Source organism: Papaver somniferum, unplaced genomic scaffold, assembly GCF_003573695.1.
Source record: "Papaver somniferum cultivar HN1 unplaced genomic scaffold, ASM357369v1 unplaced-scaffold_131, whole genome shotgun sequence".
NCBI lineage: Eukaryota > Viridiplantae > Streptophyta > Magnoliopsida > Ranunculales > Papaveraceae > Papaver > Papaver somniferum.
Window position 1 is genome coordinate 4,729,890 of NW_020622270.1, and position 72,089 is coordinate 4,801,978.

Sequence of the window (72,089 nt, forward strand, 5' to 3'; positions counted from 1 at the left end):
ACTCGTAATGGCACATATGTAGTGCAACCAAAAATGGATAAGAACACAAATGTCAGGCTTATAACCAGTTACCAACTGGTACGCAAAAATGGTTGACTAATTGTGGGTTCTAAAACGAATAAGTGAATATGCGTATAATATTGCATATCCCCCAAGCATTTGTAGGAAGGTTGTTACGCATAACCTATCGTTAGACACCATATATAACCTATGATGGTAGCCTCTGCGAGACCATGGGGTATATGATACTCTACAACGATCCTATTAAACATACAATATCCATCAAGTCCTTTTGATGTAAAATATCTAGCAATAACAAGGCTGGTGAGACCTTAAATTGTATAATATGTGTTAGAATTGTTTCAAAAACGCATAATTTCCTGTGAACAATAATTAATTCAACACTTCGAATTATCCACCAGAGCCATAAATCACTTGAATGGACCGCATTTTGTATGGATATGTCCACAAATATAACCTTGTTTCTTTTGAAAAAATGGGTTGTTTACCATTTGCATCTTAGGATGGTATCAATCCTTTTTACTAAAGAATGACTTTGTAAAATAAGTTACATGCTTTATTACTTTAAAAGCATAATGAGAGGGAGGTGGTGTTTCTGGTACTTTAAAAAGAGTTGATTGTGAGAGATGCCATTTGCATTCTTTGAATCTTTGTGATTCTCATTTTCTTGTTAACTGAGATAAAAGGATGTCTATTTGAGTTCTTCCAAAACAAAACATCATATCACAACCAAAGTGTCTTTATGGTTATGTCAAAACCTGAGTGAGTCAATTCCCAACATTACATTGTCAATTATCCAAGTATTTGTGATTTACAGTTCACTAGACTAATTGACTCATTATTTTCTCTAAAGTGTGATTCATTTCACATTCATTGGAGGTAATTTGTAGATGCATTCCCATTCTCACAGTTAGTTTTCGTTCAGTAACCGTTTGCACAGACTTCGTAGAAACTTAAGAAAGTGTGACTAGCTCTTGGTTCTTATAGAGCTCATGTAACTTTTACTAATTATGCAACAAAGATTGAGCATTTTTTTCGTTCGGCTATTATCTGTAATGATCCAATCATCGCATGGTATTACATAAGGAAACAATTCAATAAGCAGTTTAATATATTTCCTTAAGAGCTTTGTGTAATAAGTGGTGTGGCCTTATTACGTAACAAAAGAAAATTTATCTCATTTACTTTAGAGTGTTACAATTCATGAGGATGATATACTTTTCATCATAATGTATGAATGATCCTTTTAACTCAAGTACTTATGAGTATATCTCAGGTGCTTTAGAGTATTTCAGTCTCATGGAAATACTTTTCATTTCATAAGTACAAACTATGAATTTAGTTCTTCGCATAAAAAAGTTCCTTATTTTAACTTGAAAAAAAAATGTTTACTAAACTACCATACAACCAATAGTCCGGGATCAAATCATACAAAATTCAGTTGAATAAAGATAATTAATAAAAACTTAACAAAATGTAAGTATATTAATTGGGAAAGTTTCTTATTGCCACTGAAGTTGACAAGCGGGGGTATGGCCTTCTTTTTAACATATAATGAGTTTGTTGTCATTTGAACTCTGTATATATCTTGTAGTTGGCTGCTATTATATGATACGTATATTCCATCACTTGTACCATACTCAGTAAATGTTTATACCAAGCGTCCAACTCTCTTTCCAATGAATCAGAATTACGTCTCTGTCTCATGCTCAGTAAATACATTTACTTTGTATTGTTACTACTTGAGCCAATATTATAAGTGTTTTAAATTCCAACGAACATTTAAATTTTCGGGAGAAAAAATTCATGAATGTTTCAAAAGCTTCCTTCAGAGGATTCCATCGTCTGAAATCAATATGTCGCCTTAAAACGTAGAAGTTATGCCTTCATATTTTGAACAATGCATCGTCATTGATTGAAGGTTTTCATGATGGAAGTAAATACCTTGTAGACACAATTGACTTCTGTATCAGAGCCTCTTTAATAGCACTCAAGTACTTCTGAGTCCAAAAGGTCAAATTTTATTCGAGTTGGTTTAATCAGAACCCAGTCAACAGATTGGTCCATGCCTGGTCCATTGGGTTGACTATGTCATGGTTAAAAAAAGTCCACATATATGTTCCATTATATGTGAAGTGCTCAGGCCCATTGGTAATAACCTTGAAACTATTAGCTTATGAGCCCAAAACATATTGTTAACCCCAAAATTGGAAATTTCATCATCCAACTTTAGTGATCCAAAAACAATTGTAAACATCTCCAATGATTATGAAATTTTTGCAGTAACTTCATAATAATGTTTCGACAGACATAATAGAATTTCAACTCAATCCAATGGCTAGATAAAAACTTATCCATGACTCCGTATGACTGTTCTAATTAGCGTTTATGTGGACACAGTTGGAATTATCACGTACTTTTGAGTATTTCCATGGTTGGATCTTTATGAAATTTTTACAGTATCTCACCAAGAACAATATACTCCCTCCGTCCTAGTTTACTTGCTTAAATTGAGCTTTTTTTGTCCTAATTTAGTTGCTAAATTTCATATTTTCCCACATTTTATCCTAATTTACCCCTATGGTGGAATCAGGTCATAGTATCGAGAATTATGTAATTTTATTTCTCATGCACATCTTAAATACTCATCTATCTATATATCCTTTATTCCCTTCTTCTCCAACTAAAACAAACTTATCTTAAATACTAGACCAAAAAACTAGATATGTATCTTAAATACTAGTTTAGGGTAATTTTGGAAAAAAAAATGCTCTCTCTATTTTCCTTAATCGGTGTGCAAAAACCATTTTAAGCAAGTAAACTAGGACGGAGGGAGTACAAAACATACCAAAATTATAGTATAATCCAACGGTTGAGATTATCAAAACTTAGGTTTTTCGACGCTGTTAAATATTAGGGTTTTTCTAGAACGTACACAGTTTTATTAAACGCAGGTTTTGGAGATTGCAGCATATTCCGATTTGATTGAAATTTTAACATAATACGTAATGATAGATTGGGTTGAACGTATTAAAATATCATGAAAATCTAACGGTAAAATATCTATGTTTTATAATCATACGTTTGTGGAACCCTAATATATACTACGAAAATGAAATTTCTTTGTTCAAAAGAAATACCTGGTAACGGATCCATGATGATAAACAAATAGGATCAGACCCACGCTAATCAGTTGGTAGAGTCGTGCATGATAACGTGTTGCAGTGGAAAATATGGAGAAAGTAAAGAGACAAAGAGAGGTTTCTATTGATCAGGATAATAGAGTTACATGGATACAATATCCTTTATATATATATGTAAAGGGAAACCCTAGATTTCTAGTTGGGCCGCACATCCGTGGGTTGTAAGCCCTACAACACTAAAAACCGACCGCACCTCTTCTTCCATAACTTATTCTTTTCTCCTATAAAAATGGACCCTAAATTGAAACAATGTTTTAGACAATGCCCTGATCCCGGTATGGGAATCCTAGTGAGAAGATGAGTGATTTCCATTAACTTTGATGGAATTATTTTGGTTTAATTTAAATCAAATAATATGTCAAAACTAGGATTACATAGTCATTGTCGGCACTGATATTAGTTTGAATGCAATACCGACTGTGTTGGTCGGTATTATTTTGTTGATGAAACTAAACCGACTGTGTTGGTCGGTATTTTTTGTAGGTTGAATTCAATGACGACTGTTATTTCCACAATTTTTTTAAAATTAAACTCTCTACTTTGAAATTGGAACAGTTGGCATTGTCGAGTAACACTTCCCAATGCCGACTGGTAATCTACCAATGTCGATTGTTCTTCGCACAATTATGTGAGAATTGATGTACCTTCCTTGAAATTGACCATAGAATCTCTCACATCACTCAAATCTCCCAAAATTCTTCTTCTTCTTCCACTCTCTATTCTATGACTAACATTTAAAAAAATAAAATCAAAATTTAAAGTTCAATCTAAAATACTCGTGGGATACTTAAAGGTAATATATCCATTACAAAAATTATTTGGACAAGGGGTTCTTCAAAGTACTTCATAATTATTATTTTTTCTATATATATTTATTTTTTTGAGTATACTCTAATTTGTGAGAGTATCCTCAATTATGCCTTCTTAATTTGTTTACAAATATCCCTATGGTGTATATGTTTTAAGTTTTATTAGAAATTAACCAGTATTTTTAGAAACATGAAAATGAGCTAATACTTCTTGACGTATGAAAACGTTAGCCGACCACATGTTTTTCTTGAAAGTTAAAGTGTATTAAAACACCCAAAAAGATTCCAAGAGGCTATCTAAACAGTGGGCTACCGCCTACCCTTATTTCAATATGAAGTGTTGAAATATTGGTCTTTTCCAACAGAGTTTCGTTCTTAGATAACAGAACTGATTCTTTGCTAAAATGTTTGCCACCTTGTTATTACTTTTATGATTGAACAAAATACCTAAAAAAAATTCACATGTCATCAATATCTTTGAGATTCAGAGATAATGCCTTTATTTCTCCATTTAATTACATTTGCTTGAGCCTACGCAAATTCAATAACTCTCTTGTAATCTCCTTCAATTCAAAAATGTTAGAATATTCATGCTTTCTACCCACTGAACTGTTTCTACAAAAGACAGAGCTTCTACCACTTCGGAGATGGAAACATTGATGGTCCCAGATCTAGCTTGGACATCTGAACCTGTATTAGATCGAAGTGTTAGTCCGTATCATATAGGTGAAAAATCATCAATACAATAAGCATCAAAATTGATCGTGTACTGATTTAATGGAGGAGCTTCCCATCTTTTAGAACTGTTCGGATTAATGTAACATTTTAGATGAACCAAAGAATCTTGTAGGTGAAAGATCATCGATCCAATCAATCATATACCCTTTAGAGATAGTTTTGAAGTATCCTCGAAATTATGGGTATTTTTTCCATATCCTTGTTTTCCTATTTTGATTTCTCATTCGGTTACACTGACTTGAGTTCGAAATTTTTGGGTGTTAAAATCTTTATCATTGCAGATATCGTTGTGTAATAAAATTGTTAAGTGATGATATCAGTGATCTGAGTTTGAAACTTTTCAAAATCTGGGTACGAGGATTTTTCTTTCTTTCTTTTCCAAACTATGTGGGCTTGTAACTAATAAACCTCTTTGAAGTTTAAACTTTAATATAGCATTAGGCTTTTTTTTTGGGGGGATGGGCTAAAACCAGATCCCGACCCGAACCGTACCCAAATCCAGCCAGTTGGACTAGTCCTGCTGCCGGACCCAACTCCACCAAATACAAACCTTTAGGCTAAGTCTTATGGGCTAGATTAGCACCCCATGCGTTGCAATTCAAAAAAAAAAGTGTTGTCTATTTGTTAACACTAGTTCTCTCTCCTATCAGTTGCTAGCATGTGAACTAGCAGCTAGATAGTTACGCTGAATGGTTCAGCGCCACAAAGATCACCTTTACGCTGAATGGTTCAGCGCTCACAAAAATCACACGGATCACAAAATTTGATCTGACGACTGAAATTTAAAGCACTGAACCAAACAACGCTATAAAGTGGTCCCAGATGACGTAGACTGCTAATCTAGCTGCTAGATTAGCACTCCCATAAGACTTAGATGATTGTCCTAGCTGACGTGGATTGTTAATCTAGCTGCTAGATTAGCACCCCATAAGATTTAGCCTTAACGACGATGGTGGGGATTGAACCATTGGGTTTTAACCCAACTTTAAAATAAAATAGAAAAAAATTATCCATTGCCGCACGTAGTTACGCCCGTCCAACTCTCTCCCCTACCCAAATCTAACGGCCATAAATATTTCTAAAATTGTAGCAACTAAAATTAAAATAAATAAAAAAATCTTTATCCATTGTCGCACGTAGTTACCCCCGTCCAACTCTCTCCCCATACCCAAAATCTAACGGCCATATATATTTCCAAAATTGTAGCAACTAAAAACTTCCACATAGCCAGTCACGGACTCACAATATGATCTCACGGCTCACATGAAAGAGGCGCATAAAACTAGCCAACACCAAGAAGTACCCGATGAGTCTTCCAAACTAGAAAGCAGGTAAAGAGATTATGATGGATAAGAAAAGGCCACGCCTTTCATTTCTCTTGTCGGTCTTCTGATGACGACAACCTTTTTTTCTCTTATAAAATTCTCTCTTCACTTCCTCTCTTTTCTCACATCTCGCCCTGTAATTCAACAATGGCAGCAGCAGCAACAACAATTGAAATCAACAATCTGAAATTCACATATCCAGGTATCGATGGGCATCCACCACCAAATTCAACTCCATTGATTGAAGATTTCAATCTCTCTTTGAAATCTGGCGAACGCTGCCTTCTTGTTGGATCTAATGGAGCTGGTAAGAATTTTTATCACACTTTTGTTTGAATTTGTAGTTTGGGTTTGTGATTTAGGGTGTTTGGAATTGTGGGGTTTGATCGAAATTTGATGTTTTGTTTGCTTATAGGGAAAACAACAATTTTGAAGATATTAGGTGGGAAACATATGGTGGAGCAATCTATGGTTAGGGTTCTTGGGAGATCAGCTTTTCATGATACTGCTTTGACATCTTCCGGTGATCTTTGTTATCTTGGTGGAGAGGTTTGTTTTTCTCTACATTATGTTATAATTTGCAAGTATTGAGTTATGGGGGCATTTGCCCTCATGGGTTATGACTGCCAAATGGTATCCCATTTGCATTGGGATGAGAGGGATTTTATGTTTTAGCATAATTAAGTCGAAATGTGAAGAGTACACTTAAACTGCAGTTGCCACCCATTGGCCTATGTTGCTTACTTGTATGGTGTATCAGTACTAATGGTATCCATGCCTGTTGATGTTGTTAAGTCTGAGTGCATCTCATTTGTATTGCAGCACTTGGGACTTTAGGAAGGATGTGTAACTGAATGTGTTGTGTTTTGTACTGTAGTGGAAGCGAGATGTTGCTTTTGCTGGGTTTGAGGTTTCAATTCAAATGGATGTGTCGGCTGAGAAAATGATATTCGGGGTTGCAGGAGTTGATCCTGAAAGGAGATCTGAACTCATTAAGGTATAATACAGTCCCTATTTCTCTAGAATTGTGAACTTCTACTGGTAAATTTCTTCTATTGACTGGGACAACTGTAATTTGGTCAATCCTAATTGTTAATAAATTTTTCAAAGTCGGAAGTTTAAATTATGATTTTATGACAGTATTTATGTGACCGTTGAGTCTGGTTTTGGTGTAGGTGTTAGATATAGATCTATCATGGAGATTGCATAAGGTGTCTGATGGTCAGAGAAGACGTGTGCAAGTCTGTATGGGTCTCCTAAAGCCATTTAAGGTATCCTCTTTATCCATCAGTTCATTTTGTTATTCCGGTGCAACTTTATGTGATAGACAGCTAAAAGATGTGCATTCCGTTGTTCACTGTTTTTTGTAGGTTCTTCTTCTTGATGAGATAACGGTGGACCTTGATGTGCTAGCAAGGGCTGACCTTTTAAAGTTTCTTCGAAAAGAGTGTGAGGAGAGAGGAGCTACAATTATATATGCGACCCACATATTTGATGGTCTAGAGGATTGGCCTTCACATATTGTATGAACCGACTCTTCCTGTCTTTCGATTTCTATTAAAACTTCATATGTTATTCGTCCTTTTCTTATGGCAATGGTTGTATGATTTCAGGTTTATGTTGCCCGCGGAAAATTGCAACTTGCAATGCCAATGGAGAAAGTAAAAGAGACTTCCAAGCTGTCCCTGTTGGTTAGCTCTCCTCTTGACTTCACATAAACTTTCAATCATGAGACCAAACAAAAGTCTTGCTAATCATGAAACCATATAAGTGGACCTCTTTTGTTTGTCTTCAGTAGTCCTGTTTCCATTTTCTTTCTGTTTGTTATTTGACACTCACCATATCTCCTTCCACTTGGTCGGCAGAGAACAGTAGAGAGTTGGCTAAGAAAAGAAAGGGACGAGGACAGAAAGAGAAGGAAAGAGAGGAAGGCAATGGGCCTTCCAGAATTTGAACAGCGTGTTGTGGGCAGTAATGTGGTTGGGGCACCAGCCGGCAGTGCTGCTCGTCCCCTGAACAATGGTTGGGCAGGTGGAACGCTTCACTCCACCATCAAAGGTGAAGGAAATTTTGTTTTCAGTTCCAACAGAGTTTTGCGTAACTGATCAAACAGGATTATCTGATACGAAACTTCCAAACATGAGGGTCTATATAGTAAAAGAGAATATACATTCAAATTTTTTTAGGCTTGCTTGTGTCAGTGTCCACCGTTTTTAAAATAAAAGGTGAAGGTCATGATTCTGTTCGAGTTAGCCAGCAACATAGAACGGGTTTTAGGCTTTTTCAGCTTCTGATACGTCTTTGATTAATTTGCTTGTTGTATTTGATTTCTTTGTTTATTTTTCTTACTTTGTTATAGCAATGCCGATAGGCGTAGCCTTGTAAATGGCGCAACTAAATGTAATTCTGAAATGAAATCCAAATTGTTCCGAGAAAAGGCAGTTCAGTGGTTTTATAAAGCAGTTTCCTCTCTTCATCTGCATTATACAAAATTTAGAATACTGCTAAAAATTTAGCCATCCAAGCATCTGGTGGGGGGCAGCCTCTGAGGTTGCATTTCTTATATTTTGCAACTGGGGATCAAAGACTGTTTTAAGCCAAGGATTTTACAAATTGGATAAATGGAAAACGACACAGTTCATTCACATTGAGACATTGTATTTCCTCTTAATATTGCCAAACCCAACTATAACTTTACATAGATAATGATAGTAAAAATTGTTCATCGAAAGGTAATCAATCAACCCATCTCGTATTTGGTGCCACAATATCTCTATTTGGATAACATAGAAGGAAAAATGGCACAAGAGAATTAGAAGATTAATATGCTCTGCAATTATTATGGATCTAAAAAGAAACAAATGTAGTCTGTAACATAGAAATCATTCACATAAGAAAGGTTTTAAGAACAATTCCTTTCTCAACAATTAACAGGGGGGAGAGAAATATACGAACAAGAAGACACATACAGTAACAACAATTATGATGATGAAAATACTAAATAATTCAACATCCAACCAACATAGGCCAAAATATCAATGTTGAGACATCTATGCCTTGTTAGCAATGTTGTTGGAGAGCCAGTCAAGACCTTCATACAACCCTTCTCCTGAAGTTGCACATGTACTCTGGATGTACCTGCAGATGCAACATAAACAGAGTAAGCACATTGTACAACAACTTCTAGAATTTTCTTTACATCGTACAATGAAACACCGCAGTCACATAGATCTTTATAAAACAGATTAAAAGGCTTTTTTACCAGTGTCGTTGACGAAGAGAATGAAGACCAAGCTTATCAGTGATCTCAGCAGCATTCATTGCATTTGGAAGATCCTGTTTGTTAGCGAACACTAGAAGCACAGCATCTCTCAACTCATCCTGCCCGCCACAAAAATGAACACAACAATGTTTAAAAATCATTCTGTCAAGCATTGCACTACTGATAATCTTCCTTTGGTCAAGATCCTACCTCATTCAACATCCTATGCAGTTCATCTCTAGCTTCAACCACACGATCACGATCGTTGCTGTCAACCACAAAGATAAGACCTTGGGTGTTTTGGAAGTAATGTCTCCACAAGGGTCGGATCTGGATTTTTCAACAGAAGGACAAAACCACGTTAATAACAGTTTTATGATACCAAATTTTTGACAACTTAATGGCAAAGGAAACCAGAATGAATAAATACAAAGAATAACTGCATATTGAAATCTTTGAAATGTAAGCTAAGTTGTGTTGTTTCCCTATCAACCAAAGGGATAACTGATAAACAAGGCGGCTACATAAACTCTAGCTTATGAATATGTTAAGTCTTGATGGTAAAGATGCTAATCAACACTAGACCGTCAATAAGCACATGAATTGCAAGCTACAAAAATGCACAATTAAGTAACCAAATCTAGATTATGTAAACAAAACATGAACAATTCAAAGTTACGAATCCCTTTATGTAATGTAAGCACACGATATGTGTGCCTTTCCCGGTTAATAGCAGGAAAGACTAACAAACAAGGTGGCTACATAAACTCTAGCTTATGAATATGTTAGGTGATGATGGTGAAAATCTGATCAGCACCGGACCGTCAATAAGCACATCATATGTAAACTAGTAACACCTATAAGTAATAAAGAAACATAAATAAATACAAATTTATGTTGTCATGTATGTAAGCACACGATGTCAGAGTCCTCCCAAATCAATAGCAGGAAAGGCTGGGAACAAGGTGGCTACATAAACTGTGGCATATGAATATGTTAGGTGCTGGAGGCGAAGATCTAATCAGTACCGGACTGTCAATAAGCACAACCATTTGCAAATTAATAAACAGTGGCTCTACACAGCCCACCCAAGAACCCACTTGACCCTTTTGGGTATTCATGAGGTCCCACTGGTACAAAAGTTTTACAAAGGGAACAGAAGATTGTCAGGTGGGGGTTTTGGTAGATTATAAAATCATTTTTAAATCATAAATGAGCTTCTAGTTATAATTATTTTGTGAAATGTAAGCCAAGTTGAGTTTCTCCCCTGACAATCAAAGGGAAGATAGAAAGACAAAGTGGCCATATAAACTCTAGCTTATGAAAAAGTTAGGTGCTGATGGAGGAGATATCTAATCAGCATCGGACCGTCAATAAGCACAGCCAATTCACATACTCAATAAAATTCACTATAAACTTGAGCATGCAGAAGAACACAATAAATGATGCTAAGGATGATTATTTGAGATGTCCATCTTATTTTGTGTCAACTACCTCCAAAAGAAAAGTTTAACCAGCATGAGCACTATTCCATAAGTAAGCACAGACAAATGCAATAACAGACTAGCACATCTTTTCGGTCAAGACGAATGCACAGCATCATGCACATTTCGTACAATAATCCTATGTCAGCCACAGCGTGGATGTCATCCTTTTATTCAACAAAAAAAGAGACTGAAAGACAAGGTGGCTTCAGTTAATCTAGCTTATGAGTATATGTCTGAGTATCAATGTCAAAAATAAATCAACACCAGAATGTCAAATAAGCATAATAACATGAATCTATTCAAATAAGCACTAGCTATCTCAAATCCATACCTTGTCTTGACCTCCAACATCCCACACAGTGAAACTGATGTTCTTGTACTCAACAGTCTCCACATTAAATCCTATACCAAAGCACACACCGACAACACATCAGCAACACGACCTAATCAACACGTATCGAAATTGAAATAAAACATAAATAAAAATGGACATGGATATCAAATGCTTACCAATAGTAGGAATGGTGGTAACAATCTCTCCCAACTTGAGCTTATACAAAATTGTAGTCTTACCAGCCGCATCTAGACCTACCATAAGAATTCTCATCTCCTTCTTGGCAAATAGCCTACTAAATAACTTGGTGAATGACAGCCCCATCTTTGTCTATATCAAATCAACACACAACACAAATAAAATATCAAAACCCAAATCCCATTACCTAAACCAACACACAACATTGTTTTCAATTCATTCACAAATCCTAAATCACCTGGATTCAAATCATTAATCCAGATATATCCAATCGATTCAAAAAATCATTCTAAAAATTACAAAAATCAACATACTAGATCCAAATCAATCAATCACCTGGATTCAAATCACTACTCTAGATACAATCAATCGATTCAAAATCGCATAGATCTAGTATTATCACAGCCTCGAATCTATAAATTCAACTTCATAAATCAAAATAAGATCTAAAAAAAATCAAAAAAAAGGAAAAAATTAAAAAAAATTGAAGGATTGTGGGAGCAGAGATGGCTTACAGGGCAAGACAGGGATCTTCTTTCTTCTTCTTCTTCTTCTTCTTCTTCTTCTTCTGGTTCTGGTTTGTTAAAATGGAACCGTCTGAACCACGAGATTCTGAAGAAAATTAAGGGTTTATTTATAGAAAAAACTGTTAAATTAACGCCGTCAAATTCGTTGGTTTGATGAATTTGAAATTTTTTGAGAAGATAACGGTCGTTAGAAATTTAACCCTAAAGGCTAATGCGTTCATTCTACGCTTTTGTGGAACCAGCATATACGATACGAGACGAGACATCCTTTGTGGAAAGAATTACTAAAATTACCCAATTTGTTTTGATGACCGGGATCTGACGGCGGGACAGATGTTATTCTTAAATGGATGGTCAGTTTTTCGTTATTCTGATGTGGGGTCCCAGTCTCCTTTTGTTTACTTTTCTTGACCAGATTTTCCAACAAGATTCCGAGTGGCTTACCTCTTGCGAACAAGATTTTGAGTGGCGGATGGCAGTCTTATCTAACATTTTTATATAAATTTTTAGAGACAAAAAATGAGGTGGACATGAGACTCAAAATCACCAAGAAAGTCTAATTTATATTTTCTCGTTTACCCTCATTTGGTCATGTCATCGTTTTATATGACCTTGACCCTTATATTTGAGATGAAAATTGAGTGGAAAAATCTTAAACATATGTATCATGCTATTTTAAGATATATATTGACCCCTTACATTTGAGATGCTTTAAGAGCAACTCTAGTGGGCAACTGCAAATCAGTTGATTTGCTATGTTAGGTGAACGGGGAAATCAATTTTAGGACAGTGGAAAAATAGTATACCGAGAGAACCTGAGATGATCGTTGCTGGTTTGGACGGTCGGGGACACTCGATCTCAAGTTGAGCCTATGCGCGTCTTAGTGTAAGATGATGGTCAAATTTGTAACGTTAAAAGAACTTTTTTTTTCAAACTTTATAAAATCAATACTCATTTTTGCTACTTTACTCGCATCAAATTTAATCTTCTCTACGTATTTTCTCCACAAATTCAATACACATCAAATTCAATCTTCTTCTACATATTCTCTCCACAAAAAACCTCATTTTAATTTTTATTTTAGTTCTCTACATTCTTTTGAAAGCTACCATATATATCTTAATCTTAGGCGAACAAGAAATAGAAAACCACGTAGGAATAAACATGGTCAACCTCTACCGGGGACTGAAGGTCCGGATACAGAAAACAAACACGATCTACTTTGTCGTCGAGAATTATAGCCACAACTCAAGGTCATCTGTCTACAAAAATAAAGCGGCATAGGAATTATCGTTATACTTTGTCATAACAACATATCAGAATTGGAGGAATTCAAGAAGTGGTGGGTTTGCAAATTTCGGTTTAAAGGCATGATCCTAATTCGTCAACATATGACCCTGATAAAGATACAGGAATTGCCAAGGTATTAATGTTATGGTTTTTTGTTTCATGTTTTTTCCCAAATTCAACCACAAGTACTCAAGTAGGATGTTTGGAGGCGTCGCGAGATATAAAAAAAGGTTGTCAGATATGATTGAGGATCTTCTAGAATAACCAAAGTTGTACATTTTTCTTGATATCGAATGCTTTGTTCGTCCATCATCAAATCTCTATGGGGCCTCCTTGAGCTAAATAGGATAACAATTTCTTTTGGCTTACATCAGCTTTTTAGCAAGTTAAACTAAATATTGTTTACTTTCTTTGGTATGTTGTTTACTTTAGTTTTGGTGGTATACATTTTCCAACTTTGGTGTACCAAGACTTGTTGACTACATCAACAAAGATTACCCAATTAGAGTAATTAAGGTATGAAGACATCCAAGACTATAATACCCCGATATTCGGCAGTGGTTGGCCGAATGGAATATAAGTAATGGTTTGTCCTTTCCTAACAGCGAGGCTTTTTCAACACAATTGGCTCAAGAGTTGCCAGAAAACTCTGCAGTTAAGCGTGCTCGGGCGGGAGTAATCCAGGGATGGGTGACCATCCGAGAAGTTTCTGCTGGATTACCGCAGCGAAGCCCGTTGAAAACCCCACAATGCCGAATATCTGCAGTGGATAAGTGGGGACAATATAGGTGGAGGGACGGGTCATTGCAAATGGTATCAGAGCCGACGACGGGTCACCTGCCGAGGATGAGAAGGTACGCTGGCGGGATTGGTACAGGTGCTTCTCATGAGGGGCAGGGAACGTCGGAGATCTGGGATTCCGAATATATTCCGGAGCCGAGGACGACTCCAATTTAAGGTGGTGGTATTGTAATACCCCGCTATTCGGCAGTGGTTGGCCGAATGGAATATAAGTAATGGTTTTTCCTTTCCTAACACTGAGGCCTTTTCAGCACAAATGGCTTCAGATTTGGGAAAAAAATCTGCAGTTAAGCGTGCTCGGGCGGGAGTACTCCAGGGATGGGTGACCATCCGCGAACTTGAGAAGGTTACATCTAAAACCGGTTGTTCTTGAACTAATGTTTAAATAAACTAAGGAATGCTTTTGCAAACCGTGGCTATAAAGTTCATGAACCGATTCGAGTGAATCAAATCGATTTTGCTTCGATTGTGTCTTGTGTAGTTACATAAGATTTCCTTGCAATTGAACAACTCTCTAACTAGTTCCTTTGAGTCATTTGGACTAGTTATGGTGAAGAAGAAGAAGATGGTTGATATGAAAGTGATCATATGGCTAACCTTTGGTTAACTATTGTTGAACCAACAAATGTTAATGTTTGGGTACGGTTCATAAACCCAAAATTGGACATTTCATTTGTGTGTAACAAGCTAAGTTTTCGATCCAACGGTTGAGAAATATTAGCTTAAATCTAATCAGGTTTTCATCTAATGGTGAATATTCAATACATTGTTACCAAGCTGACATTGATTGCAAACCTTGATTTGAAAGACTATATAAGGGAGAACTCTAACAACTGGGAAACCTAATCTCTACACATTCTGTGTGATACTAGTTGTACTAAGCTAGAGTCGATTCTCCTTTAACCTTTGGTTTCTTCTTCTAAACCAGGTTAACGACTTAAAGACTTCATTGGGATTGTGAAGTTGTGTGATCTGATCTTGCTGTTTTTATCGTTACGAGTACAATTAAAATAATTGGCTCGAGATTTTATATCTCCGATAGGAAAGATAGAAAACAAGTCACAAACATCTTCGTCTCATCGTTTGTGATTCCGCAATATCTTTTTTCGATGCGTCGATTAAGATTATTGTGAGGTGATCAATAATACTAGGCTGTTCTTGGGGAATATAAATCCGGGTTATTGATTGGTTCATGTTCACCTTGATTTATCAAAAGACGGAACAAAAAACTCATAGGTATATTCGTGGGAGACAGATTTATGTATTACCGTAGACTTTTCTGTGTGATACAGATTTTTTTATTAAAGTCTTCGACTTTGGGTCGTAGCAACTCTTAGTTGTGGGTGAGATCAGCTAAGGGAATCAAGTACGTAGCATCCTGCTGGGATGAGAGGCGTAGGAGGATAATTGTACCTTGGATCAGTGTGAGATTGATTGGGGTTCAACTACAGTCCATACCGAAGTTAGTTTGGATTAGGCTAGTGTCTGTATCGGCTTAATACAGTGTGTGATCAATCTGGACTAGGTCCCGGGGTTTTTCTGCATTTGCGTTTTCCTCGTTAACAAAATTCTGGTGTCTGTGTTATTTCTATTCCGCATTATATTTGTTTATATAATTGAAATATCACAGGTTGTGCGTTGTTCAATCAATTAGAATATCCGACCTTTTGGTTGTTGATTTAAATAGATTGACACTTGGATATTGGTCTTTTGTACCATCCAAGTTATATCTCTTTGATAAAGACTCGCAGATTTCTATTTGCTTGAGTAAAGATCAAATTGAGAGATTGAGATATTAAACTCTTTGATATACTTTTCTCTAGATTGAGTCTGACTGTCTAGTTGATTCTCTAGAAAGTATATTGGACTTTGTCCATACAAATTGCTAATCGAATTGTTGGGTGTGGTTGTTGTACCTCCGATTTTTCAACACCAATTATGTTTACCAAACGAATTGTCTTATAACAATAAAGCCTAGAAAGATATTGAGCTGCAGTTGCCGAAAGAAAGATACATGATAGATACAGTGTCACGACTTACTTCCCTAAGAAGTACAAGGCAAAAAAAAAAAGAAAAAAAAAGGGTGAAAACATGGATGAGAAGCCTAGATTTGTAAACTTGAGAAAGACAGGCCTATGGTTGTCTATCGGGTAATAAATCAGGCCTAAATTTGTATATAATGAATAATTAATTGGGGGATATAAAAACTAATTGGGGATATAAATTACTTCCCCCAACCAATAGTGTCTGCTAAGGGGTGTTTTTTCTGGGGGGGTAAAAATACTAAAATACCCTTCCCTCAAAATAAAAACAAAAAACTTAAAATAAAAAAACAAAAAACAAAATCATATCCCCATTTCCATCTCCACTTCTTATTAATCTCTTTTACGGTTAGAGTTTTGAAACACAAATATTTCCGATTCCCTTTCAAATCCAAACTCTCCCCACTCCCTTTCAAGTTCTCTTCTCCTTCTCTGCCGGCTCCTCACTTTGGAAACGATTTTTTTTTTTTTATATTTGGAAGTGATGAAGACCATGCCGGTAGTGATGAAGACCATGCCGGAAGTGATGAAGATCATGTCGGAACTGATGAAGACATGCTGGAAATGATGAAGATATGTCGGTAGTGATGAAGACCATGCCGACAGTGATGAAGACCATGCCGAAAATATTTTTTTTATATTGCCGGAATTGATGAAGACCATGCCGGAAAATGGTGCCGACATGCTTGGTAATTAACATTCAATGCCGTAACTAAGTGCCGGCATGCTCGATAGAAATCTATCAATGCCGGTAGTCAAGTGAAAAAAAAAATCAACTTTCTGGATACTTTACATCATATGTCGGCATAGAAATTAAAGCAACATACTATGCCGGAAACGGTGCCGGCATGATCGAGAACTAACTAACTATGACGGCAGTGGACTGATTAAAACCAGAAAAAATTCAAAACGGAATAGGTTTTGAATTTCAAAACCAAACAAAATTTCTACGAGACGCTGTCTCGCACTCTGCTAGGGGATGCTGCCCCCTAGACCCCAAGACTTGATCTCTCAGGTCGAACACAGTCGGGAGGGGCTATGCCCCCCCGGACCCCCCTCCCCCAGTCCCCCTGCCTAGCGTTCTGAAAAAAATGACTTCTGTACCGGCATAGTTTTTGGGTTGAATACTATGCCGGCTTGAATTTCAATATGGGGGATAAGCTCGGTGCCGGCATGGACGTGGTATGAATACCATGCCGGTATGCCTACTTTCGTCATTGTATTCATACCATGTCCATGCCGGAACCGAGCTTTTTCAGCTGCAAAAATGGTGGATTCAAAGAAAAAAAATCAAATTTTCAACCTCTTAGCAGCAATTCTCTCTTTACAATCATCCTCCATTTTCACCAAAAAAAGTTCCCTCTCAATTTTTTTCCCTCTTTCTACTCTCATCTCACTCACCCAAATTCAAATAAAAACACACATTGATCATTTATCAAAAATCTTATGATTTTACTAATTATTATTAATCACTAATCCTGATTAGTGAGGGGTAGATTAGGTATTAAGTAAAATACTTAGATAAGGGGTGACCCTGATTTGATATTTGGATCCCGTTTTTGTCCTTTCCCTATATCCCCCAATTAGTTTTACTATCCTCAATTACATATTCTATATAATCCAAAAAAGAAAGAAAAGAAGTACAAGGCATCAATAGTTGATTTTTCGTATGCGTCTGTTGACCCTATCGCCCGCAGCAGATTCACATCCTCTGGCACGAAAATAAAAAACCACAATAAGTTTCACAAAATTGGTCAATTAATCCAATAATGACAATTGCTGGGTGAAAAAGACATAAAATTTGATACTGTTTAAATGGACGAAAATGTAAAAATAGTCAGGATGTAAACAGTTGCATCCTGCACATTTTCAAATATTTTTTCTTATTTTTAATTTACATCAGGATGCATCCAGTTTCATCCTCGTTCTCTTTTAAGTTTAAACGGGGATGAATCCAGTTTCATTCTTGCTATTTTTTTCGTGTCCATTTCACCCATACTAATTTTTACTCGTCTATTAGAACCATGTTTTAAAAATATTTGGACAAATGACCAAGTTTCGGAATAAGTTTCTGGCAAGACAAAACATCGAATTAGAATTAGTTTTTTGAGTAATTGTGTATAAAGCCTGGTGTCATTAATTAAGGGAGCAAGAAATCCTATTCACTCATGAAACGGGGAATGTTTCACATTACTGCACCAATTCACTCTTAGATGACAACCTGTTCCCGTACACTTAATAGCCACCCAAACGAAAGAAGGAGATAAAATTGACAACATCTACATTGAGTATGACAATCCATGTAACTGAAAACTTGAGAGAATTAAGTTGTCAAGTGTACTTGAGTCTTGACCAAGATGTTTTAGAGTCCAGACAGAATTTCATCAAGTAGCGATCATGCTCATTTTGGAAACTGAATCATTTAAAGTCTAAAATTTTAGCAGGGAGGATAGCAGTAGGCAGTTTGTTTAGAAAGAACCAGACATTTAACACTGAGATATACCAAAGCAGTACCTCTCCTACAAAAGAGAATTTATATACCAAAGAATGAAAACGAAAAAAAAAACACAAGATAAAACAAGTAAGGAGTAGATAACTAATAACTTACCATCCATGATACGCTGCCCAATGAAGTGCTGTCCAGCCATTGCAATCCTTGAAATCAAGAGAGAAACCAAAACGGTTGTACAACATGATAGCCCAATTGTATCCTAACTTAGCACAAAGGTGAATAACTCCTTGACCGTCAGCATCAAGAACAATACCGTTGTTCTCACTCCCATCATGTTTCCTCTCTAACAGCCATTTCTTTAATCAAATCCTCAAAACGATCTCGGGACGTGTCTTTTCGGCCCTTGCTTTATCTAAAGCTAACCTTATGTCGTTGAAGCCAAGTAGACGACCAAGTCTCGCCTCCAACTGAATCACTTCATCTTTGAGAATCCTAGTATCATCTTCAGCAGACGGGAGATACTCAAAACAAAAGATTTCACTAATTGGAGTGATCCCATTTAGTGTGACAAAGACGGGAATACGACTAGGAAAGTGTGGAAGTGCAAGAGCATGAAACTCATGCTCCTTAACCTTGCTCAACTTCACATAAACATCTCCCAACATAAGACCTAAGTACTCTGGATCAATGGAATCATCACGAATACGACCTCTAACTGTGATCTGAGAAGAAAACATCAAAACGTTCGGTACAACCTCCAACACAAACTAGAACAAGAAAAGCACAAACAGAAACACTTACCCATTTGGTCTCCGTACAAACGAGCTTAAAAGGATAACAATCTGCAACCAAGAAAGGAAGCTCACCACCATAACGGTCCGTTATGATGGAAAGCACAACTGTTCCATTTTGAAAACAAAACTTTAGTCAAGAATTTCTCAATCACAAAAAGTAAAGAACAAAGTAGCAGTAGTAGTAAGTATGTAAATAGCTAGAAGTTCTTACATTTCTGCCTCTCGTCAAATTCAGAGTCCTCTCCTTCCAATCTAATCTCAAAAGTCTCAGCAGTCAATTCGCAATGCTCATCCATGTTTGCTCAGATTAAGCCCTAACCCTAGACAGAAGAAGAATGAAGAAACAATCATCAGTCAGTGCAAGAAACAAGATATATTGATTTTCATATATACATACAATAGTTCAAAAAATCAGTAGGAGAAGAAAGAACGAATTTTTATTTTTCTTTTCAGATTGAATCACCTTCTTTCTTCCCCCTTTCTCTCTCGCTCTTTCTCCAAACCAGAAACTATAAACCTCCTCTTTCTTCGCGATTCTTATTTCTTTCCTTTATGTAATCCTTTGACTTTATTGAACTTTTCAATATTTAACTAGCCAGAACCGAGTAGTCGCTAATGTTTGAGCCAAATGACCATGGGGAATAATACATCCCCGAGTCCCTGACCAAATTTACAATTGAGAATTGTGTGTTCAGCAGTTTTATGATAGTTATCATTACACAATACAACTCTGACTAGGATTATATCTATAGAGATTGCACTTAGAGCCAATTGGATCATCTTCGGATGTGGCAAGAAAATGCGAATCACTTTACCATTTTTTTCTTCGGCTTTTATCTTGTAGTTGTGTTGTTGGGTTCTCCCTACAAATTGTTGCCTAACCAATCTACATTCCCATTCTGTCCTCTTGATTGTCGCTAGGACACAGCCAATTGTAGACAAGGAAAAAGTTCTTGAGGTCGTCCGCCTCTATCTTAGCTAGGATCACATTCGCTTTACGCAATTTCATAGACTTAACTTTAGTTAGGATCGCACTCGCTTTACTTAATTTCATATTAACCGTCTCCATTTGATGCAACTTTAACTTGGAAATCATTACGTGTCCAATTTGATGCAATTTTAACTTGGAAATCATTACGTGTCCAACAAGATTCATGGATCTTGGTGGTTATGACGACCATTTAGCAACTCTAAAAATATTCCATACTTTATACTTTACTAGCTCATAACCCGTGCCGTAACGGTACGGGCCATGATGTTGGTTCATTTTTAATATATCGTATAATTTGTGTCCCGAATACTTATCAACTTCTTATGATTTAATATGTGTTTGTCATAAAAATAGTCGGGATTTTCCTCTCTTTTTTTTTCTTGCTTTTTCCTTTAATATTTTACCGCCGGAGATTTGCTCAAACGAAAGAAATATAATTTTAACTTCCAGACAATTTTTTATTTAGGTTCATTGCTTACAATGAGATAAATATTTAGGCTCATTGCTCTACATGAACATGGAAGTTTAAATATTTTTTGGAAATATGTCGTCAGCAGCGCTCATCTCAGTGAAATCAACTAATCAATATCGTCCATAAAAGTCTCCCCATGCTCCTATTTAGCTCCAGCTGACTCATTTATTATGGTCATGTTGTCGATCCTCCAAATAGGCAGAGAATAATATTTTTTTGCATCGAACGGATGATACAAACTCTCCAATGTGACATGATTTTCCTGTAATTTTTCAACACCCATCAGATGACAATGTTTAAAATGTGTACCAATTACCTTTTCGAAGGTATTGTATATATGCAAACCTCTGCCATTAAATCTTCAACAAAGTATTGTGCCCAACAGTTCGTCTTAACGAAGGCTTTGGTAACTTCAAAAGTCTTGGAAATTTTGTCACTTCCATATGTTCCTACCTTCACTTGGAATACAATCTGGCGACACATTACCTCATAAAGAACCTTGAACACATATTGTACTCCCTGATCCTATTTCAAATTTATAGGTTGTCAATAGATCCTTTACCAAAAGTTGACATCTTCTACATTGAATATTTATAGAAAAAATTATGGTATTGTGGATTGTTGCTTTCTAAGATTGTAGTTTTCAAAATTGGTCTCTTCAAGTCCCACGGCTTTCTAAGTTTATATATCTTGTTTGTTTTTAACATTTTAGTTAGCCATATTATGTTTGTCACTAACTTTAAACTTGATGTCATCTTCTACTGTGAACTTTATGTGATTTCAGAATCGAAATAGTTATACCTCTTTCATTCGTATCAAGGAATCCATCGTACATCCCAACAATTCTTCTTCAACAATTCCTTTCTTTTGCCGTTTCCGGACCATCGGTAGCCATTATTATCAAACACAATCTGTCTAAATTTTGTTGATGTTATGTATTTGCAATGTTCATTTTTCTTAAATAAATAGATTGTGGAAAAACTAAAAAAAAAAGAACATAAGTATTTCATCGGGTCTAAGTTACTATATCCAAAATACTCCGGACACTGCTTCTGGTGCCTTGTTTCCTCATATTCATCATTGCATTCTAGACAGTACATGAAACACCAATCATTTGTGAAGTGAGATATTTGCGCAAGTGTGGTCAATGTATCCCTTACCTGTAACAATAATAACAACACGTCAATTTTTTTCAAGGCGTCCAGTTGTAAATGGTATGAATCAAATGGATTTGAATTGTACCTCAATCTTAGATATCACCTTCTTCTCACATAACATAACAATTGAGGAAGGACAAATCTTGACCACTCTTTACATAGGCAGAGTTAGCCAAACTATGTTTTGAAATTGTCTTATGTGGAAATTATTATTAATCCATATTTTAGTCGGCTCCTATCGAAGCCGATCTAATTAGTCCTATAGAAAGTTAATATTAAATTTTTGACCTTATTTCTTGACCAAATTATTGAAGTATTCTTACTCATGTTTTGCTTTGTGTGATCTACCCATCTGTGTCTACTCTACCTTCTAATCTAGTGAATGAAACCTATACATATTGATCCGTAATTTGATATTGTAATAAAGAGGTCGCATGATTTGAGAATGTAAAATATAAAAAATATTCTATAAACATCGGAGGAGAAATTTAGATTTATGATTTAGAGTTTTTTATGATGATTTTGATGAACAAACAAATATTTTCAAACAATTGTTGTTTTTATAGGTAGTTGTCGCGAAACAACTCGACATTGATGGTCTTTCAGGAAAAAAATGTAATAGTACTTGAGAGAGCGATAATGTTCTCTTACGCGGGCACACCAATTGCCTTTATATAATACGGATACCGTTTCGGTGATCCAACATTCATCATCATATTGTTTTATACGTTCCGGTATCATCCTCGAAATATTTGATTTTTGTCCTTATCAATGGTGCTAAAAACAACCAATTACATCTTTCACAATACAATGTTGCATGTTCTGTGAAGATTTTTTTTTACTCGGTCAATAAAACTCACTAAAAAGCAAAAACTATTATTATCCACTACTATTACCAACACCCACCACCATAAAAACCATCCACTTCCACTAATTCTTCCACCAATAGTAATGTTACCGCCTCCACCATTCACAAACACCCGCCACCGTTTATACTAACCCTACTTCCACTACCACCATTAGAATTAATATAGCTTTTAGTACAATTATTTATTAATAAATTTATGTATTTATGTTAGATTATTAAAGAGACATTTATAATAGAAATTTAATTAATCATTATGAATAATCAATGAGACTCTAATTAATAAAGTATTTAAAAATGGTTAAGTTAAACAAACCCCAGCGATAAATTTATCTTTGCCAGGGACAAATCCTGACCACTCCTTACATAGACAAATCGATAAAAATAATTTCATATGTTCTGATCTTGATTCGTGTCGTTCGTTTAGTTATTACATAATATGACAATTGATTGCACCAATTTTTTAAAATGGACATGTGTTTTATCGAGTTTATTTTAACATTAGAATGATCATCCACGTTTTATACTTTATAATATAACGTTACATATTTTGCATTACACAATTAGCATAATATGTTTTTGTTCACCAATACCCGCCACCACCATAAAACCATATGAATCCATTTTTTTTATCCACCACCACCTAGTGGCAGAGCCAAGGGTTGACTAACCTGGCTTTAACCTTTTAAATTTCTAATAACTACATGAATTTTTTAGTTTATTTTATAAATAGTACTTTGTCCATATATATTTATGGTTTAGTCCCCCAAAGTTTACATGTTTTTTTTTTTTTTTTTAAAAAAGTAGGCCTCCTCAATGTAAATTTTTGACTCCACCACTGCCACCATCACGGCCGCCCAACCCATGTAAGTTGTTGGACGCAATTCTAATTTTCAATCACAAATGCCATGTATGAGGTTTAGATTGAACAAAATGTCGTCAATTGATTGGTTTCATTATTTTTTTCCGTATATATATTCTTTTTTGTATTGCAATCAATTTTATTTTAACATTAAAAAATCATGATTTATACGATATAATACCAAAGATAACAGGGGTACCATTTGGGTGATCCAACTACGATTATGAAAATAATATCTTGTATGATATCTTCCCGGAAATATATGGTACCTTCCTTTATCAAAAGTGTTAAAAAAAACCAACCACATCTTCCACTCTACGATGTTATCGATGTTGTAACGACAACATAAAATTAATATTGTCCATCGCTACTCACCAGCACTCACCGTCACTACTTCTTCCGCCACAAACCAGGGGCGAAGTCATGATCTTGAGGAAAGAGGAAGAAAAAACTCTTGGCAAGTTGGATACATGTGAAAAATGGACTTCGTATCCTACTTTATGATAAAAGAACAAAAATAAATATAATTGTGCTTGGCGCCGCCCTTAACCACCACTAATCTTTCGGTCTCCACCTCTTCTACTACTCATTGTCGCCAAAAATGTCTATTGATATTATTTATCAAAATTACTTATTAATAGAAATACATATTATAATTAATTAAGAAAACATTTATAATTAAAAAATGATTAGTCATTTATTATGAGCAATTAGTGAAACACATATTAATAAAACACTTTATAATGAATAGATTATTTATTATGTGCAATTAGTGAAACACTAATTAATAAAACAATTATGATATTTAAGTTGAACAAACCACTACCGTTGATTTATCTTTGCTATTAATTCCAACCAAGGTGGAACACTGGTTAGAGGCCACTCTTATGACACAATAGGTCATGAGTTCGAACCTCCCCGTTATAATTTTTGAAAATCCATATCTTAACTTGAGTATTTATTTTTCATTCATAATATTGGAATTAATGCCACGCGTGCGAGTTGTAGGGGGTGATCAGGAGAACCACAACCCTTGATTTATCTTTGTCTGGACAAATCCTGACCACCACTAACACAAGCTAACTTATCCTAGCTTTGTTTTGTACTAATGACTGTATGGTAAAAGCAAAATTGCTCAATTAGCCTTGGAACAACACTTTTTTGGGTGAAAAAGACATGTAAAGTTTAATATTGTTTGAATGGACGTGAATTAAATAGATATTTTTCTATCAACCATTTTGGGTAACCTTCTCAGAAAAAAAAAACATTTACCTAAAATACCATGTTAAACAAGTTGTTTATTATCTAAGAGGGATATCTTCATGTAAATCATCATGTTCTGTTTCATGTAACTACCGATCCTACCTATTACGAAAGTAGAAAAATTCAAAATATTTTAAGTTTTGAAAATTTTATATTTGGGGCTACCTTCACAAATCAGTAAATATTTAATTCGTCAAAACTACCAATTGTGAAAGTAGAAAAATTTGAAAAATTTCTAAGTTTGAGAAAAAGCTATATTTTGAGCTACCTTCATAATCGGTAGATAATCATCCAACACTACCTATCATGCAAGTATAAGAATTCGAAACTCTCTAACTTCAGATTTTTTTTTGTATCCGTGGCTATATTCATAATAAGTAGATATCAAATTTCAATAAACTACCAATTATGAAAGAAAGAGAATTCGAAATTGGTTGTAATCGATCTATCGAAATTTTGGAACAGAAATGTATAACCGGTAGATATCATAATTCACTACCTACCAATTCTAGGATGCCAATGGCATTAAATGCATGTAAAACTAGAGTCTATATGCTACTGATAACATATAACGTGGGTATTTGAGTTTCTTTAACACGATATATGTTTGTTTGAAGCATTTTTATTTTCATTTTGATGTGATTCTTCCTTTTGTTTCATTAGATCATCATCTAGGGTTTTTCCTCAAAGATTTGGATCATCAAGCAAATATCCAAATCCTTATCTCTAAGCATCGAACTGGTAACATTATCTGTTTACGATGTGAATATAATTCTTCTTCTTCATACCACCTATTTTCGATATTGAATTCACCAAAACCTAGTTTCGCTTCAATGGTTTCCCCAACTTCTTCTTCTTCAATAAAAAATATTTCTTTTTTGGAAAGTAAAACTCTAATTTACAAATAATATAACCAACCCAATTAGTCCTAAAAACTAATTAACACTGATTAGTTAAAGATAATATATCCATTATAAAAATACACAGATAAAGGTATTTGAATGTATTATTTTTTAGTGTCCCTATGTTGTTTTATTAGAGCATCACTTGTGGGTTATCCCATTGTGAGACCAACTCCTTCATTTTGTGACTTTCCCATTTTCCTGCTATGGGGAAAATGGGAAAGCCACAGTTGGACAACAAATAACGAGGCGTGTATAATAAAATAAAGAAATATAAAATATAGAAATAAAAAGAGGGAAACTTTAAGTTTGAAACGTATTAAAAAAACACCAGTTCTAAACAGACGCCATTTCAAACAACATAAAAATCGTTTACACGCATAAACTGGTGGGATCCGCCACCAAGGAAAAACAGGGGTCCCATGTGTATGTTGTTTTTATGTTGTTTAAATTGTCGGTTCAACAAGAATTTTTGTAAAAAAAAGTCTTAACTTTGTGAGGACGACTAACTGTTTGGTGCGTAGCCTTTTTTTTCCACACCACAAACTGCTTGGGGTGCATTGCCCACTACTGATTATTCATTGGTATGAAGAAGTGTATGAAAAACTTTGGGGCGAAGAAGTGTTGCAAAACCCTTTTAATAGGATCATCAAATTAGCTCTAATTGATAGTCATTCCTTCATTTTGAATGAAACGGGTAATGATCCCCGAGAGCAAATGGGTATGATCCCCATAGGAGCTTTTGTTTCTGACTATCGATGGAGGCTTTCCGTGCCGATAAACGATAGGTGGGTGTACGAACCAAGGTTTTCGTATCGTGAACTCATGGTTACTTGTTGTGATGACAATATTAATGCATTAATCATGTGTTGAAATATAGAATATATGATTTGTTGGAATACATAATTGGTGTTATGAACTCATGTGGAAAATCTAATTCAATGAATGGTTGAACTCAAGTGTGAACTTATAAGGATGATTAGTTGACAATAACAACGCTATTGTGGACTCATGGTTTGTCTGTGACTATGATAATGCGTGAATAAATGATGAATCGTTGATGAATGACTTGTTGACAATTATTTTGGTATTGTAAATTCATGGTTTGTTAGTTAATATGTGAATGACGTGTAAAAACCTTAAATGGATGAATTCTGAATTGATGCGTTAAATCCCAAATGGACGATTAGTGAACTCATGGTTTCTATGTGACTATATTAATGCGTGAATATATGTGTTGAATCATTGATGAATGATTTGTTGACAATTATCTTGGTGTTGTAAACTCATGGTTTGTTGTGATAATATAAATATTATTAGTGTTATGAACTCATGTGTGGAATCTAATTGCATGAATTGTTGGGAATGTTATTGATGTTATGAACTCATGTCTTGAATATGAATTTAGATGATTTGTTGGAAATATTATTGGCTTTGTGAATTCATGATTGGAATCTAAATAAGATAATTTATTAGAAACATTATTGGTAAGGTGATTGTCGAATATAACATTGATTCATTGAAGTCGTAATGTGTTTCTTGGTAAATGTTTTTGCTTGATAAAATGATTATGTTTTGCGCATCTTTGGAGAATTGGGAATGCATTCTATTGAGCTGTCATCTCATCCCAATTGATATCCTTGCAGATTTATCAGAGTGGCGCAGCGAAAGCTAGGAATGAGTAGCTTAGTGATTGAATTGCTTAATTGTATTGCTTGAAATGTAATTTGAAATAATATGTATAGTTGAAATCGTTGTTAAGATAATAAGTGAATTTATATGCTTCAGTTTATGTTTTATAAAGTTTCACCTATGTTTTATGCAAAAAGTAAATTAGCAAAAATATGTATGCATAAGTCTCTTTCCGACCCGTAACGCTTCGAGTTCGGATCTCCATATGGGTTTGACCCTGGTCCGGAACTCGGGGTGTTACATTTACAGTGTAGAAAATCTTAAAAATGGGTGTTGCTGTAGTTTTCATTTTTATTAATATAAACTAATAAGAGTTGGGTCCCGCTAGTGATTTTATTTATATAAATTATTAAAAGTTGGGTCCCATGAAATACTTAACTAATAAAAATAAATATTAAAAAATAAACCCTAAATATCTTAAACGGGTTTTGGAGAGAGAAAAGCACTGGGCGTTTCTTCTTCCAACGCGGGTGTCATTGTTGTTGATGCCAGCATTATTAGGGATAGCGCGCGTCATTACAATAGACGCGCGTCTGTTGTTGCGACTCGATGTTCAAATGAACAGATATGTTCATTTGAACATCCATTTTCTTGGTTTGTTCATTCCATAAAGGGAGCAAAATGAACAAACTCTGAGTTTGTCCATCCCATAGGAATTGCTCTTAACACTTAAAAGGGAATTTGGGTCGTTGACCCGTTAGTCAACTTGGTTAAAATAGTCTAAAATGAACACCCTCCATTGTGAAGATTGGGCTGGCTCGGCTTCATTTCGAAGGAGTGACACTACCAATCTACCATAGATTTTTGTTGTTCTCGTAAAATGGACTTTGCCGATTGAACCTATATTGGGCCAAATTATGTATACTTGGCCCAGTTAAATGACTTTATGTTTGGGCCTTGAGGAATGTTGAATAATTGACATTGTCGATGTGATAACAGCTATTTTCCGGGATCCAGGAAGACTGAATTATACGCATACAATTACAAAACTAGTTTGAGATGCGATAGGAGCATATATGCCTCTACGTGACACCATATTGAGTCTCCTTGAATAGGAAATTGCCAGGCTCAATATGGGGGGAGTGAATGGTTTGCTTAAAAATTAAGAAGTTGTCAGGCTGAATGCGCGCTCAATATGAAGGAGTTGAATGGTTGAAAATGTCTCAAATGGCGAGGAAGCGGTGTATTCTCTGTCACTTTTGAACTTAGTTTAGAATGTTTGGCGTGATTTTCTTTAAAATGTTTTGTTATTTTGATGTTCAAGTAGCAGAATTGTGGTAAAAGCAAGTCGAGTGGAGACCGGCACAGCATGTTATTCGGCAAGGTTTGGTAACCATTTTATATAAATCTTGTCCACTGAACAGACTATTGTCAGTGTGCTTTTGAGAGACAAGTGCTCAAATCTCTAACTATTAAACCATTTGTACAATTCCTAAACCACTTAGTGGTTTCAGATGTTACAAAACTGCCTGCAGGTGCACTCATTGTAAACTCCAGAGCTTCCATGTAGACAACCAACATCTTTTGGGCTGGTTTCTTTTACCAATTGCACGGATTTATTCAATTCCACAAGGCCTGCAAATTTCCACTGAGTATAAAAATGCCAAGCACTTGAACAGAAACCGTCGTCCTATTTTGGAGGTAACTGGACCCAGGTTTGGGTTGTGAGAGAGGAGTGAAAAACAGTGTTCTGCAGTCACAAGCTCCAAACTGCATATGCCACGCTGTATGGGAACCACAATTTGCTGACCAACTCTTATAGGATAATTTTTTGTTGAGGCTGACAATTCCGACAGAAACTATTATTCTATCAAAGAGAACCTGGAGGCTCACAATTCCAAATTGCATCAGGACGAGCAGCTTCTTGCTCGATAAAATGCTTCTCTTTAAGAAACCAAGATTGCAATTTGCGCCATTGCTCCAGGAAGACCAGCTGACAAAGCCAAACACTGGAATGATGGTGCAACTTAACAAATTAGCAAAACAAGCATAGTTTGCAGCATTACTGAAAGCAGAAACAGTCAACAAACAGGGGTTGACAGCGAAATGTTTATCAGAATATCCAGAAACATCTGCAACTGATTATGATAACCAGGGATGATATGGTTTACAAAACCTATTTGAATGCATTTATTTGACCAAATTTAAATCAATGAAATGGACTTAATAAAGGTTTTAAAGTGACGAATGCAAAAAATAACCGTTCCTACAGAAAGAGTATAATCTATCATGGCAGAGAACTTATCTAAAAAACTTTAAAAACTTACAGGTAGCACCGGCGAGATCATACTACGAATACAGAACACAACAAGAGTAACATCTATCATGATTCATGACAAAGAACTAAACATCAAGACAATTTACAAGGAACTAAAGCTAAAAGGGAAATCAAGCTTATACCTGAAACAAGCTGTGTGTTGCTACTTTCACAGTCTTTGTGCTACCAATAGCTCAACCAATACTGATGAACATTCTTTGCTACTTTAACAGTCTTTGCTGCAACATTCTTTTCATGACATTTTAGGCAAACCTCAGGTATATCTTGATGCCAACTTAGAGCTTATTGACTCACTTTTACTGAACCAGACTCCACGCTTCTTCCAATTTCAATTTCCTTACCAGCTTTCATTATCCCACCAATGCATTCTCATGGAATAGTGAATACAACTTCTTCTTCTGCTTTTTTTTCCTTACAAAAAGAAGAAGTTGCTTTCACTACTAGATCAGAATGCAACAATAGAATTTCAATGTTTTTCCTCTTCAAATGAAGAAAGCATATCAGCCTCAAACTTCCAGACTCCACCAATTCATGATGTTTATTGACGCCAACATCATACATAGGAGAATCCTTCCTCCTTCCGCTGCTGGTTTCAGCATTAGGTTTGCTCATGTTATTTTTATCTCTTTGCTTTTCACCACTTTGAGTAACTTCATTCTGCAAACCCCGCGCTTCGGATTCTATCTTTTCAGAATTATGCAATTCTACACATGCGAATATTGAACTTTCCTTTCCACTCCTCAGGATTATGCTCTCCAAATTCGAAACAACACATCTCATTGTTGAATTTTCATCCCAACATCTTTCCAATCTGGTTTTGAATATCTTTAGATACCACAACCCAAATCGAATTAATCTTCAATGCCACTCTGTGTATATCCTTAACACTTCGTCAGAATTTTCCACACCACAAGTTACTGACATCGAATCTTCGTTCCACAGATCGTCTAGTCTCTTCATGATTGCAACATTTAACTTGAAGAGTTTACCACAGAAGTCATGCTTTTTCAGAACCCTATATCAGTTATGACATATTTGGTAAATTTGGGTTTGACTAGAAAAGCATTTAGACATGTGAAGAGCCTATTGATTTGTCTTGTAAGTTGATTGTATTCTTTAGTGGATGGGTTCCATAAACAAAGAAACCTCATATTCTTAGAAATATAAAACCATAAGTAACCATTACAAATAGAACCACACATATGAACAGCACAACCTAGAGATAGAGATTCAGATGTAAAATCTATAATTTCAACGACATGATTTTCTAATTCAATCATTTCTAATACCACAGAAGATGAAGAAATGAATCATAAATCTTAGGCTTCAAATTAGAACCAGATTACATATTTCAGAAACACTTACAGATTGATGATGGAATTTCAATATCACCTGCTTCAGATATGATTTGCTGCTAGTACAGAGTTAGCGGCGGGGAAAAATTAGGGTTTAGAAAAGAACTCATCTGCACTCTCTCTTTGGTTTTATAGCAGCGGCTGGGATAAGAAAAAGTGGGGTTGTTTTACTGTTTAGATGGACTAAAAGAAGCCCGCTCAATTTGATCTAGCAGGTACGTGCCAATCTGATGACATGTCGGGCCGGCCAAAAATAATGCAACACACCAGCTCAGAATTGAACACTATAATAATCTGCATTAGAAATGGAGAACTGAAAATTCATCCTAGACAGATTAAATGCTAAATATTTTACACAATTGATCAGAAAACTGACCAGAACTGTAAACTGCAAACACAGGCTGAATTGCAAGCTCCATCCAGCACTACCACTACTACTACTTGTGCTCTTCATAGCACTGATCAAGGCAAGCGGAGAACCCAACAATATCACTTCTCGGTGTGCTTGGAGCATCAATTTCACTACTGTTTGAGTCATCACTATCTGAAGAAGGAGAAGAAAAATCCAAGCACATTCCTCCCACAACTTGTTCGTACGTTTGATCGATATCTTCCGAGGAGCAGGTGAGTTGATGGTATTCAACGAGCTGGTGAAGACACTGGTTCTCTCGTATTAGGTTGGCATTCTCAGTAGCTAATCGAGACTTCTCTGCAAGCAAAGCTTCCAATTGAAGTCTCACCTTTGAAACACAAAACAAAACAAAACAAATTCACAATCTGTTTCCATATATAGTCCCAAGTCGCATACACACAATATGTTTGAGATAGTTCATTCAGGGTAAAATTGATTACCAGATCATCTTCTTCAGGCTTGTCAGATCCATTGCGAAGTCTCATGTTCTCTTCCTCAAGCATATCGCATCTCTCTTGCATAAATGACAAATCCGATCTAATCAATTTCACTTGTCTAGCAAGTGAAGCTGCATTTGCTGCCATCGAAATTGCAAGCTACAAAAGGACAAGCAAACGCACAAATTATCTCCTACAAAACAAAGCACATTCGGCAGATCACACAAAGTAACTTTAAAAAAACAAAGAAATTAACCAACATTTTTAGCTTTCTTGAGCTTCCCATTCTTCAATTCGTCACCTCCTTTCTGATTCTCAATTGATTGTTCTTCAGACTCGTCATCATGCCTTCTCTTCTTCAAATTTTTGCTGCCCTCTTCTGACTTTTCAGCATCATTTTGCAATATTTCAGTTAATGAAGGTTTTGACAGATCTCTTGCTCCCTATCAATCATACAAATTAGAGGATGCAAGTACAAACCCAAAATTGGCAATAACCCAGAATTCACAATAGATTGATAAACAAACCCAAAATGTAAACTTATAAAATTAAGTGATAAAAAACCCTAAATTGAATCATCATTTTAAGTTTGTAAAAGAGAGAAATTGAAGATTAGAGGATGCAAGTACAAACCCAAAATTGTCAATAACCCAGAATTCACAATAGATTAATACACACACCCAAATCATAAAATTAGAAAAACCTAAATTGAATCACTTGAAGATTGTAAAACAGAAATTGAAGATTAATTAGTAATTACCTCCAGGGCCTTATGTAAATTGCCTTTAAGTTGAATCAAAGAAGAAGAAATTGAATCAAATCCTCGCAGTAGAAGCAAACAATCATCTTCTTCTTTTCTCGATGATGAAACTGGGAATTCAGAATTTTGGTTAATTGATTGTCGATTCTCGAGAAGGGTATCAACTCGATTTCTCAGTGTGCTCCAATAATCTTCTTTCTCTGATAAAACTGAAGGACTTGGTGATAATAATGGTGAAGAAGATTCCATTGAGATACTACCATTAAGTTGAGAACTGAAAGATGGAGTATCTAAAGAAAGAACTGCCATTAATCCCCCTGAAATTTGTAAAGAGAACAGAGAAAGGAAAATGTTCAGATTTAGAAATAGGAGATAGAGAGAGAGAGTAACGGCTAGTTTTCTTAAATAATGAAGAGCACCGCCGTATATCTCCCAACGTTCCAGTCTCTTGACTGGACTCGACTTACCTACTTTATAGATACATCTTGACCCTCCTTTTTAGCTTCTGATTTTAAAATGCATGCTTTAAAAAGATAAAAAATAATAATAAAATATTACCGAGTTTTCATGCTCCTCGGGAGGTCCTAGATTTGAGTCCCTGATGTGATGGCGCACTATTAAAGAGTTTGACATGGAATGTAGGGTTAGCTTGCCCCTTGCGACATAATCACAACCCCCTATCCGCTTCGGCTTCCTTGGCTTGGTTCCTCATGAGCTCGCTGGTAGGCTATCACAACAACTTGTTCAACTAATGTAGTATTATGCCGTTGGAGCTTAACTTGTAAGGCTTCCAACTAGATAATGTAATAATTCTATTATCCAATAATAATATATTGACCAAAAAAATTTAGAAAAATAATAATAAAAATATGGGTAGCTAGCTCAGTTGGTCATCCCCGTTGCGCTCCAAGAGGTTCCAGGTTCGAGTCTCCGGTGGCGCAATATTGCAGTATTTTACATGAAAGGTAGAGTTAAATTGCCCCCCTTGCGACACAATCAGCCCCACTATCCATTTCGGCTCCCTTGGTTGGTTCCTCATGAGGCTCGCTGGTAGGCTAGCACAACCACCTGTTCAATTAATGTAATAGTACGTCGTTGGTAGGGGTGTGCATAAAATCCGCAACCGCAAATTTCATCCGCAACCGTCCGCAAAATTGCGGGTGAAAACCAATCCGCAAGAGTCTTTGGGCAGGACACGGGTGAGTTTTCAAATCCGCAAGGTTTAGCAGTTTGGTTGCGGTTGGTTTTGTAAATCCGCGGGTTCACTCGCACCGTAGGTTATAACAAAAAAAATAAAGGCCAGTTAAATAAAGCCCGGCAAAAAAAAGCTTATTAGCCTCCCGTCGGTGCCATGTATTCTGCTATTTAACCCAACGGAGTTTGCTTTGAAATGAAACGAACTGAAGTTCCCCTTCGCTCAATTTCATGTTAGTTTCAGTCCAAATATCTTTTGAATGGTGTTCATATCTACATTATGGAATTCTCCTTTCGGCTTATTAGTCCCTGAATAGTGATTCTACACCAAATCAATTACTTTGTTTTTTATTATTATGCACGCAAGTTGTTTGATGAAATTCCTAGCATAGCATGTCCAAAAATTCCCTCACCAGTTTTGTTTGTTTACTTTTTTTTTCTTCCGACTAAATCCGCGATTAAACCACATCCGGTCCGCATTATCCACTGATCCGCGACGTGAAATCCGCGGGTGATTGGGCCGTTCACGGTTCAATTTTTCAAATCCGGAACTTTGACGGTTTGGTTGCGGGTGACTCCTAATCCGCAACCGTCCGTTGCACACCCCTAGTCGTTGGGACGTAGCTTGTTGGACTTCCAAGTAGTTTCATGTAATAATCGTTATCCAATAATATAACAATAATAATCGTTATGCCTTTGTTGGGATCATTATCCCAGAATTCGTTATTCTTAATCCTCAACCTCTAGAGTTCTTCGTGACTCGTCACTATTGCCTTCTCCTTCATCTCAGACGATATTCACCCCAATATCATAGATGGACAAGATACAATGTCCTTTTAATGGTTTTGATGGATGTCATGGTGGTGTTGGAGGCAAAGGATATGCTAGAAGCGCGATTTACAGGCATTTGATCGATCGACACTTTCCTACTGACGGTGACAAGGATGTTTGTAGACAAAGGATTAAAAATAATGCTGATTGTTTAATGGCTTGGGAACATACCTTGAATTGCATGCAATCATGGCTCTGCATTAAATGCTTGCATATATATACTTGCATGGAAGAAATCTCGTCATGGTTCCAGCCATTCACATGAGGTTATTGCTAGCCCTTTCAATGGCAATGGGGTTGATATTTTAATTCGCGACACAGTGAGACCTCAACCCTCTCACACGGTTATGGATGATGATTCCATTCTGTTATTCAGTATATCTATGTCGGCATCACATATGAAAGTGAGTTGTCTTATATTTATTTCGTGTTTTTTTTGATATAGGCCTAAAGCCAAGGAAACTAAGAAAGTAAAAGCTAAAGATGCTGGGCTTAAGAAAAGAAAGAAGAACGATCTTGGTACTCCTCAGTCTCTGCCTCCTCGAGGGAGAGAACAAGATCACAACAAGCGTTTTGGGGCATCTACAAGAGGGAAAAAATGGGAGAGTGGTGGTGATATTAGTCGACTTGTAATCCGTGAACCTACTGGAACAGTTGAGCACGATAAACAAGATGAAGAGGAAAGTGGGGAGGAAAATGAGGAGGAAGATAATGAGAAAGATGGTGGGCCAAGTCAATTAGAAACCCAAAGACAAGTTTTAGAGGAAGATGGTGGGCCAAGTCAAAAACCAAGACAAGGCAAACACTACACCAATTTCAGGTTTTAGCAACTCAGATTCACAACAGAAATGTAGCTGTTGCGAATTGTTGTTGCTAAATTTTCGCAACAGCCTATTGCGGTGCAAATTTCGGAACTGCCAATTTGCTATTGCTACTCGCAACTGTATGATTTCACGCATGCCAAAATCGTGTGTGCCAGGAAACACTTCTTTTTACCATTGTTTCACGCATGCGAACTTTGTAATATTTGATGAAGTGGTCCAATACTCCGATGCTTCATTATTCTCTTAAGTAGACTCTAAATATTCCAATGTGGATTGTTGCTAATCATAATATCTATGGAACGAAAATGAATGATGAACTTACTTTTGGGTTTCTAGGAGATTATATTTTCTTTAATCTTGACGGAACTGAAATAAGTGATTTCTATTTTTTTATATTTTTCTTGCTCATCTTGTATTCATCGTTGCTTGGTGTCTGCAATGTATTTAAATTCATTTCGGTTTTATTTTTGTTTTTGAGTGACCTATACCTTACTGATGGTTAAAATCCAACCTGTTAGAGGGGAAATTTTCATTCAATTACAGTTGATATTATGAGTTCATCCTTAAATATTTTACATATGAAGTCAGTAGAAAGGGTCTCAATGGTTCCCCTTTAGGAGTCCCTGTAAAGGCAAAGCACATAAAACTTAGTAAAAGAGAGATCTCTACCTAAACTGGTGATATGAGTCGTTTCTCTTATCTGACTAACACGTTCTTGCACATGTATTATATTGTTGTATGCATAGACTTGCTTAGAAATGAAAAACTTAGTAAACGAGATCTTTGCCTAAACTGATGCCTGCCATCATTGCGATATGTGCTCTTTTTATGATTGTGATAAAGTGTGCTCGCTTGAGAAATTGGATTGGTCTGTTTATGTGGATGGTGACAAGGTTGATAGGTTTTGTATCTTTTACATATAGGTTATTAACATATAGATATTTGTTAATTGTTGTTTTACAGGTTATTATGGCAGAGGTGGTGGTAGATGAAAATGGAATTGTCATTTCTTCCAAGACAACTCAACTTTGTCATATGAAGGGCGCCATAATTCGTACTCATATCCCTATCTCCTACAAAACCTGGAAGCATGTGCTAGAAAATTACATAGATGATGTCTAGAGTGAACTACATGTTTAAACTTACCTCAATTTGATTTACGTGTATACTTTTGTTGACCTTATTTGAGTCATTAAGCCAAAAGCATTGTATTTCAGAGATCATATCAATTACCTGAGACTTCAAAGTTAACTGTGATAAAGGGGATGTCTGATCCATGGAGGAGACATAAGAATGAATTACGAAAAGCATATTATGATCCATATGATACACATGAAGAAAGGATTTTACATGTTCCTCTAAATGTAAAAGAAGATGACTGGATAAAATTCTGTAACAACGAGAACAATGAAAAGGTGCAGAAAAGTAGATTGGATTATAAGAGGAACACCTCCGATCGCAAACCTCATATTTTGGCGAATCTGACATGGTATATATGTTTATATCGACAATTTTATGTCATTATAGTTAACTGATTTATAAATTTCAACACTTTCCGACAAGGGTGTATATGTAGTTAACTGATTAATATTAATCGACTCATTGTATGGGTAAATTTAGGTGATGGAGCATCCTGGAGTGGGAATCACTACCTCTGATGTGTGGATTAAGACTCATACACAAGAGGGTGACAAGATTTTACCTTGTGCGCATAAATACTATGTGAGATATTATTTCTCATAGATATCAATTTATTCTTGAACTATACACTAGTTAGGTAATTTTATGTTTACAGAATGTTATGCTCGACATTACATGATGATCTTAAGCAGGATCAACAAGAGATCAAGGAAAAGCAAGATGCAGGTACTCCTGTAGATGAAGTTGATACTATGATTAAAACTTTTGGGAAGGATATAAGGGGACGGTTTATTATGTTTCTCGTACACCATACGATTATTCTTCTTCTGCATGTGCCAAAGTTGCTGAAATGAGTAAGGATGGAGAGCTTAAGCATCAGATGAAGTATTTGGGTTCCAAGATGGAGGTTCTTCTCGAAGGCTTTGGAAGCTTACGTGCAGACCTTTCAAGATGTTGGGATTGGGGGATTTGTGGTTCATCCAAAGATATGCATCACATATGATTGAAGGTTCAATCTGTTTTTTGCTAATGTTCTTACTTTTGTATGTACCTTTATGCACTTGTACGTAAGAAGATGTTAATGTTCACACTTCTGCGTACCTTATGCAGTTTTGCTTAAGAAGACTATAATGCAGTAGACGCTAGTTTCTTACGCAATTGTGCATAAAGAAGTATTTTGGTTTAACTGAAAAAAACTTTGAATGTTATTTATCTATGTGATCCTAACCATTCTGGTATGAATCGATTTTACTTTGTGTGTAAGTGTGGGTTCTGTACTTGTATATGTTTATAGTTGTACAGGTGACTATAAGGTCAATTGAAGCACTAGTAGCTACACGGGGAAAACCAATCCCTGGTAAGTACATTTGACTACGCTTGGATGTAGTCTCCATAAATTTGTGGATATTAACCTTCAATTACACTTTCTTGCGAGGTGTTGTTACAAGATGTTTCTGTTGATGACCTTTCTCTGGTAAGTTTCTGTTGTAAAATCTATTTCATCATTTTCATTGTTATTCATGCATTATAATGAAACTTCCCGGTATAAGTAAGTATGACTTGAATTGTGTTTTGAAATCTGTTAGGTTGGAGTTGGTAGTGGGAGGTTGGGACTTAAGATTATAATGCTGAATCTGTACCAAGTCTTCAATGAAGCTACACTGTTGCAGTCAGAAACCTAAATGCAGCCATTCTAGGAACCAATTCACAATATCGAAACAACATGGTAAGTTGGTTCTCTCAGATTTTCCCAATATTTTAATTTATAGTTATGTTTACTAGTCCTGAAAGTAACATTTTTTCTGAAATAATTTTACAGATTTAGAGGAGTGGGTACATTTGGAAATAAATCACTCAAATTTTTTTGGTTCAGCAGTTGATGAAAATTGCGTCCTCAGTATGCTCATTATCATCAAAGGCAAGTATAATCATCTTTTTCCTGTAATTATGCTTAAGAGATAAAGTTGTCCAAAAACACTATTTATGATCTTCTTATTCCTGTAATCATGCTCATGTTACTTACTAGATATATCAAGTATAAGCCAAAACTTACAGAAATTTGTATCACACTTTGTACCAGATTTTGGTTCTGTCTTATATGAAAACATGTATCGTTGACAAATTGATCATATATCATTTACTATAATGGATTTCTTCATCTTCCATATCTAATTTGTACTTACGTTACAGGGTTGTTGCATAATGCATAGGAGTTGAACTGACCATGCATTGATATCAGGTGCTTCATTTAGGTTACAAATATGAGTTTCTTCTTGAAATGTAGGTTGTAGCTTAACGAGGAAAAGTGTATCTTAGACACTCACTGTGCTTATGAAACTAAGTTAGAGTTTTCGTGAAATCTAGAGAAAACTAATTTAGTGTTTTTGTGAAATCTACAGAAAACTAAGTTAGAGGCTTTCCGAAACTACATGATAAGTTGTTTCCTTCTCTTTTCTTTCATGTATCATTGAACGTATCATTATCAATATAAATGGTGAAGAATGCGATTGGTTTGATACTTGGGTTGCTTGGTTGATTGAATCAGGGTCATGGGGTATTTGCAGGATAAAATAGGATTGTGTGGGGGAATTTTGACTAGGTCAATAAAGATCGACCTTTTTTTTATGTTGCCAAAATTTAGAAACAACCAATTTCTGTTGCGAAATTTGTACCAAAATAAAAGTCAGTCTCCATTGACTAAGTCAAGAACTTTAGAAACTGCAGTAAAAATTTCGCAACAGGTTCCCCCTGTTGTTAATTTTTTACCATAACTATTTGGGTCGGTCTTCATTGACTTAGTCAATCTTTTGCAACTAATAGTAAAAAATTCGCAACTGTTTATAAGCCGTTGCGACTCAAAAGGATCGCAACAATTGCAAGCTGTTGCGAAAACTGTTGCGACCACAAATTTGCAACAACTACATCTTCGTTGCGAATATTTGTTACACCACGTTTCGTAACAGCCGGCGTTGTTGCAAGCCCGATTTGCAACAGCGGGAAAAAGTTGCGAATGTCATTTTTGGTGTAGTGAAAGGCAAAGGCAAAGTAAAAGTTAAAGGTTCACACCTTCCTCATCCTGATGACATGATACTTGACCTTGATCGTGAATTTGGGGTGAAGCTGACGATCCGAGAATGCTATTTGGTTATAAGGACACGTGGGCTCGTATTATCTATCAAACCTATGCAAGAAATTTTTATCTTGTGCATATGTATTGTTTTGTACATATGTAAAATTTCTTAATCGTATTATCTCCTAATTGGAGGATCATAAGAAGGCTGTGCATGTTTGCTGAAACCAAGTCGTGTCTAAGGAATGTGAAAATGTCCAAACACTAATAAGGGATTCTGGTCTATATGGATTCTGGTCTCATATATACGAATGAGACGAAAATTCCGAGTCTATACTTACTCATTAATGATTGTTAAATATTATTTTCCTATATTAATCGCTAATGCTCGTAGGATTTGTTGTACATACTGATAAAAAACACCCATTATACCAACACAAATATTCTTTTCCTGATTTAAATTTTTTCTGTCAAACTATTCTTTCTATATCTTCTTGTCCGTCTTCACTTACTAACCTAGTTGGCTAATCTTTCATGTTTGAGATTTTGTGACTCTCCGTGATGATTTGCCACATTCAATAAAACTCAATTTTGTACTCATCTCTTCACCTATAATCTAATTCAATGAATTCTTTCTCTTTTTTTTTTCTTTCTCTGCCAATTGATTTCTACTCAAAAACATTATCATCATGCATCGAGATTAATCAAAATTGGGCCATTAGATTAATCATTTCGGTATTTTTTACTGCTCCATGTGTGTTCGACCCGTTCTTGCCGATGTCTACATTGTAGACGCCGTGCGATTGCGGTTTATTCATATAGGTATCTTCCGAAACCTATCAGTTGACGGTGGGGGAAATGGGTTTTAGGGTTTGCTTTTCTTTTTTCTTCTTCTTTTGATCAAAATTTTAGGGTTTTTAGATGTAGGGTGGATAAGAAAAAGTCTAAATATACGAAGGTAGTATCTAAAATAATATAAAATATATTTTGGTGGTAATTAGGATAATAAGGGGTGGAAATTAATGAGGGTGGCAAATAGGAAAAGTATGGGCAGAAAATAGGTAAAACCTTTTTTTCCCAACTTCTTGTGAACATGTGTATTCATTTTCTTAAAAAAAAGAATCAATGTTTATTACTGGATAAAATAAATTAATGAAAAACATTATTTCGAATTGCACAAAACGCGAAACAGAATGGCATTTTCTGTCACCCAGCACGCAATTTGGAATTACGTTCAACGCTATTATGTTTGGATTTCCGTTTTCACTTGGATTCCGCGTATCATTCCACGAAACCATGTAACACGGCTTCGAAAAAATGTGAATAACCCAACTTGAAAGTCATTAGACTTGACATTCTACACTTTTTCCAAGCTTAAATCCCATCATAAGACTTGCTCTTACAGACATCCAAAAGAATTTAATATTTTTATGTAGCTTATGTCACCATTATGATATTTTCTTTCAAAGGTCTGTAACAAAACAGTTGCAAGCTCGAACATTTTGAGAAAAACATTAAATCGTAGTAAAAATAAATAAATAATTCTACACCAACCGAGAATTTTGACACATTAAAAAGCAACACTAACAAAATAAAATTAGTAGGCCTCATGCCCACATAGTTCAGCAGGGAGTCGTGTTTCATGTGTGTGGATTTTTGAAGCGTCGAAAATTCTAAATTCATTTTGACATTTTGTGTAAGGCCGTCCCAATTTTTTTAGGGTACTTGTGTCATTTTACTCTCGAGGCTAAAATAGTCATTTTGGCTTAAGAAGGGTATTCTGGCAATTGTGCTTTAAAATGATATATCAACGGGTTAAATAATGTGCGTGAATTAATTTTGATTAGTATATTAAGCTGATGCCCTATAAGTCAGAGTTGGTTAATTTTAGTAAGATGCTCGTTATAGACATTTGGTGATTACAGTGCATAATGGAAAACAAAATTGGAACATTCTTTTTCTTTAGCTAGCATATTTATTTATTTATGTCATTTTTTTGTTACATATATTATTTTAATGTTATACATTTTGGCTAGTTGTCTTGTTTCGATTGGGTGCTATATTCTCTTTGATTTGGGCATAGTTGAACAAATTCTAGTTGGTGGACTTGATTCCTTGGTGGGTAGCACAAAAGCATAAAATAAAGGAAATGTTTTACTCCACAGTCAAAGTGATTGAGTAATGTAATTTAAACGGTTAGAAACGTGTTGTTATATGTGGTACTTGATTTTGTTTTAGCTTATCATCTTGCTGCATGTTTTGATATGATTGGTTCTTGGCTTAGTTTAGTTAAGAAATTAAGAGAACTTGAATTAACCTTGAGATTCTGTTTGTTGATCGGTCAACAGGATTTGTTATCATCTCAGGCTACTTGTGTAACTCGTGTGAAACCGAACCACATGGCTAACTACATATGTGAGATTAAGCCTGACTAAGACTAAGACCACGGACGGTATATATACCATACTTGTATTGTTTTAGGGTTAGATAACTTTTTATGTTCACTTCTTCCCTAGCCGCACAAAACAGAAACATAGAGAACAGAGAAGATTTGAGACCTTGGTGACAGCACTACTTAACTTTTGGTTTTGGTTCTTGCAAGAGGAGTTGCTAGTTTGTTTGCTATTGTTCTTCCTTAGGATTATTTACTAGCGATTGAGGTAGGCGCAACACAATCAAAAACCTTCTTTTTATTTAAGTTTCTTTTAATTAATTTTATTTTGTAAGTTTTGATTCATATATGAATGATAATCGATGTTGTGAGTATGATTATGTATGTTGGGCTGCGGTCCATAGATTGTGATTCTTAAAAACAACTATGATGGGATACGAGATATCCTTGGGAACGGTTTTGTTCCCTAAACCCACGTGGGGCTCCCTGGGGTGAGCGGATTTGATTTGATGTGATTGATTTGATTGTTCTTATGGATGTGGTGTTTCCATGTATTTGTGATGCTATTAACCATGCTAGTTGTTTTAAAAAGAATTAAAAATGTTTGATAAAATATTTTGTTGCTTCTTTTCCTACTGGGTGTCACAACTCACGTCGTTTAATGACAAAAAATTCCAGATTTTATGGCACCACAAGGAGTTAATGGCGGAAAAGCGTAGAGGTCGGTTTTGGTGCTATTATTAGTAGTTTGCATAGGATTTATGATTGGGATTGTAATAAAATATCATCAACTCTTTTAGATGATTTAGTTAGTTATTTATTGGTTATTAAATCTTTAAAGATTATTGGGTTAATGTATAACCAAAGAAAACAATGCTTTGTTTAGACTACTCTATTTGATTGAATAATGGAAATTTCTGGATCATGTCAGTTTGACTGTCTATCATAATTATTATATAATACGTTTTTGTCTCATTTTTTTATGTTACATGTAAAAATCTCTCAATATGTACATATAAAAATTTCATAATTTTCGGAGTTCCATAAGTATTTTTAAATCAATTGTTTTCACTGTACAAGGATCAGACGTTTTCTGTCAGATTCAATTTTACTGAAGTTGTCTATTTTTTTAAAATATTCTATGTCATGTTTTAGCCTTTAGAGTCTACTGAAAACTCAAAGATGGTTCTTTTATCTTTTCATAATGATCGACCAAAGAAAATTTGAAGTTGTGAGTGAATTGATATGATTTTTTTCTAAAATGAATCGTCACTGTTGTACGTTTCTGCAGTACTGGTCAACTACTCGTTTGACTATGGTCAAAAGGTATTTAAGATAAACTAAAAATCCTAGAAATTTTATTACTGGAAAGGCGATAAGTTAGGATTCAGAATATATAATTATAATAATTTATGGATTCGTATTGTACTCAGTAAAATTATTTGAGTGACCTCTGTTTTATGAATCTTTCTTAAAAACGTAATTATTTTGGATTTAATCTGGAACTTTTAACGGTGAAATTGATTTTTCTGATAAAGTATATTTCTTTAGGGTTCATGTAAATTAAAAATCACGTCAAATTAACGGTTAGATGTTCCGAAAAGAATTTTTATGTATCCGCTGCAACAGAATTTCTGAATTAAACATAATTAAAGATTAAACAAAGATTTAGTCGTTTGGACTTGGGCCAAGTATGGAAGTCAGGGCCTGATATTTAAGGTAGCATTTTGGATTTTGGGTTTTGGATTTGGGTTGAAATCCAGGCCCGAAATTTGGGGTGTTACATTTTGAGAAAATAAAAATTGATGGTGTTTCCATGGTATTGATAGTCAAGCCATTGCAACACACCTCATGAATAGAAATTTCTCCATTATGCAGATTCCAACTACAATAAACTTGTCAGGTTTGGACCAGGGACAGACTCAGAAAAAATAAATTTTCGGCCCGAACTAGAAGTCGAGCAGATTTTTTTTTTTCTTCAACTTGTAGACTGGGAAGGCTATCCGTACTAAAGCCCTCTTTATCCCGGTGATAGGTCCGCCCATGGTTTGGACTCTTTAGAGAAGAGTTCTACAAGAGAAATTTCCTGTTTGGTCCAAAGATCCGACCCGGGAGTAGTGTCTAGTCCAGCGGGATAGAACAATTATCCGCTAGTCCAAAAAGGTTTAAAATCCTAGAAAATTACTAGCCTACCCTCAACATTCATGCGTGGGTTAAAACTGTCTCCTCCCACTTCTTCTTCTTCTGCCTTGAAGAAAAAACCGACTGCAACTCCTTCATCTGAAAACCGACTGCAACTCCTTCATCTGAAAAAACCGACTGCAGCTCCTTCATCTGAAAAACGATTTCGGAAATCATTAATTACAGAAAAATCATCAGTTCCTGACCTAATCAATTACATAAATCATCAGTTCCTGACCTAATCAATTACATAAATCATCAGTTCCTGACCTAATCAATTACATAATCATCAGTTCCTAACTTAATTTTTATTCATTCAATTAAAGAGAAAAAATGGTTAGAACTATCAAGCGGACAATTACAGAAGAAATTGTAGAAGAAACCCATGTAAAAAGAAGAAGAAAAAATGTTGATGATTCACCAACACAATCCTCCCCTGCGGCTAAATCTCCGACAACAAGGAGTATGAGTAAAGTTGGTACTCCGTCACGAACAAATGTTCCTCAGGTAGAAGGTAAGCAAAAATCAGAAGAAAGTAAAGCCTAATTTTGTACTTCATATTGACATGCAATACTTAGAAAACTATTGTTGAATTTCATATTGACATGCAATACATATAAATATTTAACGCTGATGAAAAACTGTAGATATGTAGTAATGTTCAACTAATATACTACATATGTGCAATAGAATCACTACATCTCTGTATGTAGTGTTTGTTTTACATGTTTTCAATGGAATCACTAAATATTTGTATGTAGTGTCTGGTATACATGTTTTCATATGTTGTATATGTAACTTGAGACAACATATTGACATGCAATGTGTGATTCATATGTTTTTTGTTCAATAGAAACACAACATCTCTGTGAGTCATATGTTTTACATGTTTTTCATCTGTTGTGTATGTAATTTGACACAACATATTGACATGCAGTGTGTGATTCATATGTTTTATATCTGTACTACATATCAATATGTTGTCTTCAATTTGTAGTTATTGATATGTAATGATATCATCTCAAATTGATATGTGTGCTACATATTATTATCTGCCTGTAATATGTAATGTGTACAAAACTTTTGGTTTACAAAAACAGCAAAAACCAAAGGAAAGAAAGCAGCTGCTGATGAGTGCCAAATATTGCATATATTTATCCCTTTTTGTTGGCATTTAACTCATCTTTTGTGCATTAATTCTACATTTTATCCCATATTCTGTATTTTCATTGTTTTCAAGAATAAATATTTTTCTTACTTAATTTTATATTTTTAGGTAATAAATAAAGTTTGGATGAATTGCGGAGCGGAATAGAGCAGAAAAGTAATGAAAAGTCGGGAGGAATTACACAAGGAAGCCGCGAAGAATGTCGTGCACAAGACCAAAAGGCTAGAAGTGGGCTTGAAGAGGAAGAATTGTTCTTAAAGAAGATATGGGCCTGGCATACCCAAGGCCCAAAACCCTCACCCAAACCCATTTTCTATATCCAAGCCCGTCTCGGATTTCAGCCGTCAGATCGAAGCATTTCAGCATCCTACGGTCGCTCCTATGCCTGTGCATCAAATCCCGATGATTCCGCTAAACACTACAACACCTAACCTAATCTCGCACCGTAGACTTCGTTTTGTTTTACATCCTACGGTCGCTACAAGATGCTTCTTTCTTAGCCGTCCGATCCACCTACCATCTCCATATCCAGCGGCTTCAGCTCGTGGTAGACACATCTTGATACACCCGCCTAACACACTAATACTCGAACCCTATGACCTAGCCAAACAGCTCCCTACCCTAACCCATTTCGATCTCCACCTTCTTTTTCCTCTCCCCCTCTCTGCAACAGAAACACCCATTCCACCACCATCACCTCCACCTGTTACTTCCATCATCCATCGCTCCTGTCACCACCATCACCTCCACCATCTCCATCATTACCCGACACGACCCATCCCCCTAATTCGAAGCGCTTTAACCTCTCTCACCAACTGAACTAGGTGAGGGTTGATAAAACACCTCAAATTAGGGAGCAATTGTAGCAATTGGGAGCAGGAGAAGAACCGAGAGAGGCAGAGAAGACATGGGGCGACGTCAATTCAAAGTTTTGGTGAGTAAATTTCGGAAATTGAAAACCCTAATTTCAATTCTAGGGTTTCGGAAAAATTGGGTATTTGGTGATATAAATAGGGGGTGATGTAGAGGGGTAGAGGGGGATGATCTCTGGACTAGCCAGTAGAAAATTGAAACAAAATTCATGCAATTCCAAATTTCAGTTCATCTATGCAGTTAACAGTGAAAGTTGTGCTTGTTTTGATTTATTTTGAATGTTGATTATTGTGTTTAATTTATCATATATTATGAATGTTATTGTTATTATCATGTGTAGTATGAGCTAATTAGCAACAAGCTGAGGCTTTGATGAAGCCTTGGTGCACTGTCAAATGGTAAATTGCTAGGATAGGATGCCATATGCTTGTTTTTCTTGTGCATTGGGAAGAAAGCAGTGCTATGATTGCTTGTGATTGATTGTGGTGTCAAAAGACAGTCAATACTAAGGGTATTTCTGTTAGCAAGCTGTTTTTCTTTCCTTTCTATTGTATGCATAGGACTCAACTCAACCTAGGAATATGCTATTTGATTAGGACACAAGGTGGAATCTAAGCCTTAGCTTAGCCACAATTCCTTTCTTCAGTCATTTACAATTCCTGCTCTGCTTTTATTCACTGCTTAGTTACATTCCTTTACTGTTTTGCTTAGTTCTTGCATTTTGAAGCCTATCGTGCACTGAAGTCAGTGCACAAACTCACCTCTGCCCTTGGCTTCCAAGCCTTGGTTCTTAGCTGTTTTCCTTGCTGCTTTGGTTCTTTACTTCTGCCACTTTGTATGCCATATTGCTTTGTCTTGCTCACTGTCTCCATTGTTAGCTTAGGTTTCTCTTATAGTGCTCCCACTCCCTATGGACTTTCCCCTGCTTTCCTTCTATTCTATAAACTTGGCCTTGTATACTTGCAAGTTTCTGTGTGTTTTCCATTGGCACACCAAGTTTTTGGCGCCGCTGCCGGGGAGTGGTGTTGCCACTGCTGAGTTCCATTAGCATCTCTGCCTTGCAATCATTGCAGGCCTGCTTCACTATCATTGCAACCCTCTGCTTGCAATCATTGCAGCAGATCATTGCATACTTTCCTGCAATCATTGCACTGCAATGATTGCACTGTGATCATTGCAGGGTTGGCCTGACTATCTTTGCACTCTGTGATCATTGCAGGTACCACCTTGGCTGTGCTGCTGCTGCCAAGCCAAAGCCTGCTGCTGCCAACTGGGCTGCCAACTGAAGCTGTCAACTGGGCTCGCCTATTTCTGTTGCTGCCGGGCTTGTGCACCCTCTGCTGCTGGGCTCTGTTCCAACCTTTGTTTCTGGGCTTGAACCAACTGAGCTGGGCTTAGTAATCTCAATTTCGCTGGGCTTGCAACTTCTGCTCCTGGGCTTGTCCTTTTCTGCTGGGCTTCGCTGCAGATTCTGCTGGGCCTGTGTTGCTGAGTCACTTCAATTACTGCTGGGCTTGAACGTGAGCTGCTTAGGACGATCCTAAAGCCCAACTGGGCTGTGCAACTAAAAGGGGACTAAAAGCCTATTTTTGGGCTTCCCTCCAAAAACCAAGTAAGCCTAACCCATGAGTTAACCCACTTGGGCCTCATTTAAATTCAAATTCGGGCTTGTAATAATTAATTTAATTATTTATTTGGGATTGTAATAATTTTTATTTATTTTCTTTTTCTTTTTTTTTTTATATTTGGGACTGTAATTATTTTTTTTGTTTTTTTTTTTTATTTTTCTTTTTCTTTTTCTTTTATGGGCTTGTCTTAATTATTATTATTGTTTTTATTTTCTTTTATGAGTTGTGCTAATTTATGCTAGGTTTAGTTCAAAAAATTTTCCAAAGCCCAATTTTAAACCAAAAACCAAAATCCCTTGTTAGTCCAACACCCATTCAAAACCAAATCTTCATAACCCTTGTGGGCCAAAACTGTTTCCGATTGCTCTGACTAAAATGTTAGTTAAGGTACCTACTAGGACATGATTGTGACCTACAGAGACCAAACAAACAGACTTGTTAGAATTAACCCAGACGAACCTATCGAAATTCTAAGTTCTGAGGGAGACAGTCCAGATCAACCAGAAACAATGGGAGAACCCCGTACCCTCAAGGATTATATGTACCCAACTAGAGCCAGTCAACCTTCTTGTATTGTGCTACCCGGGGCTAATGGCCATTATGAGCTGAAATCAAGCACAATACAGATGCTTCCTATTTTTAGAGGTGTTGAGAATGAAAACCCGTACCACCACGTGAGAGAATTCGAGGAAATTTGTGGAACTCTGCGTTTCACTCAAATGTCCGACGAAACCCTAAGTTAAGGCTTTTTCCTTTCTCCCTGAAAGATAAGGCAAAGGCCTGGCTCTATGCTTTACAGCCTCAATCCATCATGACATGGGATGACCTCATAAAGGAGTTTTTCAAAAAGTTTTTCCCGAACCACAAGACTGCGACAATTCGTCAAAGTCTGAATAGCTTTGTGCAATTAGAAGGTGAGACCTTAGCTAGATACTGGAGAGATTCAATGAATTATTGCTCCAATGTCCCCATCATGGTTTTGAAAAATGGAGACTTGTGCAAATTTTGTATGAAGGTCTAGATGTGTCCACCCGAACAACGGTTGAGTCGATGTGTAATGGTCTATTCGTAGATAAAACTGCTGATGCGTCTTGGGACTTCTTGATTGAAGTAGCTGAAAAGACGCAACAGTGGGAATCCATCCGTGAAACCAGAAAGACTACATCCGAAGCAAAGGCTTTTAGGATTGAAGCGGATTTCGAGGGAAGAGCAAACATGGCATCAATAGTTAGGAGATTAGAAGAGTTAGAACTACATAAAAATTCAAAACCTTCCACCACTACTCTCCGAGAACATGTCGCTTCGTCTGTTTGTGCCGCTTGTAACGACCCCAACCATCAATTCCAAAATTGTCCCGATTTGCTTGCAGTCCAGGAATCTAGGCTTGAACAGGCACATGCCATGTTTCAAAAACCAGAGCATAACCCTTATTCACAGACCTACAATCCAGGATGGAGAAACCACCCTAACTTTTCATGGTCAAAAGGACCCACTCAGGGAGGACCATCTCAACCCAATCAGAGCTATCAAAACAATCAGGGATATCAGAACAATCAAGGTTATCAACACCCGAGAAACCCTCAACAACAATCAAACTCTCAACAACAATCATATCCTCAACACAATACCGACAAGAGATTATCCACCCTAGAGGAAATGTTCCAGAGTTTGATGCAAAGTCAGAAAAATCTAGATCAAAAGATGGATCAAATGTGAGAGAGAAAAGGGTAAACTTCCGAGCCAACCCCAACAAAATCCAAAGAGGATATTTCAAACAGGCACAACATCCTGCACTGAAACCTCACCCGATCAAATCCATGCCATTACCACCCTCCGAAGTGGTAAAGTCATCGAGAACAACGTGGGCGAACCTAATGAATCTGATACAAATTCCACGCTGTCTCCACAACCCCAGAAAACCAAAGAACTGAGCAAGTTGGAAAATCTGACAATTCTACTGCTGTGAATGTCCCTTTGCCAACTCATTCTCCTGTTGCCCCATTTCCTCAAAGATTGATCTATCAACAGAAAAGTACCCATTACAATGAGATGTTAGATCTGTTCAAGAGAGTCAACATCAACATTCCTTTTCTTGAAGCAATCAAGCAAATCCCTGCTTATGCCAAATTCCTCAAAGACTTGTGTACTCAAAAGCGCAAGCTCAATGTGCAAAAACGTGCTTTCTTAGCTGAGCAGGTGAGTTCCATCATTCTGAACAAAACTCCACCCAAGTTTAGGGATCCAGGATGTCCAACAATTTCTTGCACTATAGGAGAACACACGGTCAATAAAGCGTTATTAGACCTAGGTGCAAGTGTTAACCTACTGCCATATTCTGTTTATGAGCAGTTAGGTCTTGGGGAGTTGAAACCAACATCTATCACTCTACAACTGGCAGACCGATCTGTCAAGATTCCTCGTGGAGTGGTCGAAGACGTTTTGATCAAGGTTGACAAATTCTATTTTCCCGTAGACTTCATTGTCTTAGACACTCAACCTGTACAAAACCCAGACTGTCACATTCCTGTCATCTTAGGACGTCCTTTCTTGGCTACGTCCAACGCGATCATTAATGTCGTAATGGAGTGTTGAAACTGTCTTTTGGTAACATGACGGTAGAATTGAATGTGTTCGATATTAGTCAACAACCTGTGAATCTTGATGATGATGATGTGCATGAAGTTAATATGATTGAAGGATTAATGCAAGATTCGTTGACTAACATTCTATCCGTCGACCCCTTTCAAGCATGTATGGAGAACTTTAACCAGATTCCTATGATGATGCATACTGTAGTGACGTCCTATCTCTGCTCGAATCTGTACCTCAAATGGACGTCACTGAAAGGAAATATGAAGTGGAACCACCCTTACTCTCTGATTCCAAGCTTATTCCATCCATTGTTGAGCCACCCAAGCTTGAATTGAAAACATTGCCTAGTACGTTGAAGTACGCATTCCTAGGTTCTTCTGATACTTTACCTGTCATTATTTCATCATGTTTAGACACGGAACAGGAAAGTAAGCTTTTAGAAGTACTTAAGGAACACAAAGAGGCCTTAGGATGGACCATCTCAGATCTCAAAGGAATTAGTCCCACCATTTGCATGCACCACATTAACCTTGAAGAGAATGCCAAACCATCTAGGGAAATGCAAAGGAGACTTAATCCTAACATGAGAGATGTAGTCAAAGGAGAGATCCTGAAACTACTTGATGCGGGTATCATATACCCAATTCCCGATAGCAAATGGGTTAGTCCCATTCAAGTTGTGCCTAAGAAGTCAGGCATTACTGTAGTTCAGAACGACAAGAATGAATTAGTCCCTACTCGTACAACCACAGGATGGCGAGTATGCATCGACTACAGGAAGTTGAACACAGTAACAAGGAAGGATCACTTCCCGCTCCCTTTCATTGACCAAATGCTAGAACGTGTGTCTGGACACAGTCACTACTGTTTTCTAGATGGCTTTTCCGGTTATAACCAAATTCACATTGCTCCAGAAGATCAGGAAAAAACTACATTCACGTGTCCATTTGGGACGTTTGCTTATAGACGTATGCCCTTCGGGTTGTGTAATGCACCTGCTACTTTTCAGCGTTGCATGATGAGCATTTTTTCTGACATGATAGATAGTTTTCTCGAGATCTTTATGGATGATTTCTCTGTTTTTGGTTCCTCGTTTGACGAATGTTTGAAGCATCTTGCCCTCGTGATATCCAGATGTAAAGAAAAGAACCTTGTTCTAAATTGGGAAAAATGCCATTTTATGGTGAATTCAGGAATAGTTCTAGGACACATCATCTCAGAAAAAGGAATTGAAGTGGATAAAGCTAAAGTTGACCTCATTCAACATCTACCACAACCTTGCTCTGTGAAGGAGATCAGATCATTTCTAGGTCATGCTGGTTTTTACCGGCGATTCATCAAAGATTTCAGCAAAATCTCCAGACCTCTGTGCAGTCTTCTCTCCAAAGATGTTGCCTTCAATTTCGATGCTGCTTGTGTGAAGGCATGGGAGGAATTAAAAACCCTTCTCACCACCGCTCCTATAGTCCGACCACCCGATTGGAAGCTTCCGTTCGAACTTATGTGTGATGCCTCTGATTATGCTGTTGGTGCTGTTTTAGGACAGCGAGTTGATAGACTACCATATGTGATATACTATGCTAGCAAAACCCTTAATGATGCCCAACTCAATTATTCAACTACCGAGAAGGAATTGCTTGCCGTCGTTTTCGCATTAGACAAGTTTAGATCTTATCTGATAGGGTCTAAGATCATCATATACACAGACCATGCGGCTTTGAAGTATCTTCTTTCCAAGAAGGATGCTAAAGCTCGCCTTATTCGATGGATACTCTTATTACAGGAATTCGATCTCGAAATCCGTGATAAGAAAGGTTGTGAGAATGTGGTTGCTGATCATTTGTCTAGATTAACTTTAGAGTCTATTGATGAATTGAGCTGATTAGAGAATCATTCCCAGATGAACAGCTGATGTCTATCTCAGACCTTCCTTGGTTTGCTGATATTGTTAACTACCTCGCTACAGGTAGGATGCCCTCACGTTGGTCGAGACAAGACCGCTCTAAATTCCTGGCTGAAGTCAAACATTTCCTTTGGGATGACCCATATTTGTTTAAGTACTGCCCGACCAAATCATTAGGAGATGTGTCCCCAACACTGAACAGAAAGATGTGATATCTTTCTGTCATGACCAAGCATGTGGAGGCCATTTCAGTGCCAAGAAAACCGCTGCAAAGATCTTGCAGTGTGGATTCTATTGGCCATCATTGTTCAAGGATTGCCATGATTATTGTGTTGCTTGTGAACGCTGTCAAAAGCTAGGAAGCATTTCGAGGAGAAACATGATGCCATTGAACCCCATTTTGATTGTGGAGATTTTTGATGTTTGGGGGATAGACTTCATGGGTCCATTTCCCATGTCTGACAGCAAGTTGTACATCCTAGTCGCAGTTGATTACGTTTCTAAGTGGGTAGAAGCCATAGCAACCAGAACAAATGACCACAAGGTGGTACTTTCATTTCTAAAGGAAAACATATTTGCACGTTTTGGTACCCCTAGAGCTATCATCAGTGACGGCGGTTCACATTTTCGTAACAAGTACTTTGAGTTTTGTACGCAAGTATGGCATAACTCACAAGGTTGCTACTCCGTACCACCCTCAGACTAGTGGACAAGTGGAAGTTTCTAATAGGGAAATTAAGCACATTCTGGAGAAGACGGTCAACCCGTCCAGGAAAGATTGGTCATTGAGATTGAATGATGCTTTGTGGGCCTATAGAACAGCTTATAAGACACCAATTGGCATGTCCCCCTATCGTCTAGTGTATGGAAAGCCGTGCCATCTACCTGTGGAATTAGAACATCGTGCCTACTGGGCAATCAAAGAGCTGAACTTCTCTCTGGACGAAGCTGGAATTCAAAGGAAACTTCAACTCAACGAGTTGGAAGAATTGAGAAATGAGGCTTATGACAGTGCCAAGTTATATAAGCAAGAGAAGATGAAGATGTTTCATGACAAGCGTATTCTCGCAAATCCTTCACTCCTGGTCAGAAAGTCTTGCTGTATGACTCCCGATTACATCTTTTTCCAGGAAAACTGCGTTCCAGATGGAAGGGTCCGTACCTAGTACGCACAGTTTTTCCTCATGGAGCTGTAGAGCTGGAGGATGTCTCCAACAAGAACGTTTTCAAAGTCAACGGGCAGAGATTAAAGCCATTCCTTGAGCCATTTCCACCCGACATTGAAACAACCAACCTGGAGGACCCAGTCTATGTGGACTAAACTGGTCCACTCTTTCCCTAAATAACCAAAAAGTTTTCCAAATCTTTCCCTAAAAACCAAAATTTTTCGTTTTCCCATCAAAACCAAATGTTTCCCAACAAAACCAAATTTTTTCCAAAAAGTCCAATCCCATTAAAAACCAAATTTTCTTGTAGATAATGTGTTAGTTAAATTTCCTTTTGTATATATTTTGTGCTCATCCATTGTGACTCCTAATATGATGGATTTTTGCCTTGAATAACGGAGTTTTAATCGAGCTTCCGTACAATCGGGTATTCTCTCTCCTTTTACTCTACTCAGCATGTTCCTCTTCATATATTGTTTTATAATTCTTTCCATATTTTGAAACATTGAGGACAATGTTTAGTTTAGGTTTGGGGGTATAGAGTAGATACCATGATAATTGCCATAATTGAAAACGAACTCCTTCTTTTTGAAAAAAAAAAAAAAAAAAAAAAAAAAAAATTAAAAAAATGAAAAAATCATAAAAATGGAGCTCATTTACCTTGAAATGTTGACTCTTGTGCAAATATGTAATTTTAGGAGTCTTAGTCTAGATATTTAGGCACCCTGATTCTAGCACAATTCACATAGTGATAAGAAATTTGCACGCGCACGATCTACCAATACATGTATGGCCTCGATCTTCAAGGTGTTTGATAGGAAGTTACGATTGCCAATCACTTTAGAATACTGAACGAAACTTGACTAGCTTGTTCTTTGGTTGGTTGGGATAGAAGGTGGAGGTTACATTAAGAAAGACAACCATCGAATTTAACTGGGTGCATCAAAAAGGGCTACCTCTTGCAAAGTGTCATGTAATTTTGTTTCCTTTTGTTATGTATCAAAAGTGTTTCCTTATCAAAAAAAAAAAAAAAAAAAAAAAAAAAAAAAAAAAACGATGTATATTCAGAAAAAAAAACAAAAAAAAAAATCAAGTATTTATCAATTCCATCATCTCTTGTTCCAAAAATAAAAGAGAGTAGTCAATGTAAATAAGAGTCATGTAAAGAGTCATTTTGTTGTTTCATTGTAATAAGCAAGGAGGGTGTATGCCATTGATGTACAACGCGAGTAATTGTGAAATACCTCCAACTCATTCACAATTCTCGTAAAGTCCGGACAGCTAGCTAGATTTCGACCTCAGTTCTTAGCCTGAGAAACTATCTCTTGGTGATTAGTAGTCATAACTTCAGATCTTTCTTTACACATGTGTAGATACACTTTACACTCTTATCACATGTCTTTTTTTGTTATCAGTGCTAGGATTGTGCCTTTGATAGCTAGATTGACATCTCCATTTTGCTGTGAGCTTAAACTGTTTTGCACATGTCACATTTGATGGAATCTGAGCTTATATTTTGACCTAGAACTTTGTAGGTACGTTCTAAGCAAACCTTCACGAGACTTCAACTCGTCCACTAGGGACACTTAGTGGTTTAAAAGGCTTAGTGCATACGCTAAATGCATTCGAGAGACCAGCGACAGTGGTATAGTTAGGATTTCCTTAGTTTTGTTTTACTTGAGGACAAGTAAAATTCAGGTTTGGGGGTATTTGATGAGTGCCAAATATTGATATATTTATCCCTTTTTGTTGGCATTTAACTCATCTTTTGTGCATTAATTCTACATTTTATCCCATATTCTGTATTTTCATTGTTTTCAAGAATAAATATTTTTCTTACTTAATTTTGCATTTTTAGGTAATAAATAAGTTGGATGAATTGCGGAGCGGAAAGAGCAGAAAGTAGTGAAAAGCCGGGAGAATTACGCAAGGAAGCCGCAAGAATGTCGTGCACAAGACCAAAAGCTAGAAGTGGGCTTGAAGAGGAAGAATTGTTCTTAAAGAAGATATGGGCTTGGCATACCCAAGGCCCAAAACCCTTACCCAAACCCATTTTCTATATCCAAGCCCGTCTCGGATTTCAGCCGTCAGATCGAAGCATTTCAGCATCCTACGGTCGCTCCTATGCCTGTGCATCAAATCCCGATGATTCCGCTAAACACTACAACACCTAACCTAATCTCGCACCGTAGACTTCGTTGTATTTTACATCCTACGGTCGCTACAAGCTGCTTCTTTCTTAGCCGTCCGATCCACCTACCATCTCCATATCCAGCGGCTTCAGCTCGTGGTACACACATCTTGATACACCCGCCTAACCACTAATACTCGAACCCTATGACCTAGCCAAACAGCTCCCTACCCTAACCCATATCGACCTCCACCTTCTTCTTCCTCTCCCCCTCTCTGCAACAGAAACACCCATTCCACCACCATCACCTCCACCTGCTACTTCATCATCCATCTCCTGTCACCACCATCACCTCCACCATCTCCATCATTACCCGACACGACCCATCCCCCTAATTCGAAGCGCTTTAACCTCTCTCACCAACTGACCTAGGTGAGGGTTGATAAAACACCTCAAATTAGGGAGCAATTGTAGCAATTGGGAGCAGGAGAAGAACCGAGAGAGGCAGAGAAGACATGGGGCGACGTCAATTCAAAGTTTTGGTGAGTAAATTTCGGAAATTGAAAACCCTAATTTCAATTCTAGGGTTTCGGAAAAATTGGGTATTTGGTGATATAAATAGGGGGTGATGTAGGGGGTAGAGGGGGATGATCTCTGGACTAGCCAGTAGAAAATTGAAACAAATTATGCAATTTCCAATTTCATCATTATGCAGTTGACAGTGAATTTGTGCATGTTTTGATTTATTTGAATGTTGATATTGTGTTAATTTATATATATTATGAATGTTGTTATTATCATGTGTAGTATGAGCTAATTAGCAACAAGCTGAGGCTTTGATGAAGCCTTGGTGCACTGTCAAATGGTAAATTGCTAGGATAGGATGCCATATGCTTGTTTTTCTTGTGCATTGGGAAGAAAGCAGTGCTATGATTGCTTGTGATTGATTGTGCTGTCAAAAGACAGTCAATACTAGGGGTATTTCTGTTAGCAAGCTGTTTTTCTTTCCTTTCTATTGTATGCATAGGACTCAACTCAACCTAGGAATATGCTATTTGATTAGGACACAAGGTGGAATCTAAGCCTTAGCTTAGCCACAATTCCTTTCTTCAGTCATTTACAATTCCTGCTCTGCTTTTATTCACTGCTTAGTTACATTCCTTTACTGTTTTGCTTAGTTCTTGCATTTGAAGCCTATTGTGCACTGAAGTCAGTGCACAAACTCACCTCTGCCCTTGGCTTCCAAGCCTTGGTTCTTAGCTGTTTTCTTGCTGCTTTGGTTCTTTACTTCTGCCACTTTGTATGCCATATTGCTTTGTCTGCTCACTGTCTCCATTGTTAGCTTAGGTTCTCTTTAGTGCCCCACTCCCTGTGGACTTTCCCCTGTTTACTTCTATTCTATAACTGGCCTTGTATACTTGCAAGTTTCTGTGTGTTTTCCATTGGCACACCAGCTGCTGCTCCTGAAGCAAAAAGAAAAAGAAAACACGCGGAACTACTAAAGCAAAAGGAAAAACAGCGACAACGGCTGCTACTCCTTCACACAGCAAAGGGGACAAAGCAGTTGTCCTGAGAGCTGCTACTCCTTCTCCAAAAGGAAAGGGAAAAGAAAAAAGGGGGAAAGCAAAAGCTCTCCTGAAAGAAGGTTTGATGTTAAAACTGAAGATAATTCTTAATAACATATGTTATGAGTATGTATGATGCATTGTTGTGCTTGTTTTTTGGTATTAAGGTTTTTGGAAGACTTGGTAGATATTACAACTACATATTGATGATGTAACTACATATTTGATATTCCATATTGATATGTACTGTATTAGTTTTTGGTTCTTATTATTGTGTAGGTGCTATAAGTGTAAGAAAGGAGCTGGAAAACCGAAGTTATACCGTGGCGGTTTCAGGGGCTTGTGGGGGCTTGCGAGACTATTAGGACCACTAAGAAGTCCTATTGCGAAGTCCACGAAAACCTTGAGTTGGTGAGTTGCTCTGAAGATGATTTCTGAAGCATCATTCGGTAACCTGTTCCTAATGTTCGGTACACAAGATTTGAGTTGGAAAATTGGTTTGAAGATTTGGAAGATGCAATGACGAAAATGGTTACGCTTTTACGTTCGGGGTCAAGATCCAAACAAGCTTAGATTTGTCTTTAAAAAGCAATGGCCAACCGAATGAGCTAGTATCCACACCAGAAGAAACGGCACTTATTTATGGGATGCCGAGAATTCCAAATAGGGAATATCTTGATCATAGGCTTACACAAGTCAATAAAAAAAGTGGATGGCGTGAAACAGAATTTTTCAAAAGGACTTTTCCTACTGATATGAAAGCTGGTGATAAAGTGACTAGGCCAATGATTGTGAAGGCAATCTTGAATATCCTAAACGAACCCAATTAATATGAAAAAGAAGAAGTCTGATGAAGAGTCTCTCCAAGCGTGGGTGATCAATCCAAATGAAGATTCTGAAGAAGACGAGGAAGATGCCGAAGATCTTGTTAGGCTTATCTTCTTGTATATGTGCACTTCATTATTTTCGCTACAAGTGATGCCAAACGCTTTGACTGAAAAATATATGGTTTCGTTCTTGATCTTGAAAGGCTAAGAATATTTCATGGCCTGACCTCATCCATTCTCATTTAGAGAAAGAGCTGAATGAAAACTTGGAATCCGTAACGCACAATGGTTGTGCTATTTATTTGTTGGTAAGAATCTATTTATTTGTTTATTCTACTTCAAATGTTTTGTTTTAATGTGTTTTCTACATTTTGATAGTAATCAATACTGCATATCAATATTTTGCAGCCATGGTTTTTCGGAGCATACCCATTTGGTGGCGCCCGAGGATATAGTGACAGAACCTGCAGGAATGTATGTGCCAAGAGTGTCTAGGTGGAATCATACAAAGATATGTGCTGAGTTCCTAAAGGATATTGATCTTTCTGAGTATCAGGTAAACTTGCCTTACATATTTTGTCATAATAAAAATATATATTGATAAGTACACGTAGTTCGACATATTGATATGTAATAATTAGCATATCAATATGTAGTAGTTATTAGCATATCAATGCTGCTTAGGTACAGTGTAGAAACTTCAATTTCCCATTTCTTTTCTTCATTTCAATTTCATGAATCATGATCAATTAGGGCTTCTACTTTCTTCTCACAAACCCTAGTTCCTTTTCTTCTCTTCTCCATATGTGTTTCCTCATACGACTGATCTTAATCTAGCCATCCAGGTAATCTTCTAAATACAAACAATTAAATTTGCTCTGTTTTGATCATATTATCTGTTTTCATTTTACATTTACTATTCATCTTCATCATACTACATAGAAATGGCTCCTAGAAAAAAGAAAACCAAAACTACATCAAGTTCGCTCTACCTAAATCATGCTTATAAGAAAACCCATGATTTTTTTTACTCAGATAAGAATGTAATCTCTGAGAGATACATAGATTATTAGTTATTAGCATATCAATTTGTGGTGATACATATTGATATGTAGTTATTAGCATATCAATATGTAGTTCTCCCTGTGTATCTAATAGAGAAAGAACTACGACATGTTTTTTTTTGGTAATATCTAATATGTAGTTGCTTCTTTACATTTATTTGATTTGTACCAGTTCCATGTTGATTTCAAAGATGAGATAACACACGAAGAAAGACAAATCCTTAATCGTATTTCAAGAAGGATTCAACAGGAAGCAAATGATGATGCTTTTTGTTTAGATGAGAATTCCGAATCGGAAGAAGAGAAAGAAGAAGAGGAAGAAGAGAAGGAAGAAGAGAAAGAAGAAGAGGACTCAGTATTGGGGGGAGAAGATTGGAAGATTAAATACGATGATTTGAGGAATACAATATCTTCCAAATGGAGTGAATTCAACACAATGCAGCAGAGGGCGAACCGGTTGACGCTTCAAAGCTTGAGTTCATGTTGCATGATATTTACCGGAAAGCTTTCCCTTTGCAGAGGAAGCCAGCCAGGAAGATTATGTTAGCTTGGGATGTACACCTACTCCAAGAAACCCCAATGAAGAGTTGAATGTGGACCAAATAGTTGAGAACGAAATGCAAGGTTCTCCGGAAGATCAAACAGATGCTAATGTCAACATTCCTGAAGTTGGTTTGTCAACACCGAAAGATCAAACTCATGTTAATGCCACCTCTGAGGTTGAATTGTCAACAACTTCAGTATTGAAGTTCCATGATGTTGAAGTTCCGCGTTCTGAGGTTAAAAATTGGGCTAAATCTAATTTGGAGGAAAAAGTCAAAGAGATACAAGAGAAAAAGGGAAAAAAACACACAGGTAAGTAGCATATTAATATCTATCTGTGACATATCAATATGTAGTGGTATCTACCATTACATATTGATATGTAACAGTACATTCTTGTATACCACTATCTATCTGTTACATATCAATATCTATCTGTTACTTATCAATATGTAGTGGTATCTACCATTACATATTGATATGTAACAGTACATTCTTGTAGTGGAACATATTTATATGTAACAGTACATTCTTGTGGTGGTATACATAGCAAAAACTCAAGCTAAGTAGGTTTTTGTTGACAGTTTCAATTGATTTTTGCAGGTTGATCAACTTGAAGTTAGGCAGGAAGCAGCAAAGGAGTTGCTTACAACTATGCTAGAAACGAAGTCTTCAATTGTAGTTAATTCGCAGAAATTTCCAGAGTATAACGCCGGATTGGCGGCGGAAGAGTTTCATTTGCTGGATGTACCTTTGTTTACTATGATGTCGAGTTTGGAACACATTGAAAAGCTGTCTATGCCAGACTTTATAGAAATGGCAAACTCTGGCATTGGTGTTTATGTCGAAGAGTTTGCAGACCTCCTTCCAGATAACAACGAAGGTCTTTTTGGTATTAACTTACGAGAACAATTTGATAATCTGTTTGGAAGAGATTTGCGGCCTTTACAAATTCCACAAGAAACAACTGAGCAACAAGAACCCATTGAACCGAAAGATGCAGGTGAAGTTACAGGTAAGCAACAAGAATACATACCTACAACCAGTTCAAAAAGTCATTTGGAGGTTGCATCACAAGATCCTTTGGATGTTTCATCACAAGATGTTCTGGATGTTTCATCACAAGATGTTCTGGATGTCCCCTCGCAAGATGTTTTGGAGGTTCCATCACAGGTGAATGATATGTACTAAAAATCTCATTTTGTGTAGTTAATATTACACTACAAATCACTACATACTGATATGTATATCAGTATGGTAGCACTAGAAATCACTATACCATACAATCATATACCACTACATGCTTTCAAAAATGATTAGGTGATGTAACTATGTTTTATGCAATATAGATATTTACATATTTTTTTATGTTGATTAAAAATGCAGGAACAGTTTAGCACAAGAAGCCAGAAACAAAAAATGGTAAAAGTGAACAAAAAGCGTGCTACAAAGCCCGAAAAGCAGCAGGTAACAACACCCACCAGACCTGTTACTCGTTCCCATCCTGCAAAGAAGGTAGATGATATATATGAGAGTGGAAGTAAGTTCTCACCATCATATAAAGGACCGAAAGCTGCAGCTGCAGAAGCACTACCACTAAACAAAAAGAGAAAGCTTAAATTGCGCAAGTATTTCCGGAAACTGACTAAATCACCATTCTATAATGACATGAACGATGAACAAAAGAGTACTCTTTCCACATACATCAATAATGCAAAAAATCTTAGGTGAGTTCTCAATTGACACTTTTATATTGATATGTACTATTAGTTTGTGTATGTACTTTTGATATACATACATATTTGTATAAAAAATACTGAGAAAGACATATCAGTATGTACTGTTACACAAAGAATACTAACCTTTACGTCGTTTATTTTCTAGCTCAATTGCTTGGAGAGTGGGAGAAGGTGGTCTTTGTGTAAGTGGAACTACAGTTGATGACTTGGTGCAGAACGATTTATTAGAACAAGATCTTCTCAACTACGCACAATACAAGCTTAACACCAAATTTCAGAATGAGCAACCGATGCACGAAGTATACAGGAAATACTTGCCTGTGTTGCATCTGGATCCATCCGCTTGGGTAAGTTTTATCTTACACTGCATATTTACTACACACATATTCAAAAATTAAAAAAGTATGTAGGGGTAGGTATACTACATATCAATATTGCATAAACAAAATTAGATATAAACTATTTCAAGTACATCCATGTTTTCAGTACAATGTCGAGTTCCCGGATAACCTCAAAGGAGCAGCACATGATTCTGTTTACAAACCAATATTGGCGATGGATGAAAGTATCAAGAAGATTCTTGTACCAATGTGCCACCACAATCTTCATTGGACGCTACTTGAGTATGACTGCGAAAAAATGGTGTTCAACCACTACAATTCTTCTAAGGCTGAATGGGGAGGTATTTGTTATCCACACGCCTGCAAAATGGCAGATTACATGTACGTACCTATCAACGTGTACTTGATGGAGAAGGACAAAGTAACAATGAAGAATGTAATAGTGAATGAATGTGAAGCACCTCAACAAGGGGGATCGCCAGACTGTCTACTGTTTGTGATGCATTTTATGAAGATGATGTCAAAAAGAAAATATGTGGGAGTGCCTTTGGGAGATGATGAAGAAGTGCAAGCGAAGATTCGTAACAAAAGGGTCCCGTTAGCATGCAAATTGCTGAAAGCATCTCCACCGGAAATCAGTTGGCAGATGACATAAAAATAGTCTTACTTGCTAAAAGTAATCTGACAGTACATATCACTATTTAACTATTTTCTTTTCTTTTTATTCTTGGTTTCATTTCATTTCATGAGTTCAAGAATGTTCAAAAACATATATCTAATATGTAGTGATTTTTAATTTGAATTTGGGTTTAACTTTAATGTAGTGATATTTCAATTGTGTTACTTAAACATGATTTTGTGTTGTTGATACGAGGGGGCGCTCCCCCTCGACCCCCGTGAAGATGGTGAATCAGCTGGAAAACCAAAAGATGTTCTAAATAATCTTAGTGGAAGATGGTTAAACCACAAACCAGTACATATTTAATTGTTTTCTTGTTACAAACATCTAGTATGGTTACACTACAACCACTACATATCAGTATGTAGTGGTAGATACTAACACTACAATACTGACATGTAATTTCAGTATGTAAATACTTCACTACTGCTGATAGATAATGACATTTTGATAGACTTAAAAACATATTTCATTATTCGAAAATAACTACAATAACTACATTTTGATAGACTTATAATGTTTCAAAAACCAAAAGATGTTCTAAGAAACAACAAAAACAGTATTTTCAGTACACTTGTAATGTATGTACTGTAAATGAAATACTTATTAACCAAATTCAGTTGGTACTGACAAAATCAAAAAGAAAAACGGTAGAATAGAACAAGGGCTAGAGGAAAGAATTGTGGAAAAGGAATCTGGCAACATCATCGATATAACATTCTGCTGCACGTTCAAGCCTGTGATAAAAGAAAAAGAGAAATCAGAACACTACTTGCTTAAAAGTACATTGTATTGTATCAAACTTACTTAATTAAGACATTAATATGTATCTGACTGAAATACATACCTGACACAAAATCATTCTTCAGAAAGTTCATACTGTCGGATAAGATTGCATGTTGCCTTGTTGTGATGAGTCTTCAAATTACAGTTTGAACACTTGACAGATTTTCTACTAGTCTCAAATGCAGACTTAAAACGTTTCCCCTTTTTCCTGCCTGGTGGAGACCTAATTACTTCTGCTGGGAGAACGATATCATCTACGTGATACTCATCGGTCCTGTGAGAAAAAAACAGTATCATATAAATGGAATGAACCACAACTACATATGAATATGTACACGGTATATTGTTCCTGAAAAACAAATATAAAAAAATGTAGTGGTATCTAACATTACATATCAGTATGTAACATCCATATGTAAGTAGGTTTATGTTGACAGTTTCCTCCAGATCTAGTAATAGCTGACAAAATGTACTGATTAAAGACACATACCTGTCGTGGTTAGGAACGGGTCTAATAGCTATTGAATATAGCTTACGAAAAGTGGTAACTTTGAAATAATCTTCAACGTAATAAAGAATCCTTCCTCCATATCTAGTAATAGCTGCAGTAGCGTGCGAGCATGGAAAACCATAAACGCGCCATCGTTGGCAAGTACAAGTTTTTCTCTCTAGATCTACCATATGAGATCTGCACAGTACATATTCATGTGTTATTTTTCAGTACACCTAATATACACAGTACATATTTATATTTTCTCACAGAAACATGGTACTTAAAAAAAAGAAAGAGAAAGTAAATAACATTCAGATGATAGAGATTAGGGGTAAACGCTAACCTTAGAGAATGCACTTCATAACGATTAGCATCTGACTGGCTAACTTTCCAGGGACGGCAAATTTGGATGTGTAGTTCAAGCAAGGCTTGATACGTAGGGGTTAGCAGTTCTGGGTCCATCAAGAGACTCTCTTCACGACGTTCTGACATCATTTCCATCATACGTATCCTACACGACAAGGGGATAGCAAAGTCTGTTATACTAAAAATATACGTAGATTGACAGAACATATATGCTAATACTGTTACAAAAAGAAAACTAATATAAGCTTGTACTGTGACTAAGGAAACTGATACAAACCTGATCGAGTCAACGAACGCACACGCAGGTAATTTCTTCTCTTTGTTAATCCATCTATTGAACGATTCAGCAACGCTAGATGAAGTGTAACCATAACTACAACCCTTGAAGAAAGCATTGGACCACTTTTCTTTTGGAATGTTGCGGCAGTAGTCAGCAACCCAAGGCCTTCCCAAATTAACCATTTCTTGAAGACATTCCTCGTATGTTGCAGGAGAAAGAGCATATGTCGCCTTTCGGAAAGCATCAGTCACTTCCTTATACTTTTCGTCAGACTTTGCGATAGGTAAGTTTTTGTCCAAATGGAAGTAACAATATCTTTGATGAGAATCAGGGAACTCTTTGGGAATATATTTAACCAACCCTTCACCTCGGTCAGTCATAAAAGTGATTAGGCGATCATCATTCAAAGCCTCCTTCAGTTTCTTGAAAAACCATTCCCAGCTGATATTGTCTTCACCAGGTACTAAAGCAAACGCAAGCGGATAAAATCCTGCAAAAAGGAATTACTAGTTATGTTAAGCAACTAATATTGACACTACATATTGACATGCAATTGGTTTACCTCTTTGTTGATATGTGAAAACCTGACACTACATAATAACATGTTAAGCAACTGATTGACACTACATTTTCACATGCAGTATGGTTTATCTCATACTCAGTAAGGTCAATATGTAGTATGTAGTATGGTCAATACTCATTGTCAGATAGTGAAGTAAGATCAATATGAGTGATCTAACTACCAGACACTACATATCAAAAAAAAAAAAGAACCAGTTACCTTGATTACCATTAAGACATGTTGCTGCCATGAGACCTCCTTTAAAAGTTCCAATGAGAAATGTACAGTCACAGAAAATCATGGGACGACATAGTTTATATCCCTCTATACAAGCTCCAAAGCAAACAAAAAGTCTATTGAATCTTTTTGTAGCATCATTGAAATCGAAAACAATAAATGACCCAGGGTTTGTTTCTCTAACAACATTCACCCACCAAGCAAGATCAGTGTACGACTTAACATCATTACCAAAAATCTGTTTGTGCGACAACTCAATTGCATGATATGCGTGGTGATACTGGATTTCAATGCCACCACTAACTTTAAGATAATTTATGATCTCTGCTGGTGTTATGCGAGGGTTGTGCCTGACCATCTCATGAATTAGACTGTTCATGAGTTTTTTTTGTAACTCTTGGATTCTTCAACATATAACCACCTCCACAGGTGTGCCTTCCCACATATTCCTTTATCTTAAAAACATCAATAGAACTACCAATGGAAGCTTCCATGAACAACCTTTCACACTACATACGGTGGTGAATCTCTCAAGGTCATTCTTCTTCTTAATTACCTCATATCCAGTTCTCATGCAGTATTTTTGGCATGCTATACGTACGACATCAACACCACCATAGAATAATTGATCTGTATCATCAAAAATCTTATCCCAACCATCTGAAAAAAACACTCTTGGGGCTTCTTTACCTTCTTTCAAATAACTATTCTTTGCACTGACAACTAAGTCTGCATTACTGTCAACTTCCATACGCCTAGACGCCATTTGAAATTACATCCACGTGCAAATCAAAGAAAGCTGATTGCTTTGAAGAATGTAATGCAGAGATGCCCTGGAGTGTTACATCGGCAAGAATAGGAACTATCGCTTGATTCTGGAAATAGTTAACCAGAATAGTCGATGGAGTCAACCAGCTCCACATATTACAGATGCAAAATTTCAAATCCTCTAAAGTTGAAAACGATGTAACCTCATATGCAAAATGATATTGCTTATGGTATACATGAGAATAGATGGAGAAGTCTGGTTTGGGACCAACGTCAGACATGTTAACCCTGTAAATGATCCAAAAATTAACTAAGTCTCTGAATGGATATAAGTTATACATATTGATATGTATTGGCATCTACTGTATTGCACGATACATACTAAGAGCGCAGGCTATATGTAGTACGTATTGGTATGTAACATGTAGAATAACTAAGTCTCTGAATTCCTATACGTTATACATATTGATATGTATTTGTATGTAACATGTAGAATATTTTTTACAACATATCAATATGTTTTGAGTTTCATCTTATATAAATAGAAGAAATGAAGCTATATCAAAAAGAGAATACAAAATTACTACATGATCTATCTAACAAAACAAACCTATATCAAAAAATACAGTAAAGCAAACCTATATCAGATTACAAAGAAACTAAAACAGAACAGCAGCAGAGAAAAGGTGATTATAGTAACATACATTGTTCGAATCTGAGATTAACCTAATTCGATTTTAAGATACCTAATTGAAACACACAAAAATCACAATGTAAATCGAACGGAAACTGAATTGAACAATATAAATCATCACAAAACTGAAATCATAAAAGAAAGATAACAATGTACATCATAGACAACTATTCTGATAGAAATCGGATCAGAATAAACCTAATTATTCATCAACATTCCAAGAACAACAGCAGAGGAAGATGATTTACGAGATAAATACCTTGTTCGAATCTGATTTCGAAGCACAGATGATTTACGAGATAATAACTGTGATTTACGAGATAAAATACTGTGATGAACCAAAACGCAGGAGCAGAGAAAAACCAAAGAGAAACAATCTGAGATGAAATAAAAAGAGAAAGAAACTGAATTTGATTTGTTCGTGGAGTTGCAGAAAGGGTATTTTTGGTACGTTTGAAAAACTTGTCTTGTGTGACCCGCACGTTTTGGATTAGGGAATAAATATTCTGGTCCAAAAACATGTTTTTGGACCAGCGGATAATTTTATTTTAGGGGTGGATTAGAGAGTAACCAGTACTGGGTTTCATGGACTACCTAGTAATTCCTAGGTTCTACAATGTAAGTCCCTCAAACCACGACACATGGTCATTTGATAGGAGACGGGCGGGGGACGGGCCGGGCGGCACCAAAATCCGCATATAAAGAAAAGAAATAAAAATCGTGAAAAAAGAGGTCTGGGGTTCAGTTTCTGATTTGGAGAAAGGCGGAAGAAAGAAGGTGATTCAATCTGAAAATAAAAATAAAAATTCCATCTTTCTTCTTCTACTGATTTTTTTAATACTGTATATATATCTGAAATTGAGTAGATTATTATCTTGTTTCTTGTACTGATTGATGATTGTTTCTTCATTCTTCTTCTGTCTAGGGTTAGGGCTTAATCTGAGCAAACATGGCTGAGAATTGCGAATTGACTGCTGAGAATTTTGAGATTAGACTGGAAGGAGAGGAAGCTGAATTTGACGAGAGGCAGAAATGTAAGAACTTCTAGCTATTTACATATTTACTACTACTGCTACTTTGTTCTTTACTTTTTGTGATTGAGAAATTCTTGACTAAAGTTTTGTTTTCAAAATGGAACAGTTGTACTTTCCATCATAACGGACCGTTATGGTGGTCAGTTTCCTTTCTTGGTTTCTCTTTGTGCTTTTCTTGTTCTAGTTTGTGTTGGAGGTTGTACCGAACGTTTTGATGTTTTCTTCTCAGATCACTGTTAGAGGTCGTATTCGTAACAATTCCATTGATCCAGAGTACTTAAGTCTTATGATTGGAGATGTTTGTGTCAAGTTAAGCAAGGTTAAGGAGCATGAGTTTCGTGCTCTTACAGTTCCACACTTTCCTAGTCGTGTTCCCGTCTTTGTCACACAAAATGGGATCACACCCATTAGTGAAATCTTTTGTTTTGAGTATCTCCTAACCGCTGAAGATGATACTAGGATTCTCTAAGATGAGGTGATTAAGTTGGAGACCAGACTTGGGCTTCTACTCGGCTTCAAAGGTATAAGGTTAGCTTTAAGTCGATCAAGGATCGAAAAGACACGTCCCGAGATCTTTTTGAGGACATGGTTGAAGAAATGGTTGCAAGAGAGAAGATCTGATGGGAATGAGAGAAACGGTATTAATCTCGATAGAAAGGGTCAAGGAGTGATTCACATTTGTTCTATGTTGGGATACAGTTGGGCAATCATGTTGTACAACCGTTTTGGTTTCTCGCTTGATTTCAAGGATTGCACTGGCTGGACAGCGCTTCATTGGGCAGTATATCATGGATGGTAAGTGTTGAATTTTTAGAAAATTAATCTCTCAACCATAATAATACAATGGAGATATACGAGCATAGTTAGAGTTGCTCGTATAGAGCTCGTAGATATCCATACTTAGAATCTCTGAAACTCTCTTCTTATCATTTCATTTCTTGCTTAAGTTATTTATAGGCAGTACATAACCGAAAATAAAAACACTCTAAGATTCTCTAGAAAACTCATAACAAGACCAACCTTTGTTTGTCTAGACTTTTTTTTTTTCTTAACAAGCATTTTTAACTTTGACTAACCTTTTACGACTGAACTAAGTAAACTCCAGTTTGCTCTAGATTGTTCTTAAGATAAACTATCTTAGACAGTTCACATTACAACCTCTAGCTAACTCTAGAGTCTTTTGAACCTTGTTCGCACTTATCAAACTAACTGTCTGGATTCATTGAAACGTTACAAATTACTAATATCCCAACAGTAAGTTATCTACTCGATTACTTGTTTATCTTGTTCTTGTTTTTGTTTCCATTCTTTGATATATAAATTCTCTTTGGTAGGAGAGGCACTGCTTTAGTACTTGCAAATCAAAGAGCTGATGTTACCTTGAAGACTGAAAAAGCAACCGGTGAAGTCGCAGCAGGACTCCTGGCCAAAGACATCGCTATCAACCTTGATCATCAGCTCATAGCTCGAGAACTTGCCAATGCTGAAAAAAGAATTCATTCCAAATCTGGTAAACAGACATTTTTCGCTTTTTTCACTTATTTGTCTTTGACATCTCGATTTATCTATATGTGGTTTATTTTAGTTTTCTTAAAACATAGGTGCTTATATCTCAGTGTTAAATGTCTGATTCTAGACAAGGTGGCATTACTATCCTCCCTGCTTGAATTTTAGACTTTAGACGATTCGATTTCCAAAATGAGCATGATTTATGAAATTCTGTCTGGACCCTCAAACATCTTGGTCAAATATACTTAGTATCTGAATTGTCTCAAGGTTTCACTTACTTGGATCGTCATACTCAAAGTAGATTTTTTTCGACTTTATCTTCTTCTTTAGTTTGGGTGGCTGTTACATGTATGGAAATAGGTTGTCAAGCAGAGGCTTAAGAACCGATTTATGTTTGGAGTTGCCATTTATTCTGAATTAGGATTGTTCTGATCTCCTGGTACTCTTTTTGTTTGAAAACAGGGTCAGTGTAAGAGTGGAGCTGCAGTAGGTATGGGGCATATCTGGCCAAGTACGAGCAGTAGCTAAGAAGTTTGGTTAAGATATTATTAGTATTACAGCTTTGTTTTTCCTTTTCTGTGCGTGTAGTTGATATTAGTCCCTTTTCAACTCCTGCTCTGAAAAATATCAATGGCTGGTACATGACTTAGTGTCAGAAATACTGTTTTGATGTCTGATAGCTTTTGTTGTTTTTTTAGCGGAAATCCCATGTATATTTTACCGCTTGTACTTACCAACCTTGCCAGTGGAAATGAGACATTGCTTGATGTGGGATTAGGAGGTTTTGCATGGTTTACGTTGTATTTTGCAAATGACTAACACAGAGTCGTTAATCTAATTAATCATGAAACTACTGATGTTGTTTTCATATCTCATATTGCATAGTGTATCTTAGATCTGTTTCTTCAATAATTTTTCCTTATATGTGGGACTTCAAATATTATTCTGGAAATATAGGCACTTTGGCTTGCAGATGCCTATTGAGGTTGTGACACTGTTTGTATTAAAAAAAAGGCAAAACATTCTGGATTCTTCTGTGCAGGTACCAGCAGCTTAGCTTTTCTAACTCTTTATATGATTACATAAATCAGTTTCTCTCAATTGAAGCTTGCTTCCTATGCATTTTTCCTGCCTTCTTGCACTTGGTCATAAATTTTCTTAAACAAGTTTTCATCACTTTGATTCGTACGTGTATAGAGAGTTGAGATGAATGCCGGGATTCTTTGAGATTCTTGAAAGTGAGATTTGTTGGATCCCTTGACCAGTGGCAATGGAGTTGAGTCCAAAGATCTCACAGGGAATTTGTGCAGTCCTTGAAGAAGCACGTCATTATGAATTTCACCTTCTTTCTGTTGAATTGATCCATTTTTTTTTGTCATTTTCTGAGAAATACAAAGATAATTTGTAAAGAAGGAAACATCCTTTCTTAAACACCAGACTCGGAGACTAGAATCTGTACGGTGTAATGGCACGGTCCATATCAGAAACTACATTTGCAGCCGAAGTGTAGCTGCAGCACAGTGGTACGAACTTCACTTGGTTACTAATTCCAGTCTGTCCCAGAGGTTTTTAGGAACCCAAATGAGCGCAATTATTAATTCATGCAATCAAAATGCATTCTAAGTTCGAAATCTTTCACTAAGCATCACCATCAAACAATTACGTACCAAGCTCATATACCAAATTCAGGTTCAATCCGTACAAATACCAAAGTGGTCAACTTTATTAAAAGGAATTGAATGGGGATACTACAAGAAAAGCATCCCCCACCCAAGGAAACAGACCAGCTGGCCAAGCCCAGCATCCGAAGAATCTTAACTGCAAGGAAAATTTCTTGTTTGGTCCTAAGCCCATAGGTTATTTATAGTAGGGTCCAACTGTATTTTACTCTTATCCTAAGGTCCAAAGATATTTGAAAACATGGAAATGACTAATATACCCCACTGTTTAAGTACGTGTGAAATAACATACTTCTACCAAATCAGGATTTTATTTATCTGGAGGTCCAAATTTAATTAAAACATATAAAGGACCATAGATTTGAGTACATATCTGCTACACTGTTTACAAATTTGAGTACATATCTGCTACACTGTTTACAAATTTGAGTACTTCTACTATTTTATTTCTCAGTAATCTTCTCTCTTGCTGCATCACAATCTTCTTAGCTTAAACCACAACTGCAACAGCTACATGAACACCATTGTCATTTCAATTCAGCTGCAATACAGACTTGTTCGTCTTCCCTGTTTACACAGCACTACCATCTTCATAAACCCATTGAGACGAACATCTCATCCACTGATTTTGTTCACAATAATCACCACATACAATTCCTCCTCTATCTCATATGTATCTTCAGTTTACATCAGCAACCCAACCTTCTATGTTCCTCCAAATCCATTTTCAGCACACCTTCTTTCAAACACACATCACAACCAATTTGTAACTTTATCAAGACCACAACCAATTTCACAAGCTTGCAAATCTGAGCCAATAGCAACTCTTGTTCCTATCATTCAAAATCTGTCATTTTTTGCAATAAGTTTTGAACTGCAGCTCCAGATCATCTCCATATCCAATTCCAGTACTGAATCAAACGTAACAAAGATCATTTATTTCAGTATTTCATATATGTACTGAATCAAACATAACAAAGAGAACTTCCTATCAGTATGTGACATATGTACTGAAGATTCATGAAAACACAAAGAGAAAGCACAAAGAAAATGGCGAGTACAAACCTGTGTATGAATCATTCGGAAAGTAGACATCAGTA

At 36.5% G+C, this 72,089-nt stretch overlaps 4 protein-coding genes across 7 annotated transcripts; 2 read left to right on the plus strand and 2 right to left on the minus strand.

Moving 5' to 3' along the window:
- The first annotated feature begins 6,140 nt into the window (after window positions 1-6,140).
- Window positions 6,141-8,542, plus strand: LOC113332570 (ABC transporter I family member 20-like). The gene is made up of 7 exons (XM_026579114.1): window positions 6,141-6,403; window positions 6,512-6,645; window positions 6,974-7,093; window positions 7,272-7,367; window positions 7,467-7,619; window positions 7,710-7,787; window positions 7,962-8,542. The coding sequence occupies exons 1-7, from the start codon at window positions 6,244-6,246 to the stop codon at window positions 8,199-8,201; spliced, it is 981 nt and encodes a 326-aa protein (XP_026434899.1). The 5' UTR covers window positions 6,141-6,243; the 3' UTR covers window positions 8,202-8,542.
- Window positions 8,543-8,908: 366 nt separating this feature from the next.
- LOC113332404 (ADP-ribosylation factor) lies at window positions 8,909-12,051 on the minus strand. 2 transcript variants are annotated; one of them, XM_026578953.1, is made up of 6 exons: window positions 11,893-12,051; window positions 11,356-11,509; window positions 11,177-11,247; window positions 9,569-9,688; window positions 9,359-9,477; window positions 8,909-9,234 (listed from the first exon to the last, which is right to left on the minus strand). In XM_026578953.1, the coding sequence occupies exons 2-6, from the start codon at window positions 11,501-11,503 to the stop codon at window positions 9,147-9,149; spliced, it is 546 nt and encodes a 181-aa protein (XP_026434738.1). In that variant the 5' UTR covers window positions 11,504-11,509; window positions 11,893-12,051; the 3' UTR covers window positions 8,909-9,146. The 2 variants fall into 2 exon arrangements, with proteins under 2 accessions (XP_026434738.1, XP_026434739.1); XM_026578954.1 differs by lacking the exon at window positions 11,893-12,051 and adding an exon at window positions 11,714-11,847.
- Window positions 12,052-31,319: 19,268 nt separating this feature from the next.
- LOC113332359 lies at window positions 31,320-33,075 on the minus strand. The gene is made up of 5 exons (XM_026578905.1): window positions 32,731-33,075; window positions 32,231-32,413; window positions 31,974-32,129; window positions 31,498-31,861; window positions 31,320-31,415 (listed from the first exon to the last, which is right to left on the minus strand). Exons 1-4 carry the CDS (start codon window positions 33,037-33,039, stop codon window positions 31,559-31,561), a joined length of 951 nt encoding a protein of 316 aa, XP_026434690.1. The 5' UTR covers window positions 33,040-33,075; the 3' UTR covers window positions 31,320-31,415; window positions 31,498-31,558.
- Window positions 33,076-67,506: 34,431 nt separating this feature from the next.
- LOC113332287 (calmodulin-binding transcription activator CBT-like) lies at window positions 67,507-70,131 on the plus strand. Of its 3 annotated transcripts, none has more exons than XM_026578849.1 (5): window positions 67,507-67,544; window positions 67,693-67,801; window positions 68,031-68,596; window positions 69,136-69,311; window positions 69,773-70,131. In XM_026578849.1, exons 3-5 carry the CDS (start codon window positions 68,487-68,489, stop codon window positions 69,781-69,783), a joined length of 297 nt encoding a protein of 98 aa, XP_026434634.1. In that variant the 5' UTR covers window positions 67,507-67,544; window positions 67,693-67,801; window positions 68,031-68,486; the 3' UTR covers window positions 69,784-70,131. The 3 variants fall into 3 exon arrangements, with proteins under 3 accessions (XP_026434634.1, XP_026434636.1, XP_026434635.1); XM_026578851.1 differs by having other exon boundaries at window positions 68,261-68,596; XM_026578850.1 differs by lacking the exon at window positions 67,507-67,544 and having other exon boundaries at window positions 67,782-67,801; window positions 67,908-68,596.
- Window positions 70,132-72,089: the final 1,958 nt, after the last annotated feature.

Excerpts from the sequence above, each read along its gene's own strand:
- LOC113332404 (XM_026578953.1), bottom strand. The coding sequence starts at position 11,503 with ATGGGGCTGTCATTCACCAAGTTATTTAGTAGGCTATTTGCCAAGAAG. Across the intron at positions 9,478-9,568 it reads TGCATAGGATGTTGAATGAG|GATGAGTTGAGAGATGCTGT; the intron begins GTAGGATCTTGA and ends TGTGGCGGGCAG. Across the intron at positions 9,235-9,358 it reads TCTCTTCGTCAACGACACTG|GTACATCCAGAGTACATGTG; the intron begins GTAAAAAAGCCT and ends TTGCATCTGCAG.
- LOC113332287 (XM_026578849.1), top strand. The coding sequence starts at position 68,487 with ATGTTGGGATACAGTTGGGCAATCATGTTGTACAACCGTTTTGGTTTC. Across the intron at positions 68,597-69,135 it reads TGGGCAGTATATCATGGATG|GAGAGGCACTGCTTTAGTAC; the intron begins GTAAGTGTTGAA and ends TCTCTTTGGTAG.
- LOC113332570 (XM_026579114.1), top strand. The coding sequence starts at position 6,244 with ATGGCAGCAGCAGCAACAACAATTGAAATCAACAATCTGAAATTCACA. Across the intron at positions 6,646-6,973 it reads TTTGTTATCTTGGTGGAGAG|TGGAAGCGAGATGTTGCTTT; the intron begins GTTTGTTTTTCT and ends TTTGTACTGTAG. Across the intron at positions 7,368-7,466 it reads GTCTCCTAAAGCCATTTAAG|GTTCTTCTTCTTGATGAGAT; the intron begins GTATCCTCTTTA and ends TGTTTTTTGTAG.
- LOC113332359 (XM_026578905.1), bottom strand. The coding sequence starts at position 33,039 with ATGGCAGTTCTTTCTTTAGATACTCCATCTTTCAGTTCTCAACTTAAT. Across the intron at positions 32,130-32,230 it reads AGCTCAAGAAAGCTAAAAAT|CTTGCAATTTCGATGGCAGC; the intron begins GTTGGTTAATTT and ends GTCCTTTTGTAG. Across the intron at positions 31,862-31,973 it reads AGCCTGAAGAAGATGATCTG|GTGAGACTTCAATTGGAAGC; the intron begins GTAATCAATTTT and ends TGTGTTTCAAAG.